This window comes from Leopardus geoffroyi, chromosome A2 (assembly GCF_018350155.1).
Source record: "Leopardus geoffroyi isolate Oge1 chromosome A2, O.geoffroyi_Oge1_pat1.0, whole genome shotgun sequence".
Lineage (NCBI taxonomy): Eukaryota > Metazoa > Chordata > Mammalia > Carnivora > Felidae > Leopardus > Leopardus geoffroyi.
This window is the reverse complement of record NC_059331.1, coordinates 117,774,935-117,836,813: the sequence shown is the minus strand read 5'-3', so window position 1 is coordinate 117,836,813 and position 61,879 is coordinate 117,774,935. Positions and strand designations below refer to the sequence as shown.

Here is a 61,879-nt window from a genome sequence, read left to right as displayed (position 1 = left end):
ATCTTGTAGTTCTACTATCTTCCAGAACCTCAAAGTACTCATCTATACCCCTGCATTCATCCAACAGATAAATGAAGACAGAAAAGATAAGGAGGAATGCCTGGATTTGTTATGGGCTGGATATGGCTTACATCATTCTGACCACATTTTATTGGCCAGAAGCTGGTCATGTGGCCACAACTAACTGCAAGGGATTCTGGGAATCCTAATCTTCCCCTTCTTGGGCATCATAGATTGGTGAGCGTCTAGCTGATCTCTGGCATGTTAACAGATTGGCTTAATGAAGTATGGTACATCCATAAACGGGACACTTATGTAGCCATTAAAAATGAAGATTCAATGAAGTAGAAGAGATTTACATTATAGTGAATGAAAAAAGGCAGGCAACAAAACATTTAGGTTATGACCTTGACTTTGTCAAAAAATATATTTTACCAAAAAATATATATTTATAAATAAAAATCCTAGAACATATACATTAGTGTTTCTTCCTGAGTGGTGGGTTACCACCTTTTCCACCCTGTGCTTTTCTGCATTTTCTCAGCTTCATACCATGAATATGAACTACATCTTCGAGTCAGATCGGTTGTTAAAAATAACTGTACTTTAGGGGCGCCTGGGTGGCGCAGTCGGTTAAGCGTCCAACTTCAGCCAGGTCACGATCTCGCGGTCCGTGAGTTTGAGCCCCGCGTCGGGCTCTGGGCTGATGGCTCAGAGCCTGGAGCCTGTTTCCGATTCTGTGTCTCCCTCTCTCTCTGCCCCTCCCCCGTTCATGCTCTGTCTCTCTCTGTCCCAAAAATAATAAAAAATAAAAACGTTGAAAAAAAAAATAACTGTACTTTAGAATAGTGCTCTCCAAAGCAATATAATGGAAATCATACATGGAATTTTAATTGCAAAGAAAAAGGATCAGGTGAGATTAATTTCAATAACACGTTTTATTTAACCTAATCTGTTCAACATTATCATTTCAACATATAGTCAATAAAATTAAAATACTAAAAATTAAAATACCAATGAAACTTTTAATACTTCTTTTACTTATACAGAGTTTTGGGATATGGGTATATCATACACTTACAGCAGATCTTACTTTGGATCAGCCTCATTTCAAGTGCAGTAGCCACATGTGGCCGGCAGCTACTGTATGGGTCAGCACAGCCTGAGAGTGTGCTGAGTGGCAGGTAGGGCAACAGACAGGTAGTTCAGAAGAGGACAACACCCCATGTGAGGGCTGGAAAATGTCTCATGAAAGAGGTGAGTTTGGAATTGGGCCTTGAGGGATATTATTAACAGTACCATCAATTACCATAATACTGGTAACGCCTAACATTTATTACATGCTTGCCATACGCCCATCACTGTGCTAACCACTAGGGTTTGGTAGAGAGGAGGAACAGACTTGCTGAAGAGGGAGAACACCAGAAGCAGCAAAAGCAGAGATCTAGGGGGGAAGGTCAATACACCTGCAAGTATGGGGGGTGGGGTGGGGTTGGAGAGGGATTGGAACGATTCGGCATTGGGCTCTTTGGAAAGTAGTAGAAGAAAAAACAGGAAATCCAGTTGGAATCAAGTTTAGAAGCACTTTGAATGCTAAGGGGGGATCTTCATGCCTACTCAGTGAGAAAATGTGGTGACAATAACACAAAACACTCACTAAGCACCCATTTTACTGATAAGGAAACAGGCATAGAGAGGTTAGAAAATTTCCAAAGGTCACACAGTGTGTAACCATGTTTGGCAGAGCCTGGACTCCAACCCAAGCATTTCTGGCTCCAAAGTAGACGCCTTAACTGCTCACAAATACCACGAATTTTGGAACCAGAGACCTGGATTTGCATCCCAGGCTCTTCGCTGTCTCACTGGGACTTGAATCAGTTCCCTGAACCCCCAAGAGCTTCAGACTCCCCCCCTCCGCCCCAGCTGCCACCCTCATGAAAATGGGCATGACCCACCAATCTGAAGTATCATTGCATGGATGTGATGACACTGGTGGGAAAGCACCAATTATACTGTCTGGCACAGAATAGATGCCGATTAAGGCTGGTTGCCCCGCAAAATGCCATGGGGAGCCATTTCAGGCCTTTAGGCAGGGGAATGGGATGACTGGACTTACACTTTAGGGAGATTTATGCTGGAAATACCCATCTTCCTTGATTACTCGGCCGGATGGATTGGAGCTAGGAGAGATGTGTTAGGAAGATATTGCATTAGTCCAGATAAGAGGTAATGACGATCTATGCTGGGACAGAGACAGGGAAATTGCAATCATATTATCTAACTGTAGGATATCAGAGCCAGAACAGGCCCTATGGAGTAGAGAGTCCAGACATAAATGACTTATCAAAGGATAGATCATGTAACTAGTTAAGTTCATCTCGTTCTTTGGTGCACTGTTCTTACCTTCACTCAAGCAGTGCTGGTATTAGACATCAACGCCAACATTTTTAAACTCTTAATACGAATAACAAAGTATCTCAGTTTTGTCTGAATCATATACTTTCTACTTTTAACTAGCATCTAGGGACAATCTCATGTAATCCTATTACTGTCAACTCTCCCTCACTCCTAAAGGAAGGTAGGGAGACTGGAATCAGAACAATTTCCCCACTACAGACGGGTAAACCAAGGCACAGAGGAAGATGAACCTTATTTCTGGATCAAACTCTCTCACATTTACTTATAAATTATTTTGTTTTTTTTAAATCAAAGTTTGTTTTGGCTTTGAAATGTTACTAAAATGTTGGTACAGGGATGGTGTTTGTAAAATTTCACGCTGAACAATATGTCATGGGAATAGAAGGGCTGACATCTTTTAAGATTATTCAGATTTTAAAGGTTAATGAGTACAGTTCTCTTGAAATCATGTCTATAGGAAGACTTGTGTGATCAACCAGAAATTGGATCTCTGTAGTTGTTTTGTCTTAAATATAGTGAATGAAGGTACATCTTGCTACGAATATGTATTGAAATGCAATCTCTTTCTGTCTCCCATCCAGAGCGGAGGAAAGAAACCAAACGATGTGTTTCTAGAATTAGTTTTCCTGCCAATGACAAACGGTGAATTCTACCACTGGAGGGCGCAGGAAAGAGCAGATGCTTTTCAGGTTATCGACACTAGGTGGCGCCGCTCTGCTAGTTTTCTTTATGTCTGTTTTTAATTTCTTATTTCTTAAAATTCCTTTGTTTAGCAGCGTTGTTAATGGAGTAGCTTAAGTCATGTAAAGAAGCTTTTTTATTTTTCTATTCTCTTCTTAATATGTCTGTCTGTCATATATAAGTATATGCTTATATAATATACTGATATAAGTATGCTAGGGGAAGTAGAGCCAGCAATTCCTTACAGCGTACAGTTTAGTTCTATTTCACTCTTGAATTAATTTTGAGGACATTCAAGTAGGGCTCCAAATTGAGTTTTCCTTTTGGACTGTCACTGTCTCAGGTTTTAGAATTTTGTTAGAGATTTCACTTCAGTTTGATTTTAAAAGCGACATAATTGTGAATCATATCAGAGCTACCAAAATGTGACATAACTCAAATACTGGAATGAAAAGTAGGTATCAGTAAAAGAATTGAAAATGAACTCTTTCATTTGGGTTTATGTAGAGAGGAATTCTCTAGCATCATTTAGTTTATCAGTTGTGTTTCTGAGTTGTACCTGTCTTTGGAGTTCAAATTCCTAACTATAAAAATAAGGAAGTTCCTCTAACTGCCCTCAAAGATCTCTTTCAATTTGGAACAAATATGACCTTATGAGTTCGTACACATAGTTGTGGCCCCTGCCTGCCCCAAACATGATTCTTGAAGCTATCTGCATAAACTACAATTTTTAAAATCTGGGTAATTCTCTGTGGCACCACAATGTATGTAGTTATGAGCCCCAGCTATCTTTCAATCAATGTTGAATCACAGTGAGAATGAAGTGGGCCCATGGAGGAGCAAGCTGAGTGCTCTGGAGAATCACACTCGTGGGACAGAACTGGTTCAGAGTGACAGATCTGCTCATTAAGAGACTCTGAGTCCAAGCAAAACTAAACGGCAACCGACAGAATGGGAGAAGATATTTGCAAATGACATATCAGATAAAGGGTTAGTATCCAAAATCTATAAAGAACTTATCAAACTCAACACCCAAAAAACAAATAATCCAGCGAAGAAATGGGCAAAAGACATGAATAGACACTTCTCCAAAGAAGACATCCAGATGACCAACCATCACATGAAAAAATGCTCCACATCACTCATCATCAGGAAAATAAAAATAAAAGCCCCAATGAGACACCATCTTACACCTGTCAGAATGGCTAACATTAACAACTCAGGCAACAACAGATGTTGGTGAAGATGCGGAGAAAGAGGATCTCTTTTGCATTGTTGGTGGGAATGCAAGCTGTTGCAGCCACTCTGGAAAACAGTATGGAGGTTCCTCAAAAAACTAAGAATAGAACTACCCTAGGACCCAGTAATTGCGCTATTAGGTATTTATCCAAGGGATGCAGGTGTGCTGTTTCGAAGGGACACATGCACCCCCATGTTTATAGCAGCACTATCGACAATAGCCAAAGGATGGAAAGAGCCCAAATGTCCATCGATGGATGAATGGATAAAGAAGATGTGGTATATATATACGTGTGTGTATATATATATATATATATATATATACACACACGTATATATATACACATACATATATACATACACACACACACACACACAATGGAGTATTACTCGGCAATCAAAAAGAATGAAATCTTGCCATTTGCAACTATGTGAATGGAACTGGAGGGTATTATACTAAGTGAAATGAGTCAGAGAAAGACAAAAATCATATGACTTCACTCATATGAGGACTTTAAGAGACAAAACAGATGAACAGAAGGGAAGGGAAACAAAAATATAAAAATAGGGAGGGGGACAAAACATAAGGGACTCATAAATACGGAGAACAGAGTTATTAGAGGGGTTGTGGGAGGGGGATGGGCTAAATGGGTAAGGGGCACTAAGGAATCTACTCCTGAAATCACTGTTGCACTATAAGCTAACTAACTTGGATGTAAATTAAAAAAAAAAGAGAGAGAGAGACTTTGAGTCCAACTCTGGCTCCATCCCTTATGGGCTGGGAGATGCTAAATCAGTAGTCAGTAAGTAGGCATTGAGCTTGGTGCTGGGTACCCATGGTGGATATGTGGAGAAGTGAAAAGCCAGGCACTGTGTGGCTCACAGTCTAGTGGGGCATAAGTTGTCTGTTATTGGGAAGTTGGTAATTATGGGGAGTAAGTACCAAATGAGATCAGGTCTCTGCTCTGATCCCTGCCCAAACTTTTGCCCATGGTTGTCACCCTGAGAAGTGATATGGAGTCACCACTGGGTGGTGGGTGTGGGGCACTCAGCCAAGTTGGGATAGGCAAGAGCAGGGAAAGGCTAGAAAGAGATAATAATGAAGTTGCTTAACATTCTTTGCCACCTAGTAGCAAATGTTAGACATCATGAACAAAGGGGTATATTTTCTATGAAATAAAGGAAAGTGACATAGACATAAATATATTAGGTCCCCATAGACATTTACTAGCCTGGAAATGAATGATATCTGGAGACCTGCAAGGAAGTGGGCAGAAATAAAGTAAAAATCCTTGAGTCACACCATCCTTGATGATGTCCACTGTAGTTGGTAAAACCTCCAGTGTGAGCTCATTAAATCAAATGCTGCATATGGAACCCCTTCAAATGCCATTATTGGTGATATGGGGCCCTTTTCTAAGCCCTTATAAACATAGACAGAGACACTTGTGCATCATTAGGCATGCTATGCCAACCACTCATCAAGACAGAATGACTAAATGGGCTGCTAAACACCATGAAACATATTAATGTTACAAAAAATTTGGAATCATCTTATACTTGATGTCATATAGGCTTTGGAGCACACTGAACAAATTTTCTCACTTGTGTAGAGCTAACTTACTCAATTGAGGAAATGCCTGAACATAGCAAAAACAGAGTAGGCATGGGCCTCCCTGAATCCTGCTACACCTAAGAGTGATGAGCCTGGCATTTCTCCTGGGGCAGGGTTGAGGGGATGGTAGGGAGACTGGAAATTGGGAGTGAATGGGATAGAACCTGAGTCTGGAGGCTGAGGCAGTAAAATAGGGAAAGGAAGAGGAATGAAGCCACAAACATTTAGGTGAAAAAAGTTCATGAACCAACCTCTGTAAATCAGGAATGGCTCCTTTAGGTTCAACATGGCGGCCACACTGGCAGTCAACAAAGGTGTAGGACTTCCTAGGAATGAGCTGGCCTTCCCTCTTCCAGCACTGTCTTAAAGCAGAAATTCCCAAACGGTGTTCCTTAGCACATTAGCACCCAGAGATATTAATGGCTGGGGAAAACAAACACTTCTGCACCACTTTGGTTTAGAAAATGCTGGATTAAACAAAGTCAAGCAAATTTATTTCATGCTTGGATCCTTTAATATACTACCATATATTGTAACACCTTCAAAGTAGGACTTACCATGTAGGGTTTCCCAGACCTTTTGAGTTTAGAATCTATTTTATTTATATAAAAATGTGGAACACTTCACGAATTTGCATGTTGTCCTAGCACAAGGTCCATGCTAATCTTCTCTGCATCGTTTCAATTGTATTATATGTGTGGCCAAAGGAGGAGCACTGGACCTTTTCTGTTGTTTTTTTTTTTTTTTTTAATTATAGATTATCTCAAGACACATGTTCTGAGAAATACCTCTTGGGAAACAATATCCTAATTTATTTCAGATTAAATTCTCCTCTAGCAATTTCAGTGTGAAATTTCCAGATAAAAGAAAATTGCCAGAGAAGTGAAAGATTCATCAAACCAACGTTTTGGTGACATGCAAGGAAACCCAAGTGTTCTTTTGATTCACTTATTTAAATTGTTTGTGTGGGTAGATCCACATTTGAAAGGCACAGTGACCCCATGTTTAGATTATTTTTCTCTCAGGCAACTACACTAAATTAGCTTTGCACCCCAACAATTAGGCCTTGCCTAAATGGTGCCACCACCTTGGAACCTGATGTCAATGTGGCTGTCAGTCTAAGCATGGCTATGCTATGAGAATAAGAAGAATAAATACAGTTCCTAATTTCCAAGTCAAAGACAGTGTGAATTGATATTACACAGTAAAATGCAATGAGATTAAATCAATAACATCTGCAATAAGGCATAATGAAGGTGAAATTATATCTCTGGCTTCCTGAACAGCTGTGAATCTATTTTTAATGATCCTCATTTTTGGCAGTCAGCTAACAACTTCTAAAATGTCCTAGAAATTGGATTGTTAAGCAGATGAGCACTGCAGTGGCTCAGAATGTCATTAATTTCAGCTGCCTTATCCATCTGCATGGGCGCAATGGAGGCATCGTGAATTCAGCCCCCACCCACCCCACTGAGCACCCCACTAATCGGGCTTGGGTGGCCCCAGTGAATGCCTGGAAATAGTAAGGCAGGAGAGCTGGGGGGAGAGGGGCTCCTGGAAGGATCATGGGCTGTTGAAATATGGAGAAAAAGGAAAAGTCCTTGCTTCTGTAATGCCAATTGTAGTACATAATTGACTTTCAAGCCTACATTGTGCTATTGGAACCTTATAACCGCCACAGGAACAAGATATTCTAATGGTTCCCTGTTTACCAATGGGGCCCTTGGCTTCCATGAGATTACTCTGCCCAGGACGTGGTCAAGGTCATGCCACCAGCAAATGCAGGAGCCAGCACTCAACCCTGGTCTTCTCATTCCAAAGCCAGGACCCTTTCCAAGTCCTCTGCTTGTTGGAATAGCAGCCGTGGGAAAGACACCATGAAAACTTTGAAATTCGGGAAATGTGAACATTTGGGATTATCCATGTTTTTCTTAGCTGCCTGGCACCTTAGTATTTTACTGCAGCTTTTGCCAGAAGCCATGTCTGGGAAACAGTTGATCGCTTTGGCTGATTGTTTTGAGCTCACTTTCCTTCTCCTGCTGGCAGGGGCAGGGAAGTGGGGAGGTGGGGGTGGGTGGTGCGGGTGGCACCCCACGCTTTGCACACAATTGTATTTCCTCCACCCTACCAGCAGATCTCAGATTCCCAGGTAAGGTTTACTAGCTACAAGGCTCAGGAGGCCCCAGGCTAAACTGTGTTCCAGAAGATTAAAGCTAAGAGTAGAAATCCACTGTTCAGATCCCCTCTTTGCCTGGGTGAGAGGTGACAGGAGGATGGATTCCTGACTCTCTTCCCTGCCCTGGGAAGCCTACAACATTGAGAGAGAAGATTTTTGTGTCGACGATGAGGCTGCAGCTAAGTTAAGCCATTAGTTTATGGGACTGACCCCACTGCCTAGCTTGCTTGCAGCAGTTGGGGCTATCCTTTGCTCCCTGAGATATTGGACAATCAAGAAGCTATGGTGCAGGGGTGGGGGCTGTGCTGTGGCATGGTTTTAGGCTGCAGAGAAGAGCTTGGCTCCAGGAGAGACATCTATGACACAGAGGGTTATTCGGTATAAAAGTATAAAATGAGTACCTCTGTTAAGCGAGGGGATTATCTCTATGAAGCCAGGGAACACTGTCCAATGGCCGACATGATGGTCAGGAAAGCTGTAAGGAGAGAAGCAAACAGTGGAGGGAAGGGAGATTTTGTAATGATGAAACATCATACACCACTGATGATTCAAACAATGCCTGGCGTGCTAGAAAACACTTGCTCTCAAAAATAGTGGGGAGATGGGAGGGATCACGGTTCATGTGAAGGTGGGAAAATGATGTTCAGAGGAGAAGGCAGGGGAGGTCTAGGGAAAATGGAAGAGCTGGCACCCCTAGACCGATGGGGCTGGGCTGGGCCAACACCACGGGCCAGGAGGCAGTGCACTGAATGACAGGGACAGAGGGGCTGTTCTGTGCCAGGACCTGCTTGACATGCCAGGGGAACAGTGTACATCCCATGCAAAGGGGATTGACACATCTCATCTCCCAGCAAGCCTCTCCCATTAGGCTCTCCCACATAGATTAGTGGACAAGGTGGCTATTTTGTTGTGGTTTAAAAGAAGCTCTCAAACACGAGCACCTAACTTGCTTAAGAAACACACACATTGTCTTTAAAGCCTTAGCTGGGGGTCACGGTCTTTCAGTGCACAGAGACCTAGTTATCAGTTATGCAAACCTCATGCCTTCACTGTAATTGATGCGGGTCAATGTAAGGTTGGCGAGATTTCCCCTTGTGTGTCGACTTCTGTCGTTGGCTCACTGTGCTCAGATATACTCTGAGGCCAGACTCAAGTTCACAGGAAATAGTATTGTGTTCCATTAGTGATGTCTGCCCTGGATGAGAGAGAAAGGAGGGAAGCTCCTGTATCTCCACCCTCCTACTGCATCCCAGAAGGTGTTCTCACTTTACGTGAAGCTGGTTGAGGGTCAAAAATCAAAGGAACCTCAGACTCACAAGTGAGGGAGATGAATGGATAGAGGAGAGCTTTCCTGCCAATCTCAAAACACACTAACAGTTCAGGCTTTGGAAGCATCAGGAGTCAAATTCACCACTAATAAGTTTATTTGGAAGGATAGAATCTCTGAAGAATTGTTGAGTAGACGCTGGAGGGCCAAACTAAGTCGTCCAGTCAACCTGATTAAAGTTAAGGGGCAGGGAATTGAGATGACTACTCACCAGCTGGCTGGATGTTCTTTTGTTTCTCATCCTGAACAATGAGGGGAAAGCAGTTCCAAAGAGAGAAGGACAATGGAGATCTGTATGTACACACACACACACACACACACACACACACACACACATATATATACACACACACACAAATCAAACACATCACATTTGCATACATACACATGCATCATGTATACCTCATCTGTGTGGTATACCGAGGAGAACTTAGAGAATCAAGTTCCAGAAGCCATGTTTCCTTGCAGGCCTCAGTTGAGTAGTTGGTATCTTCACTAACTAAAGGAATAGAACCAAAGGCAGTGGACCAACACCCGAGATGAGAGGGTGGCCGCCTGTCGGTCAGATACCCAGAAACCCACTTCATGATAAGTCGTGACTCAGCTGGGAGGGGAAGTCACAGGGCTGGGGAGACACTTGATTTTGGGGCTCTGCAGATCCAAACCTTGGCTGTTGGTGGTGCCTGGAAGCTTCCCTGTGAGTTTCACTTCATTCTGCGAGGACCTACCTGCAGGGCTTGAGTAAATTAAAAAGCAGAGCTTAACAGTATTTTAAACAGGAAGTATCATGTTTCTGAAGTAACTCGACATGTTAATATTGTTCTCCAAATGATAGCTTCTTAATAAGCTTCATTTCACTGGTAGCATATTGTCATGCTAATAAACAATGGGATTTGTTTTTAAAAAGAAAAGCCACCCCGAATGTCTGCATGGCTAATTTCCCTGATGTGTTAACATCACACATTTGGTGTAGAATTGCTAAGGACTGAATTGCTAAAGCCAAGGCTCCTGGTGGCACAAAAGGCATGAAGAGAGAGGCTGCAGGTTTAGGAAGAAGGTGCTCAGCATTGAGGGCTGGGAGTTAATAGGATCAGGGGGTCCCCTCTCCTTCTGGACTTGGGAGTAGACATCAAGCAATTGCACTGATCTATAGCAGAAGTTACCAATAGCCCCAGCAGGAAACAGAACTTCAGAATCCTTCTCCAGACGCATTCCCTACAACCTGGTAGTTGACACAAACACAATGAAGCCTATTTGCATTTAGGGGGCTTATCTGCCTACTACATCAGGTAGTTTATTATGCACTCTTCAAAGAATGGCAGGAAGTGTCCTCAGATGCTGCTTTTGCTATTTGCTAGCTATTGAGATGGGAAACCATCCTCCCTAAGTAATTAAATGACAGTGGCTTATTAAATATTTTGAGTCCTTTGCACTTCTTCCTAGATACCATCCAAAGTGGTGCAATGTTGGGATTCTAAACTTGGGGTCTATGAACCCCCAAGTGGCCCATAATATAATTTGAGGGTCGATGATCTCGGATGTGAAAAAAATACAGGTATTTCTTTTTTCACTACTGTCTAACTGAAGTTCAGCACTTCATTCAATTATGAGTGTGAGCAACAAACCGGCATTAGTATCTGTGATCTTCTCATCGACAGAAATCACAGATTTCCCCGCCCACTGAGGTTGTTGCAGGGATCGTGTGATATCACGTGCGTTCACCACAACTTTGAAATGACAATAGTTGTCAGACCTGCTGCCAGTAACTATTCTTTAGTGTGCCGTTCTAGAAGCACATGCATTACTAGTTCACAAATCTGTGTTTTGAAGAATATTTTGATAACTTCATTTTGATATAATTTATGGTTTTCTTTGTTGTTTCATATATGATATTTTATACCCTGAAAGCACGATTCCAGAAGAGGGTCTATGAACAGAAAGGACCCTCCCTTCAGATGAGGAGGCCAGGGTTCCTGTCCTCGCTAAACATCCTTGTCAAGTCCCCTCCTCCTCTTTTCTTTTTGCCTTTTTTTCTCAATTTAAAAAATTGAGATGAAAGTCACATAACATAAAAGTCACTCTATTAAAGTGTACACCTCAGTGGATTTTTAAAAAATATATTTATTTATTTATTTATTTATTTATTTATTTATTTAGAATCCCAAGCAGGCTCTGCACTGTCAGTGGGGAGCCCGATGTGGGGCTTGAATAAACCTGAGCCAAAACCAAGATTCAGATGCTTAACTGAGTGAGCCACCCAGGTGCCCCACAATTCAGTGGATTTTTAACATATTAACAAGGTTATGTGACCACTACCACTATATAATTCCAGAACATTTACATCACCCCAAACAGCAGCCCCATCTCTGTTAGTGGTCAACCTCTGTGTTCTCTCCCTCCAGCCGCTGGCAATCACCAATCTGCTTTCTGTCTCTATGGATTTTTTTTTTTTCAACGTTTATTTATTTTTGGGACAGAGAGAGACAGAGCATGAACGGGGGAGGGGCAGAGAGAGAGGGAGACACAGAATCGGAAACAGGCTCCAGGCTCTGAGCCATCAGCCCAGAGCCTGACGCGGGGCTCGAACTCACGGACCGTGAGATCGTGACCTGGCTGAAGTCGGACGCTTAACCGACTGCGCCACCCAGGCGCCCCTCTATGGATTTTTCTAATCTGGTCATTGCTTAGAGATTGAGCCATAAAATATGAGGCCTTTTATGTCTGCTTTATTTCGCCTAGCAGGATGTTGGGGGAGTTCATTGTGCTGTGGCACATGTCAGGGCCTCATTCCTTTCTGTGACTGAATAATATTCCATTGTATGGATGTACCACACACTGTTTATCCATTGGGCTGCGTTCTTTATCAGTCTTCACATCTACACTTTCAAAATGAAGAGCTGAGGGCAGATCACTGCTAAAGATTCTTCCAGCTTCCAAACCTTGACCCTGTTTACCTCCACGTAGTCTCTGCTGTGTTGTTTTGCATGAAGCTCTGTTAGATTGGCTCCGGGTCTCCTGTCCTCAGACATTGGCCTATCAAATTCCTGAGAGCACATTTTTAAATTCCATCTGTTCACATCCACCAAAAAAAAAAAAAAAAATTATTTCAATTGGTTTGGAAATCTTCCTGAAATTAAGGCTTGTTGGTAGACAATCCCAAATGGACGACTACTCTCTCTCCTCCAACTAGGTGTGCAACACCGTGGCAATTGACAAACTGTAATGGGCTGGGCCCATGAGTGGGAGACTAAATGCTCTGAAGCACAATCAACAGAAAACTCCTTCGAAAAAATCCATGGCATGTTGTACACCCTAGGGAACAATTCAAGGTCTTATCCTAAGGGTCTCACTCTGCCACTCTCAATGCTTAATTCTGGAAAAAAGAAATTTCACCTGTCACTTGAAAATTTCAGCAGATGTCTGCAGCTTATTTCCACAAGCCTGTAAAGGATCAGAAAGATAAAGGAGGGAAGGGCTCACGGAGATAAGGGACTAGCAATAAATCCTCAAATTGTGTAAGTATAGAGTACTGTTAACAGAGTTTATTTGAGGATCTGAGACACCTTCCTAACTCATTGACTTTCACTCTTTACTAGATTATAAAACAGCGTATACTAACTACAGTCAGAACTAACACAAAGGCTTCTCATGCAGCACAACAAATACATATTTAACGTGAGAAAAGATTATAAATTACATATTATTCAATTTTGTGCTACCTCCCATCCCCCACATGCATAATAGAAAAGGAGCCGGCTATGTTTTATCCCCCTACCTTTCTTGACATCAGCCAAACCCTGTTTTGCTTTCAGCCTGTTCCTTTGTTACATAACCACCCTCTCAATCCATTCTTTCATTTCCTTCCAAGTGCTTTCCATCACGCCCGTGGTGTCTGAACCTCATTACACCTACTGGCGCGTGATGCTGAAGCATTTACTGTTCTCAGCCCAGCACATTCTTTGCTTGCAAATGCTTTAGATTCTTTTCCTTCGGAGATAAACCAAGAAATCTGCAAATTCATACCTAATCTGTCATAGCCCTGTCACCCAATTCAATCCTCTCCAAACAAAATCCTTTTGGTGAGAGGAAGACAATACCCCGGTTTCATAAATAATTTTTTCCACCAACCTTAATCTGCTGTCTATGAATATTAATGAGTCTCATCGATTCATGTCTCCATTTTATGTCCAATATTAGACACCTTCCCAGAAAGCTAGCTGTCAAGGTTGCAAAGGACCCTATTTCACTTTCACGTTAAATTAGCAAAATAAAAAAGGGCAACTTCTTTGGCTTGTGGATTTCAAGAGGTACCCCCTCTTTATCCCTGCACTCGAATTGCTTTTACATCGTTCCCAAATTATATAGGTCAGTCCTGGCAGGAAGGAGAGCTGGGTTGTGTCACTTCTTTTTCGTCTATTCCAAGCAAGGGTTGACCTGCTACCATGGACACATTTCAGAGACGCAGTAAATGTGTCTCTTTTACCAATCTCAATTCCTTTGCTTGCTTGTTCTTTTTTCTTTTCTTTTTTTTTTAATGACTTCCTTGTTGGGTCTAGATCTGAATTTTTGTGACATTCTGCTTCTTCTGGCTATTCTTGCTTAAAAAAAAATTTTTTTTTATGTTTTATTTATTTTTGAGAGAAAGAGAGAGAGAGCACGAGAGGGACAGAGAGAGAAGGGGAGACACAGAATCTGAAGACAGGCTCCAAGCTAGCTGTCAGCACAGAGCCCAACGCGGGGCTCAAACTCACAATCCGGGAGATCATGACATGAGCCGAAGTCGGACGCTTAACTGACTGAGCCACCCAGGTGCCTTGGCTATTCTTGCTTTTAAATTTTCTGCATACAGACCACAGAATAAGTGGGTTTGGTTCCAGGGTTGCCCCTGGCCTGTGAGAAATCTTTGCAAAAATTAGGACATTTTAGAAAAAGGAGCTCCCTTTGGGCGAACATAACTGTGTACTGGGATCCAGGGTCTGCTGAGGGCAGTGTGGGCTGCATTTCAACACCTACTTCCTCTCCTCAGGGCACCTTGGCTGGTTTCTCTATTCAATCTTTCACTTATCCCCCTTCGCCAGTTTCTTGGATCCCAAGTGTTTTTTGGGGGATGCCAGAGATTTGCCTTTTATGCTTAGATCCTTCTTAACTGCAATTCACCTTTTTCTTCTTTACTCATTTTCAGGGCGTTAATGTTAAACTCCTTGTTTATCTGCCAGGTTTTACAGAAGCACCTTTAATTCATCTTTCTATCTTTGAGCAATTTGAGGAATTCAAGTTATATCCTTGGGTTTTACATTTATTTGGTCGGTTGATTTTTTAATACATGCTTTCATATGTTCAAAGACTTGCTTGCTGATAGCATTATTTGTTGCTTAAATGACAAACATATGGCCAACTGCCAGAGGAGCTGTGTTATTTGAGGAGGTCCAGGAAGCCTGCTCTAGGTCTGACTAGACCCCTCCTTGATTGCCATTCGTGCCTCAAATTCTATCTTAAAGCCACATTCTTTTGGACTAAGCAAATGCAGCCTTGTTGCGATATACTACACTTGGAAAGAACTAAGGAGACTGCACCAGTCATTGACACTTTAGTGAGAATTAGTTTATCAAATCCTGTTCCAAGGGCAGCTATGTGACAGAAGAAAGGTGGTTTGGGTCATGGAATATACTAAATCCCCTAGTGGGCAGGCCTGATTAGGCTGGCAGAAATACCCTTGAACATATTGGTCATTTTGAGGGATTCTGAAGAGAACAAGGGACTGAAGAGAACAAAGAGAACAAACCGTCTTTGAGGGTTCTGAAGAGAACAAAGGCAAATTGACCTTTGTCATGTTTTTGCCCAGAGCAATCCCAGGGCAGCTCTAAGAGATCTAACTTGGTATAAACTATTCAACAGTATTGATGTTTCCCGATGTGACTAAGGGTGAGACTCTTCTGTTAACTTGCTGGAGCAGCTGAGAATTCAGATTCCTTCCCTGGGCCTACACCAATCACTCCCTGTTTTGACCTTGATCTTTAGTCATTGAACTTCCTTGAAGGCCCAGGGTTGGTGATGTTAGCAGGGCAGGACACATACATCTAAGGAATTCATTTCTCACATGAATATGGCCACCTGTGGAAAGATCTACGCAAGACAGGCCACAGGCCCAAAGAATATTGAAGCAATAAAGGTCCTTAAAGACCATAACCAGTCTAGTCCTAGGCCTGTCAAAGTGGGCTGCACACACATCTGAGGGTGCAAAGCCATGACTTATACACAAATTAAATATGGTGCATCTTCCTGCAGTGTCCTTTTACTAGATAGTAATAAATTTAAAATGTTAGCTTTAAATTAAAACAAGCATGCCCGTATTACAGAATGGAATATAGCAGTCACAGGAATTCAAACAGATACCAAGGAAAATGAATACACGAGCACAGAAAACAGAGCTTAGATTACCCAGGATTATGTTTTCAAAAACAATTTTGCATCAGAATCCCCTGCAGAATTTCAAAAAAACTTTAGAACAATTCTGCTGCCAGTGCCCTTTCCAAATGGATTCTAGTACATTGATATTCCTCCAGAGCTCCTCTGGTGATTCAGAGGTACGGCCAGAGTTGAGAGCCTCCAAATTTGAGCCCAGCTGAGGCTCAGCAGGGTGAAGTGACTGACCCAAGATCACACAACTCATTTCTATTTGGTGTTTTTTAGCCATTGTTCTATCTATGATCTGCTTCTCAATAGGATCAGCTGCCTAATTATGGGTCCTAGTGCTAAACGGAGAGTGCAGATCCCTTGTTGTATATAAATCGTTAAGAATTTTAAGACAGCAACAGCACAGCATTGGCAAGTGCAGAGTCCTACCGCATGTGCTGGCCCGTGTACACACCCATGGAGTCAGCCCTGCGCCTCCAAAGCCTGAAGAGTGTATTCAGCCCTGCAGCCAACTTAGAGCAGTGAAAGCACATCTACAGGACGGGGAGGAACAGTGCCCTCGTCTATATTCCCTAGTTTATGCGGTGAGATGACACACGCATGCAAGCATACCCACACGCACCCCTGCTCAGGTATTTCAGAGACACCTTCTGGCAGAAGTGGTTAGCAAAGATTAAATGAGATTGTTCTGCTGTAAAAGCATGTTTGCTTCTTCATCTAAACTGAGAATGAAACTGTCAGCTCTTGGCTCTAACCTGTGCTGGGTGGCTTATAAATTCCAGTTTAGACTTTCGCCCCAAACCACAACCCCCCCCCCCCCCGCCAGCCCTGCACAAGTTTTCATACTCCTAAATCTTCATCTGGAATTATAGGCTCAGATTACGGAAAGGCGTTTTGTCGTATTTTGGACACAACTGAGTTAGGTCCCTCTCTGAAATAAATGAGGGCGTCTGTTGTGTTGGGTTGAGGGGGAGAACCATGGACTGTGCGCATGCACACGCGCGCGCTCACACACACACACACACACACACCAATATCAGAGACGGGAAGCCCAGCAGAGCCTGATAGGAGAACAGCAGAGCTTAGGAGAAGCCCTCACTCTAAGGAGGCTGTCTTCTCCTGGAGAGCGAGAATAACACACTCCTTGCCTGGATAAAGACCTCTGTTAGGGGCGGGAGCAGATGTATGTGTGAGGGCCTGGGGGAAATGCAGGGAGGAGAGGACCAGGCAAACTGCTGGAGGAAACGAGAGTGCATCCATTCTCTTGAGATTCAGCAGCCGGGCAAGGTACGGAGAGTTAATGAACCAAGGGGAGGATGGGGGAACACCAGGGAATTCAAAGTAAGTGAATGAAATTCTCATTACGTCGCCACTGGAATTAATATGCAAGCTTTCTTCTCTCTCAGGGCTTCTTTTTGGCATTGCTGCTATGAAGTATTTGGGGCCAGGGATGGAGCAAAACCCTAGAGAAAAGCAGGTGATTCATGTTCCTGGGAATTTGCATCCAACTCAGTAGATGGGGCAGACAGAGCCTGCACAGCTGGGGAAGCTTTCTCAAAACCTTCGAAATCAGCAGCCATCCAGTCCTGAGAGCAAGGGTGATTTAGTCAGATAGGTCTAGGAGAGACCCAGTGTGGCCCGTTCTGTGAAGACCATTGCTTTCTTGATGGCCAGTCCCTGTCTGTACCTGACTGACTCAGGCTTACCCCTTAACGATGTCTGGAGACATGTATAAAAATGACAAAGGATTCACTGAAACTTAGAAAGGCCCTATGAGGGAATGCGCTATAATCAGCGTATTAAATCTATAACTTCGGGCCATGCACACATGTGGTAGACAATCACACAAAGCAAGCACAAATACTCTAGGGAAGCTCTTGCTGCAGCGGCCAGAGTGGGCTCCCAGGTCAGGCAAGTGAGTTCTGCTCCCACCTCAGTGTAATCAGAGGCCAAGAACTTAACCTCTCTTAGTCTTGTCTTCTCCAGCTAAAAATGAGCTACATCGAACAGCTATTTTATAAACTTGTCTTGAGGCTTGCATAACGTGGTGTAGTTGTGAAGGTTTTCACCTGGAGCATAGTAGGTATTCAGCATACATACATACATAGTACACAGCGGGCACATAGTAGGTGTTCAGTAATAACTATTATCAACCATCAATCCTTTCTTTCTCTCTGCCCCCAGGCTGGGGATTAATGAAAACCCTCAGCCAAGAGTAATTTAAGAAGGAGATGCTTTTGGTCAGGTTCTGTTCCACCCTTTTGACGCACTCTTGTGTGCTTGGCTGGCCTTCTATGCACAACCAGCCCTTGTCCACAAGAAGCCCAACAGAATGGGCATCTCTTCATAATAGGAATGATACATTAATTGAGAAGACAGACGTCTTAGACTCTGTCTCGTGCTATTTTCAAACATCACCTCATGAGTTGACAAAGCAGTCCCGATTTGCTTCCTGATGAATCTGGACAATGCTGGAAAGTGAGGCTGTCCCTTTCCTTTCTTCCAACATGTGTCCAGTGAAGTGACCTCAGAACCACCTCTCTGAGTTATCTTCTAGCAGCGGGAGAGAGGGTTCACACAGGTCAGAACTTCTCCGGGGCTCCATGCCCTTCAAAGACGCATCTTTGAGCATTCTGTTACAAAATGAGAAAAGTAAGGACAATGAAGAAAGCTTTCTTCAGTAAAGCTTTCAATCAAAAGGACTGTCCTCTATGTGGAGATTGTGGTTTGCTGGTGTTTTGTGTATCAAGATGTGCTTTGTGTGTGTGTGAAACAATAGAGAAAGGAGATGAAAGCAGTTATATTTTATACCCTGACTTGGCAAAATGAAAAGGAGGCAAACCCATGTTTCCCTCCGTTACCACCCAATTAAAAAAAAATAATTTTACTGGCTCATGAAATAAGAAAGCTGGAAACCACTGATATGGACCACCCTGGTGGTTTAGGGAAAGAAAATAACTTCCAGATTAGCAGCTACCCGGAACATTTTCCCCCAGACTGTAGACCCCTGGGCTTTTGCTGCATGAATTATTTCATGTCTCCTATCTATGACAAATATGGCAAATGAGGGTGAAAGGGGCTGTATGAGAGGTCATGGGTTTCCCCCAATAAACCAACCACATAGTAGTAAGGAGGGATGCAAAGTCAACGTGCCATCCCCATTCCTACCACAGATACAACCCTTCCCTCGTGTGAATGGGTCTGAGAACATTTGGTGTTGATGCTGATCCAGTACTTCCAAAATACTATGTTCGTATTTAAAACATTTCTAAGTGAAACATCTTCTGTTAGAGATTCAACTACAACCTGGTTTTATTTGGGCTTGAAAAGACCACTTTTTTGGGTGAGAGTCCAATATTGTAAAATTACTCTTTTCATTATGATAACTAGCAGGTACCAAACACCTAACCATGAGGTCACATTTCCAATAACATATCTCAAATTATGTGATGTTTTGTCCTATTGTTTTGTGTTTGCTAATGCTGCTTCAGCAAGTATTTCTAGACCTCTCTGAGAAGAACTCGAATGGTCCCTCAAAGCTTCCTTGGGGGTTACCTGATACTCTAGCCAGCCATTGGACTTCAGGCTGCTGGCCTTCACACCATCCCAGGCTCCAGGTCATTCCACCCTTCCAGGCCTTTCCTGTCAGGCCTTGGTCTCCTCCATCCTTTCTTCCCCTACCAGGCCTTTGTGATTAATTTCTGCTGTCCCCTCCTGGAATGACTACTTGTTCAAGTCCTTGCCCTTAGCCAAGGTTCAGTTCAAGACATTTCCTCTAGGAATTCTAAGATCCCTAGTGTAAAATAGCCTCTTTTGTCATTCTCCTGCTGCACTTTGTATCCCAATAATCCAAGGTATGTGTAGTGAGTGCTGAAATGATTATTTGTATGTCTGTGTTCCTACCACTTTTAGCCACCCTGTGAGCTCCAGGATGCAAGGACTAGATCATAATCATTTTTTCTTAACTCACCAAAGCATTGGCACAATATATTGAACATAGTAAGTCTGGTAAATACTGTTTAAGAATGAATTGCCTTAAATTCTCACTAAGGTGTAAAGGACTGATTGTCATACCTCCCAGAATACATAAGAAAAAACTTTCTTTCCCCCAGTAGCAACATTGGCTCTCACTGGTCCATGGAAGGAAAAGACAATTCTTGAACCTTCCAGAAAATCCTACAGGATGGATAGCCTGAACAGCATTCAGGTAGGTGAAATGTCAAAGAAGCACATAAATTCATGACAAGAATCCCCACCGTGTCCCCTACCAATCACTCCAAACAACAACACTGACAGATTTTGTACACTATCAGCCTTATTTAACCAGCCATCATTTCCTTTTAAAAAAAAAATAAGAAGAAGAGTTAAGGTCAAGTAGAAAAAAAAAATGCCTTTGAATTAAAATCTTAGCTTTTCTTTGAACATCCAGATGATTAAATGAGATCCAGACGAAAGCAGGCAATTTCCAAAAAATAAAACCCAGCCGGGGGTACTGCATTCCCTCATGCTTCTACCAGTAACCCCATGGTAAAGTAAAGTAATGATTGATTCGGAGAGAATTATGGCTATTATAAACTGTAATCAGTGGTGGATGAGAATAATTACACAGGGAAAGGAGGGAAAAGCTGAAACATGGCTGAGCAGTGTTCTGATGGATGGGGAAGTCATTTCCTGGCCGTTAATGACTGATTTTTCAACAGTCAGCACACAAGCTTTAATCCCAGAGGGGAGAAGGAGAAAGAAATGGCCACATTATAAAGGATGCTACTGACTTAACCTTACCACTTTTAATCTGAATATAGCTGATGCCTGTCCCCCTATCTGTCCTTGCTTTTTTGTTCTTGCTTTTGCAGATATACCCTCTGGTGGGGTGAGGTTAGGTCTGGCCTTTATCTGAGAGACACCAGAAAGAGTTATGGTTATATAGAACTCCCGTAAATCATGGTGGTGGGAAATGGCATTGGGGTGTCAGAACTGCGAGGGCCACAGAAATCACCTGGTCTAGTCTGCTCGTTTCACAGGGGATCCCAAAGAGATGAAGTGATTTGTTCAAGTCACACAGGTAATGGACTTTCAACCTGAGGGGAGCCTGCCCACCCAGGACCACAAGGGAGACTGGCCTTGTCACAGAGGCACGATCAGAGCCTTGAGGGAGACAGCTTTGCTAAACTCATTTCGATATTGTCACCAGCTCAGTGTCTTGCCCTCTGAGACAGGCTCCGGGGTCCCCTGTTCTGCCTGCAGAAATTGTTACTGGGTGAGGTCACAAGAAGTCTGAGAGAGCATAGACCTGTGGAATGATCCATTTTCATTTATAGATGAGCAGTGAGTCTTTTAATCTGTGACCCTAATGGTGGGAGGGAGGGACAGAAGGATAGAGACTGAGACAGGGAGAGGGAGAGAACCGAATGTATCTTATTTGCATCCATACAACAGGATAACTGATGGAAACAGACTGGAAGTGATAAAACTGTGTAAAGCAGGACAACCAGAATTGTTGGTGACACTTTTCTTCGGAGCCCTGTGAATTTGAAGAGCCTTTCTAATACCTTCATGAAGTACTAGGTTTCTCTCTCACCTCCTCCTTACCTCTCTCAGAGCCCCTAAAGCAGAGAAGATGTGTGATGGTGGATAATGTGGGACAAATTCCAGCAACCTCTCTCCTCTCTGCCTCCAGGACAAAACCCATCAGAAGGAAAGGAAGGATCATCTTCTAAGAAAATATGACTGCCTCTGAAGCCAAATTATGTCAAGATATAAGATCAGGAATGTCCAGATGCTGTTTATCCCATCTTAATTAAATTTGGACTTCTTTGGGGGGAAAAAGTACCTCAGTTCCAGGAAAAGTTATTTGGACTCTGAGGCTGTTTGGACTCTGTTTTATGAAAATAAACATTTTAATCAAGATACCATTATTCCTAGATTTTCACTGCGAAGGTATTTTCTGAAGCAAACCCTCTTGAGCCAATATATGTTCTTAATAATATTCTATTCAATGCTGCCCAATGGTCTTTGTTTTTTCTCTCTTCTCATTTTCAGTTTCTTAAAAGTATTTCAAACAGGATCAATGCCTTTTCAAAGGCACATTTTACAGTGATGCCATGAGAAATCATTTGTCCATCTGGTATTCCTTTCCCCTCCTTCAGGTAAGCACACCTCAGATTTCCTTTAGGGAACCATGCTTCCCCTAGTCCCTGGAATCCTGATAGATCTACAAATCCCAGAGTCATGTCCCACCACATAGCACCCTTACCCCACTGGCACTCCATGTGCCCCCAGATGCAGAAGGCGGCATGCAGTCTTGATGGGCCAGTCTAAGTCCTCTCTTCCCAAGCCAGAGTGATTGGCTTTGAAATGGCCATCTTTCTTGAGACTTTCTACATAGATGCTGAGAGAGTGTATATACCTTGTCGATTTGGAATAATAGCTGTAGGATATGGTCTTTGAGCTGCCTGGACTATCTTTCCATCTGTAGAGAAAGAGCCACAGGTGGGGTGGGGGGGGGGGAGAGAGAGAGAGAGAGAGAGAGAAGCTAACCTTATATATCATCCAAGCCCATGGATCCAGCAGAACCTGAATTTTAAATCCCATAACCCTGAACTCCACAATTATGGAAAATAATGCACTTCCTTGCTGTAAGCTACATGAAATTGGGTTACTCTCTCTTATTACCTAGAGTCCTGACAAGACTAAGACTTTTCATTGGGCCTGCTTTGATTTAAACCTTGGCTAGAGGGTTCAATACTTTCTTTCTTTTCCTTCCTTCCTTCCTTCCTTCCTTCCTTCCTTCCTTCCTTCCTCTTTCTTTCTTTCTTTCTTTCTTTCTTTCTTTCTTTCTTTCTTTCTTTCTTCCTTCCTTTCTTTCAGAAAGTACAAGCAGGGGAGAGGGGCAAAGGAAGAGAGAGACTCTTAAGCAGGCTCCACACTCAGCACAGAGTCCGACAAGGGGCTCAGTCCCACACCCCTGGGATCATGACCTGAGTTGAAATCCAGAGTTTGATGCTCAACCGACTGAGCCACTCAGGCACCCCCAGTACTTATTTTTTTAATTGAAATATTTATAATGAATTATTGTGCTAGTAATGAAGGGCTACAGTACTTTATATAGCAAAAAATAAACTTATCTTTTGACTATAACTTGATTACCAAGCTCACTATGTATCTAGTTACAACCAATCTTTGAATCACATGTTTTGAATAAATGAACAAACAACTGAACAGAAAGATGGGCTAAAAGTCTTCCAGAAATCACCCAGCACCGGCTGGAAGCCTCCATTCTGCCAATGAGTTGTTGGAATGAACAACTCTTTTAACTGTGTACACACACACAAACACACATACACACACATGCACAACTAAAATTATCCTACAAGGACTAACAAGAAAAATGCAAAAGAAAATATTTGCAATTATTGTTTACCATGTGATTTAGGGAAGAGTGCCATTCTCCCCACAGGTAATACCAAAGGTGAGAGCACATTTTAAGGACTCCAAAGGGATGCAGAAACTCCAGAGAGAAAATTCAGACATCTAGAATTTTCCTTTCCCTCTGGGACCCAACCTCCGTGTTTCTGAGGACTAGGTCATGCGCAATGAAGCCCTTCATCTCTTATAGGCTCTGCCCTGCTCTACACGAAGCCATCAGTGCGAGAGCAGGACATGCCTTGAGTGTCAGTCCGGAGAACTCTCAGGTGCAGAGGACTAGCGGTCAAGCCTGCCAGCCAAGGCATTCCAAAGACTCGTCCCCATGGAGGACCCTCGGGGGCCACACAGCTTGAGGGGTGCTGTGAGAGGTAACACTGGCCAGCGCCTGGCAGAATAGAGAGAGGAAGTCAGCCACCCCAGCAGGGCACACACGGTCTCTTGTATCTGGCCTGGGCTTGCCCTGTCCCAAGAGGAAACTTTCCACCCTGCCCTGTTCCATTCCTGTGAAGTGCAGTCTCTCACTTGGGAGGAGAAAGAGAGAAGCTCCCTCTGGGCACAAATATCAATTAAGGTCCCTGTCACCATAGAGGCACACAGTTTCTGCTCCAGGCAGCGCCTTCCCCATTTTATCCTGTCAAGGTGGCCACCTTCATGAAGAATTAATGGATTATTTCGCTATAGTCACTTAACCCCAGAAAATGAAAACAAATCCTATTATGGCTAGTGGGTGTCTCTTTGTCTTATTTTTGTTGACCTCCAGGTATGTCATATTTCTGTGGGTTTCCCAATAGGTCAATTGTCTGTATTCGTGGGTCTTTGACGTTAACAGTGGTATGTTACGTTTTCTAAGTATGTTAAAACACAATATTTCATATGTATACACACACAGGGTCATAGACATACATGGGCATATACATTTATTCACATTTATTTATATATGTGCATGTTGTGTATATGTATATAACCACACACATGCACATACCTGTCCTATCCGTAATTGTCACTCTGTTAAGAGGTGTTCGCCAGATTTTTGAACAAATGGCTTAGGGCCATTTTCTGTTGTGTAAAGTGAGAATGCTCATTGTAGAAAAATTAGAAGATGGGGAAACGTGTGAAGGGAAAAAGAAATACCGCCGATAATCCCACTAAACAGAGGAAAGCATTTTGTGCTTTATCCATTCCTGCCCTTTCGCATGCATATTGGAGGGGTATCCTTTTTATACAGTCAAAATTGTGCTATGGACAATTCTGTAAACTGGTCTTCCGCTCAGTCCTATGAGAGGCATTTTCCCTACGTTTGTCAGGATAATTTTAAGCCTACCTCCTGCATTTCGTTCCAGGAGTAAATATGAGTGCGTGATGTCCAGGCAGGACCAGGAATGGACTGTACCCTATGCCCTCTGTCTTTTCAATTGTTGCCCAGTCTACCTGAAGGAGGTGAGAAGCAGACATGGCATTGCTCGCTGGCATGCGCCCCCTCCAACCGCCCCCTCCCCTGGCTCCCTGACTCACCACCTGCCCTGACCCAGAAGGGGCCTCTTGCCCAGCACTGGGAAAGTGCAGATCCCTTACCTAAGAGGCAGGCGGGCAGGCCCGGTTCCAGACTGCCGCTGGCACTTTCCCTGCAGAGAAAGCACCTGTGAGGTTAGGCTCAGAACCTGAGCATGCACCCCCCTTCCTCCCTCTCTAGGGCATCTGACTCCTACTAGCTGAACCGCAGTCTGAAGGTGCTCAGGGCTCTTTATGTAAGTGGTGGCTCCCTGCCTGGTGTGTGTATTATTCAGAGAGGCCGGGGCTGGGCTGCCTGGGGGAAGAGTCTTGCCGAGTGGCTGAGCGAGTAATAGACCTTAGCAAGGGGTAGTAGTCTTGGTTCAGTCACCCCAGGGCCTGGCTGTCCCCACCCCACCTGCACTCCAGGCTCTACCAGATCTGCTTCCGTTTAGTTGGGCCCAGAAGCACTGAATTGAGAAAAGGGGGGTGGGGGGAAACAAAAAAACCCAGGATAGAGAACAAACATTGTAAAGAAGCCTGTTAAAGAAAGATTTAGGCACAAAGACATTTTTATATTTTTTTAAAGCACCAATAAATTCCTTCTCATAAAAATGACAGGAAACCAATTTGGAATGAAAGGAAGAAACTTACAGAGTCACCAGATATACTTGAAAGCAAAGGAACAAAAGAAAGAGCTTGGCCCCACAGCAGTGATGGAAGTGAGAAGATGGGTTTGGCCTTTGCTGGCCCAGCTTGAACTCTGCCCTGGAGTAGCCCAGGCCCTAGGCCAGCAGAAGCCACACTCCTAGAGGCCGTGCGGGTTGAAGTGAGGAAAGGGTCGGGGTATGCTGGGTCTCAAAAACAACCGAGCTCTTTCTTGAAGATCTGTCCAGTGAGGTGTCTGCTGAGACCCGGCCCTCCCCTCCCCAGGTCCACAAGCCAACAGGAGGAGCTTCCTGAGCAGGAGGGCCCAGGTAGGATCACATGCGTCTGTGGTGTCTCTGAGCAAAAGCCTCTGAGGCCACTGTTTTGGGATTATCAGCGAATCCTCAGTCATTTACTAGGCCCTTCTGTCTTTCTGTTAGTTCATAAGGCATAGGCGATTTCTCCTCCTAAAACTGTGAAGCACACACACACACACAAACGAAAAACAACTTCTGATTCATTTTCTGCTCTCAAGTCTTAGCTAAGTCTTAAATTTGACTAAATCGTTTTAAGACAAATGTTATCTGTTCTTTAATTATGAAATTAACACACTTTTGTACATTTAGGAAAATTGAGAAAAGTACAGAATATTTACCCATACTATTATCTGGAGGTTGTATGTTCTTTTCTCTGTCTTCCTTCTCTTCCTTTCCCCCCAGTTGAACGGGAATGGTAAATGCTAGATCCTTGGACTTTCCTTAAATTGGGGCATTTTCGGGGCGCTTGGGTGACTCATTTAGTTGAGAATCCGACTTTGGCTCCAGTCATGATCTTGCAGTCCGTGAGTTCGAGCCCTGCATCAGGCTCTGTACTGACAGCTTGGAGCCTGTAGCCTGTTTCGGATTCTGCGTCCCTCTCTCTCTGCCCCTCCCCACTTGCACTCTGTCTCTCTCTCTGTCTCAAAAATAAATAAACATTAAAAAAATTTTTTAAATAAAAATAAAAATTGGGGCATTTTTGAAAAGTCTCAAGAGATGACCTGAAAAATAGGATGTTAGGGTTAAAAATATTGGGCAAACCCTACTATCCCCTTCTCAGAGATGCCCAGAGAAGACTTGCAGAAAATACCATCGTTGGGCTTGGTTTACAAAAATCTCATGATCCTATTTGATTCCAGAACAATTTATTCCATGTAACATACATTGCCGTGCTATGGAACCATTCTGAATACATGGTTTTGAGATTGCTGTTCAATCATGAGATATTTGAACAGCCTGCTGTCTTTTCTTGCTGCTGGCTCATATACTGTAAAGAGCAGCTGGTTGGCACCCCCAAGCCCTCACGTGATGCTTTCGATTTGGGGCTGGCTTTTGAAATACCATTGATTGCAATTCCAGTCTGATACATCAGATAGTTTTATTTTTCGGCCTCCTCTTACTGTTCCATTAAAAACATTTGGTGTCTTGTTTCCTAATGATTATCATCATCGTTATCACTAACGACATTTATTGAACATTTACTGCTTCCAGGCACTGTGCTGAGCCCTTTTTGTAATTATCCTATTTAACCTCATACCAGCTTTATCAGGGAAACAATATTCTTCTTCTCATTTACTAGATAAGGAAACTGAGGTTCAAATTGGTTAAGTAATGTGCTTTTAAGTGGTTCCACTGGGATTGAAATACACATGGCCTATCTGTTGTTAACCATCTGATGCCATTTGCTTCAAATATCTCAGCTCCAAGGTTTGCAAACATCCACAGACAGAGGCTTAGTGTGCACAATCTTAAGATCTTACGTACTTTTCTCTCAACATATGTATAGCCTTAATCAATCTACTTACCCACCTGACTTCCCTCTATCCCCTGTCCCTCTCCTCTTGCAATTATTTATTAAATTTCTACTAGATGTGAAACACTGAGTCAAATGTTAAAGTGAATATTCAGTCTAAGACATGGGCTCTTTCTTAGGAGGTTAACAGTCTAATATAAGATCCCAATGAGTAAACCACTGGCTCAAACAAAACTTATGTTGCTCTAAGAACCCAGAGGAATAGCACCTAGATCACTGGGAGCCAGTGAGAACTTTCCAGAGAAGGTGGCAAGAGAGGTGAGTTTTAAAGAGTAGGTGCCCATTAAGTAGGCCAAGGATTGACATTCCAAGAACACAGATGGGCATGTTCAAGGCAAGGAGGCAAGAGGCAGCCCAGGAGTCCAGAAAGCCACTAGTGCTGGAGTTGGGTTGGGCTGCAATGAAGGGCAATGGGCCCCTGAAGGAGGAAGGCTAGAGAGACAGGCAGGGTCAGGTCCGGAAAGGGCCTGGTGTGCTAAGCTGGGGGGTTTTAGACATATGGAGAATGGGATGATTAGGTTTGTGTTTTAGAAAAGCCCCCCCAGCAGCAGTGGGGAGGCTGCCTGAGGAGGAGGGATCAGGTGTAGGGAGTTGAATACAGCACTGCCCTGAGGGAATGAGAATGTGGATGGACCAGAAGAGATAGATCAGAAAGATGCAGGAGAAGAAACTGAGAGGATCTGATTGACTTTTGGATGTGGGAGGTGAGGGAGGAATAACAAGGACTCCTGGATGTTTGTGATGACAGTGGTGGCGGGAATGGAAAGCAGGGAGGACAGCTCTAGGGGACGGTCAGTGCTGGTGACTGGGAGCCCAGGGCGAGACACAGCTGGTGGCAAGGAGTCCACTTGGCTTCGGCAGCTCTGTGGGTGACCGTGCCATTGACACAATTTGGGCCTTCCTCTCAAGAACCCTTCCTTCTCTGACTTGTCCATTCTCCTAAGCTGTGAGACGTTAATTTTTAAAGAAGCCCCATTCATATCTGTTTTCTAGTCTCAAATCTTAGCTGCATTTTAAAGTTGACAAAGTTGTTTTGAGATAAACTTTAACTATTTTTATTACAGAAGTAATACATCTATATTTTATGCATTCAGGAAAACTGAGAAAAGTATCAAATGGTCACCCGTACTATTACGTTAGAGAGATGTATTTGGAGGTTGTGTATTCTCTCTTTCTCTGCACTCTCCCATAGCTTCCTGTACTTTCTTTCCTATGTATTCATTTGATTTAGTTATTTATTCATTCATTCATCCGTGTATTCAACTGATATTTACTGAACATCAGCTATATGCTAGGCATAATTGTGGGCATTGAGGATACAGCAATAAACAAAACAGGACCTTAAGGAGTGTAAGTTTTAATGGGAGAAACTTTTGATAAGAAATAAGCAAATAAAGGTGTGTCATGTGCTATACATGCTGTGGACAAAAATAAAGAAACCTGGGCAAGAGAGCTACGGAGTACTGGACAGAGATTTACCATTTTATGCAAAGTGACCTGGAGAGACTTCTCTGATGACTTGAGGCCTTCAATGGAGCCTTGAAAGAAAATCCAGAGAAAGAATGTTCTGGACACAGGGAGCATGAAGTGTCAAGATCCTGAAGGTGAGGGAATGTTTCAGGACTAGCTCATGGCTAGATGGGTGAAGCGGAGAACAGTAGGTGAAGTCACGGAGATAGTGGGAAGCCAGATCAGACTTAATAGGGAAGAAATTCTCAGAAAGCAACAGAGAGACCAGTTTTGGAGGCTATTTAGATATTCTGCAGAGGAGATGATAGTGGCTTGGACTGGTAGGGTAACAGCGAGGTGGTGAGAGGCAATTGGATCTGGATCCATTTTTTAAGTTTATTTATTTTGAGACAGACAGAGACACAAGAGGAAGGGGCAGAGAAAGAGGGCAAGAGAGAATCTCACGCAGGCTCTGTACTATCAGCACAGAGCCCGACACATGGGGCTTGAACTCATGAACCATGAGATCGTGACCTGAGCTGCAATCAAGAGTCAGACCCTTAACCGACTGAGCCACCCAGGCAGCCCGAATCTGGATCCATTTTGAAAGCAGCCTAGGGGGATGTGTGACCCAGGGGTCAAAGATAATGCCAAGGGTTTTGACCTGCACTGGAAGAATGGAGCTTTTGTTCATTGACAGGTATCGTCTTTGTTTATTTATATACTTGCATATGTTTTTATATGGTTGAAACATAATTTTGCAATCTGCTCTGCCCTCCTCTCCCACTTATTTCCTCTAAAAGCAGAAAATTAAAGGAAACCAAACAGAAGACATTCTTCCTGTTCATCTGCTTACTTTTTCTATCCTTATCCCCTCTCTTCTCTGTTTTCTTGTCAGGAAAACAAAAATATACGTGAATTTAACCATGCATTCTGAATTTTGCTTGTGAAGGAACTTGGCTAGAGGCTGCACTTCATTTGAACTGTGTGGCCCGTGGCCAAAGGAAATAAAGTTTAATTAATGCTAATTTTTCTAACCCCTTTCTTTGCCTTTTCAGCAAAATAAAACTACCTTTGGGAGAACTGGCAAAAAAAAGTTAAAGCAGACACCACACTACTAACTCTAGCCATCGATATAGCAAAAATATTTTCCTACATGGTTGTGTTTAGTCAGAAGGAACAAAATATTTTATCTTGCTCTTTCTCCTACTGACTGCTTTTTTTTTTTTTTTTCAGTTTGAACATCAGTTTACGTTCATTCCTCTTTATTTCTTTAGAATGTTTTGACAGTCTGTGAGCTTTGGGCTGCGACCTGAGTGCCAAGCTTGGTTGGCCATTGTTACAGCTGCTGGATTGTAGGGTGCAGCTGACAGGGTGGGCCACCTGCTGGTGTACTCAATTAGGGATCGATTTGTTGGCTTTTTTGGTCTGTGAAGTTACATTAGACCAGCTACTGGGGCTCCAGTTATTAGGAAGAAATAAGTGCTCGTGTCTATAGGTAACAGCTTTTGTTAACTATGCTTAGAACCAAAGCATGCCCTCATTGGTCCACTGGTGAAGACCATCAGCGGTTGGAGTTTAAGGAGTTGCTTTCTTCCCTTGGGCCTATTTGCTGCACATTTTTCAGGTTATGTTTACAAATCAGTTGAAGTATAGATTATACAGTGGTCTCTGGGTCTTACAGCATTCCCATGAGAAAAATGCTGTGATGTAAGGCCTTAGAATCCTGTGGCTGGATAATCAGTTGAGGAAATCTAATCTGGTCCCATCCTCCCCCCAGGCCCAGATCAAAAAACAAGGCAAACAAAACAAACACGTGAAAAGAAAAAAAAAAATCCTCCATTTCCGCCCCCCCCCCCCCGCCACCATTATTACCTCCATCCTATTTTTAAAATGAGGAGGCCCAGGCCAAGTTTGTGAGGGGGCTTACCCAGGGTTACCCAGTATGTGAATGGCAGAGCTCGAGGCTTGACTTGGGAGATTGGTGCAAAGGACCCTCCAATGGCTGTTGTGAAGCTTTGTTTGGCCTGTTGTGAACCTGTTTGGTTCCTCTTTGGCGATGGCCTTGGATGAGGTCATGAATGAGGGCAGTGCCATATCATACCTGGACCACCGCAGTAACTTTCAAAGTAAGATCCTTTTACAGTCCTTTTCTTCTCCAGCTCCCACAGGAAAGACTTGGCGCATCAAGAACTGGGGGAGATTGGGCCAAAAGACCAGAAGCTCAGTGCATCTCAGAGATAAGACCAAGAGTTGTGACATGGAGGTAACTTCAATGGAGAGACATTTGCTTATGAGGCTCCATTCCTGCTGGTGGTGGAAAATATTCAATCTTCTCAATTCAATCTATATCATTCTCTTCTGATAATAATCATGGCCTCTTTGGGATGCCTTCTCTCCTCTCAAGGGCTTTCCTTACCTTTCCTCACACTAAGAGTGATCTTGGAGAGTTACAGGGGAAACCCATGTATCCTCCTGGCATTGGGGTATCCTCTTGGACTTGCTGTATCTGTCACTGATGACTGAGACTGGTGCATCTACCTGCGACCAGGTGTCCTTCAGAGCCTGATGGTTCCCTCATCTACCTCTCCTGGTTCCCTGAGGCCTGCTGGTGATTCCTACTTAGAATCCAGCTGGCAAGGTCTATTCTGGAAGAAAAGTAAGAAAATAGCTTCCTACTCTAGAAGGACCTTAAGCCTACCCTAGTGTCTGTCCCCTGCTGAAGTTCTGGTCCTCCAGGCATGGGAAGAGAGAAGGGAGGACACCAATCTGACCTCCTGGCTGTCTTCTTTTCTCAGAGGCTGCCCTTCCCCGACTCTGGCAATGCTATGACCCCTTCCCTTTCTCCTTACCTGACAGGTATGATTCTCCTTTCACAGTCCATGATTTAGATAAGCAAACTTGATGATCAGATGCCACCATGCTTGGCCCCTTGGATATGCAAAGACCCAGCTTTGGGAGTTAGGACAACATTCTTTGCTCCTTCTCATGACAAAGTCTGGCTCCTGAAAAAAATAAAAGGGGCATCCACTGACTTTTCTTTTCTTTTCTTTTTTTTTTTTTGCCTTGCTGCTTAGCATCAGTGTCTCCTTCCCCTTTCTTGACAGGGGCTCTGTGCGACCAGACACAAGGTTCTGCCATGGTGTGAGTTTGATGACAGCTGAAAGATCAGATATCCAATTTGATCTTACAGACTCTTGGCTCCCAGATCATGGAAAAATGTGAAGCTCCTGGCAAACTCTGATTCTTGCCTAATTTATGAATCTGTTATGAGCTTCCAAATATCCCTCCTCTAAGTATTTTTTACTTAGTTAGATTCAGTTTCTGTTGTCTGCAACAACATGCCATTTTAGCACATGCTTTCAGATTATCATGTGACTATAAACTAAAAAAAATTGTTTTTGAAAATTCCAAATAGAGCAATAACTTGCCTACTTCTTACTGATTCTACTTTTTCCACGAAGTGATTAATTCTTCTGTTTTAACTGGAGTGGGAGGAGGTGTTGGGGCCACTTGGAATTAGGGATTATCAGGAGCCATATACATTAGTTTAATATGGCAGAAATATTATTCTCGCCACGCATTTTGGGAAGTTTCTGGATGGCCTGGAGCAGCATTATTCATCAGAAGCATAGGAACACACAGGGCTATTAGCTTGAGCTATAATAATTGTTACTTATGATACTGACCAATTTCTCTACCAAAAAGTGTTGCCCGTCTCAATTGATCTGTTCAGCATATGTGTTATTTGCTGTAGACGCTAAAAAAAGTAAAGCAAATATATTAGTTATCTATTGCTGTGTAACAAATTACTCCCAAAATTACTGGCCTTAACATACAATAAACATTTATTACACACATAGTCTTTCTGGGTCAAGAATTTGGTAGGAGTTTAGCTGGGAGGGTTTGACTTGGAGACTCTCACGAGAGACATGAGACGGTGAAGATGTCAGCTGGGGCTGTAGCCATCTGAAGGCTTGACTGGGACTGGACGATCTGTTTCTATAGTGGCTCATTCACATTACTAGTAAATTGGTGCTGGCTGTTAGCAGGAGATCTCGCTTCCTCCTCACATGGGTGTCTCCATAGAGCTGCGCGACTTGGGCAGGTGGCTCCCTTCAGTGTAAGTGATCCAAAAGACCAAAGCAAACACTGCAATGCCTTTATGAACTAGCCTTGGAAGTCATCCAGCCTCACTTCTGCTATATTCCACTGGTCACACAGTCAAACCCTGATGCATTGTGGGAGGGGCTTACCTAACAGTGCGAATGTGAGGAGGCAAGGATCACTGGGAGCCACCTGGCTTCCTAACAACTGAGGTTTGTTTTAAGATGGTAGGAACAGATGACCCAGTAGATGATTTACAGCGACCCATGCACCATCATCAAATTCACTGCTCTGGCAGTGAAATTTGCTATAATATATACTCTGTGGAGAAACCTTAAGACGAGGAGGAACTCAAATGTTTCACAACTGGAAACACTCTTATTCACAGCCTATTCACCTTTCCTTAATCTTGGAAAAGTAAGCCCCCTCTGTCATTTTGTTAGGTCAGGTGTAAATATTTAGAAATCCATTCTTGGTAAGCATCTGAGAGGGTGATGTGTCTTAGCTGTCACTACCACCTCAGCCAAGATATCCTCTAGATATTATCTTGTTAGTTTTCTTTAGTTAGTAGATAGTTTGTCATTTTGACTTACTGAGAGAAGAAAAGGAAGATTCAGGAGGAGCCACAAAGCCCTTCCAAAGTCTTTATTTTAGATAAAGACAGTCCTCGTTTTTGTTCACAAAAATCATGCACGTAATCATGTCCATGTAATCATCCCATGTTATAACTGGAAAAGATCTTAGTGGTAATGCATTCTAGCTCCATTCTCTTATGGAGGAGGAAGCCGATGTCCTAAGCAATGAGGAGATTTGTCCATTGATCCATCAGATAGCTCATTAAGTGCAAACCTAGAATCCAAAGTCTTGATTCCTGGTCCATTGTATTTCGTAGCATTCCATGCTGTTTCTAAATCTTCTTTTCAACAATTTTCTGAGGTAAACTATTCTGCCTGTATTGCAAGTTTACTTTTTCTTTAAAAATTTTTTTTTGATGTTTTTATTTATTTTTGAGCGAGAGAGACAGAGTGTGAGTGGAGGAGGGGCAGAGAGAGAGGGAGACACAGAATCTGAAGCAGGTTCCAGGCTCTGAGCTGTCAGTGCAGAGCCTCATGCGGGGCTCAAACTCATAAACCACAAGTTCATGACCTGAGCCGAAGTCAGACAGTTAACCCACTGAGCCATGCAGGCGCCCCTCAAGTTTTCTGATGTAGATCAGTCTCTTTTTTTAGGAAGTCACTAGTAATTATTTTGGAATCAGAATCTATTTTGAGAATTCGGTGACAGTTACTGGTTCACTTCCAGAAACATGCATGTACTCATACACACACAACATTTGGTGTATAAATTCAGGGAGTATGTACCACCTGAATGACATCCTATGGGAGTTGTGCAAGTCAGGTCAAAAAACTCTGTTTAAAAGTTTATTTATAAATGTTGCTTTAAATATTAATGCCTTCTGCACTTCCAAAATTATACTGTAAAAATATTCTTGATGGGCTTTGTCTCCCAGCATTTAAGCAATGTTCTGACTTAGATTATGCTTCTTCCTTTGGAAAATTTGTTATCTTTTGGCTTCTCAACTTGCAATGATTTTTCCTCAAGCCCTTGAAATTTTTTTTTTTTAATCCATATCCCAAAGAGTTCTATTTCAGGTCTATCTTTGTCTAGGGAAACTGTCTTTATTTTATTGAATTGAGAATATTTTTGTTTTATAGGTTATGTAATATTTGAAAGATTGTAAGGTTAAATCCACCACCTGTGGCCCTCTCCCCACTGTGCATCAGGCATTATATCATCACCACATGACAGTCGAATCAGAACTCAAAGTCTGCACTGACAGCCTCAGTTGTGGGGTCATGTTTAAGTTTACCACTTAATCCAGAAATAAACTTCTTCGGGTTGTTCATCTAGGTCATTCATTCTGACATTCAACTAGATGACTATTTCATATTTTGTCCTCCTTCCTCAAATTCCAATATCCCTCCTCCCGTCCTCATCTTGGCTGAATACCTTATTTTCTATTTCACCAATAAATTGAAGTAATCTGAAGAGAACATTCACTAGTTACTATCACCAGGTTAGGATGAGCGAACTGCCAAAGTCAATCTCTTAGCTTGTGCACTCTTAATCCTTCTCTCTACTTAAGGATGCAGCCCAGCAAACTCCAGCTTTTCTTTTGATACTGGATTGTTCCCATCAGCATACAACTCTAACCGCAATCTCATTCACTGTAAAACAAAGAACTCTCTTGATCTCATATACCCTTTAGCTATGGTCAGATTACTCTCCACCCAGTTACAGGAAAAGTCCTTGAAAGAGATGTCTCTACTCTCAGTGTTCATTCCAGCTCCTCTCATTGTCTTTTGAATCCACTCCAACCAGGATGTCACCCCCACCATCCTGTGGGAAAGGCTCTCATCAAGGTCACCAGTGAATGTCATGTTGGTTACAACAAGGACTTGCCCAGCCTCAGGTGTGCTATCTTTTGCCCTTCTGAGACCTATCTCCGCACGGCATATTTGTAAACACCCAGGTTATCACAAAGGGAAAGAAAGAGATTTTCCCCAAGTGGTCCCCAAATTTGATAATGCTGCATGTCTAGCTCTCTAGCCCCTATTTTATACAATGCAATTATATGAGATAATTGAGTCCATTTGATTGAAAATGTAAACTTGTCTGGGTCAACCCATACAAAGTTGTGTATCGACAATTATCCAGTAACTTTGGATTGCTTAGGCAAAGAGGTAGAATAACTGAGACATTCTGCACCTCCCCCTCATCCCTCCCCATCCTTTCTGCCTCAGTTGGAGCTATTTGGCCTTGAAGGATTTGAGTGATTATCTCTGCGTTTGCTTTCCATTTTCCTGGGGAGAGGAGCTCAAAGTCTAGAATATCACATATTTTACTTCAAAGGAAAACCCTCAGCATGAGAATGGAGTCTTAGGAGCTAAGCAAGCTGCACCCTGTCTCAACAGACAGCAACCACAATGGTGTCTCCATGGGCCCTGGGAGAGATAACTGCTCATTAGCCTCCCAGAGGAGGCTCAGAATGGACAAGACAGTGGTGGTGGGCTCTGGGGGATGGAAGAGAGGCATTCCTAATAGATCTACATTACAAGTGACTGCTTTATAAGTGACTCACGATTTATTGCAGTGGGATATGTATGTCTTCCTCACCAACCAGGAGGAGAGAAAAGGATCTCAATCCATCTTTTAAGAACTCAGACTATTTCTTCTTTGTCTCCTCATGGGGCATTCTCCATTCTATCTCCTTCCAGAATGAAAGGTTCATTTATTTCCCTAGATAAGGTCTGAATAAGGGCAAGATATAATTTAAATGCAGTCAGGCTTAAGATAAATCAGTCATAAAGAGGCAATTATTTTATATTAAATCTGTGTCTTTTCTAAAAAGGAATTTGTATTTATCAATTAACTCATTTTCACCATTTAATTTTTCTAAAGGAGATCATGAACTTAAAAAAAAGTCACTGTTTTTTTTTATGTTTGTAGCAAGATTTAGATAGCTTGGGGGTTCATATCATATTATAGTCATGTTTTTCATCAACATTTTCCAAATGATATTAAGAAATACTGTAGATCTAATTTTCTTCTTTAAACATTCAAAGGCTCATGCTACATTTTTGTCATACATTTCAGCTATTAGATTAGTAATAGGAATGCAGAGCAGGCAACTGAGCACAGCAAATAATCAAACGTCATTTGTAATCAGACAACTTTGAATTTCAAGCCTACCACTGAATGATCTAAGACTTGTGACTTAATCTCGTAAAGTCTCAATGTCCTCAACCATAAAATAGGGATGCAAAATACATCTAATTGTAGCAAGTCTCAGTTTCTTCAACCAGAAAATGGGGATACAGGTGGCAAATAATTATAGTGAATATCTATTGCTTTTGCCTACCACACATTTCTTTTTTTCTCAGCAACTGTTCTTAATCTGTTCTTGGCCTGTGAGGTCCGGGTAGAACTTGCCTCCCTCTAGGCTTGGGGCTGGGCATGAGACTCACAACTGCCAATCAGAGCACCATATTTCCATGGCCACAGATGGGTGATCTGTATGTGTCCTAAGCTGGACCAGTGACTCCTGCCAATGCTACTGGAAAATCAGTGCACACTCTCCAAGAAGATTGCTCAACTGATAGGATGTAAGCCTAGGGCTGTGGTTGTCTATTTTTGCCACCCTATAAAAAAATCCTTCTTGAGAATGAAATCAACATAAAGAAAACCAAAGCCAAAAAAAAAATTTTTTTTTAATGGAGAAAGACAGCATCCTAGAGATATCATTCGAACTTCTGGCTCCAGCTATGTCCAAAGTGCAAAACAACTTTACATTTCTTAATAGTGTACACAAAAAATCCCATATTTTCAAAAGCCAACTTGCAGTACTTTTCTGTTACTGGCAACCAAAATAATCCTGAATACAGCAGATATTGGCACCTAGAGGTGGGGAGTCACAAGGGATTAAACCTAAAATATGAAACTGGCTATGTCAGGATGGAAGATGGAGTGCTGAGTCTACCTAATCTCCTGTCCAGAATGTTGGTAACCTCTGCCATGTGGTGACAAAGTTTAGTCTTGTAGGAATTGGTACCTCACCCAAAATTTGCAGCTCTTTGTCTTCCAGACATATGTTAGAATTGAATTTTATGGCCCCTGTGATTGGGTGGAGCCATGTGACCTACCTGTTCTGGCCAATAAATTTTGAGTGGTATTGAGCACTTAATGCTGGTGTGAGATTTTCCAGAACACTCCTTGTACTCACATGGCAACCAACAATGTTCAAGATGCTGGCTTCTTTTCAGCCTGGATTCCTGAGCATGGATGATGTATGGACCCTCCACCCCCATTGGTGACCACCAAAGACCATGAAACATGAGGAAGAAATAAACCTTAGCAGTTATCAACCACAGAGATTTTAGAGGTGTTGGTTAATGCAGTGTAATTTAGTTGTTCATGGCCGATGTGCCTACTATATCTTAGGATTTAAACCATATTCCTATCAAAGCTCAAGCCTTAAGTGACTTGGTAGAAAATATCAGGATTATATCTTGCAGGTTTCACTATGGCCCTACAAGAAAGAAAAAGCTTTCTGCAAGATGACCCATCTGAAAGCGTGATGGGGAAAACACAACTTTGTGAGAGACCTTGTTAGCCTGTGGTCAGCAGTGCTAGATGGCAGCCAGTCAGGTATTCATCAGTTTTGAAGGCTTGACAAAATTAAATTCTCTTTCCGAAGTTACAGTCAATGCAAGCAAAGGTAGGGAAAAAGCTAGCAACTCAGGGGGAGACAAGATTAGGATCTGGGAAAAGCCTGATCCCTGGTTGGTTGAGAGCTCCCACCTAACAGAGAGTGACCATCAGATTTCACTGTGCTGAGTAATCCACTGGACCAGCTTCTGGGAACAAGGGGCAAACTGGCTGTGCCTACCCACCTAGGCTATTATTTAGCATTACCCAGGACAAAGACCAAAATGAGAAAAGAGAGCTGCTGCTAAGGAATAGAAGCTTGGAAGCCTGGTCTGTATTGAAGGTACCATAACTCCACCAAGGTTTGTTTAAACAACATGACATGGATGTTAAAAAGCTTGGGTTCTATGATTGGATAAAGAAGATGCAATATATACATATATATGTGAGGGAATACTCCTTGGCCATAAAAAAGAATGAAATCCTGCCATTTGAGACAATGTGGATAAATCTAAAGGCTATTGTACCAAGTGAAATAAGTCAGACAAATAAAGACAAACACCATATGATTTCACTCACATGTGGAATTTAAAAAACATTAAAAAATTTTTTAATGTTTATTTTTGAGAGAGAGAGAGAGAGAGAGAGAGAGAGAGAGATGGAGCGTGAGCAGGGGAGGGGCAGAGAGAGAAGGAGACACAGAATCCGAATCAGGCTCCAGGCTCTGAGATGTCAGCACAGAGCCCGACGTGGAGCTTGAACTCACGAACCGTGAGATCATGACTTGAGCCAAAGTCAGACACTTAACTGACTGAGCCACCCAGGTGCCCCTAAAAAACATTTAAATGAACAAACAAACAAAAAGCATAAACAGATCCATAAATACAGAGAACAAACTGGTGGTTGCCAAAGCAGGTGGGTAGAGGGATGGGCAAAATTGGTGAAGGGGAGTGGGAGACACAGCCTTCCATGAATGAATGAGTCACGGGGATGAAAGGTACATCATGGGAATACAATCAGTAGTATTGTGATAGCATTGTATGGTGACAGACGGTAGCTACACTTGTGAGCAGAGCATTACATGTAGACTTGTCCAGTCACCTCATCGTACACCTGAAACTAATGTAGCATTGTGTGTTACCTATACTCAATTTAAAACACACACACACACACACACACATCTACATTCTGGAATCAGTTTGGCTGAATTCGATCATGTCACTAGCTGTGTGACTTTGGGCAAGCTATTTAACTTCTTTCTGCCTCTATCTCCTTCCCTACAACAGAAGGATGATAACAGTATTTACTTCATGTGGTTCTTTTGAAGATTTAGTTAAAATAATATACATAAAGAGCTCAGAAGAGCGCCTGAACATGAGAGGCACTCAGCAACCATGTTAGGTGCTCCGATTACTATTAGCCAAGATAATGGACAAATAACTTGAAGCAACTTGAATTGCCAAAGGAACATAAGCTGGGCCTTCAAATGCTTTGTAATTGGCCTTGCAATTGCTCAAGCCCTAAGATGAGAGGTCCCAAACACACACAAACAGGAGGTGGGCTGCCATAGGAATGAATGCAGCCTCTGGAGGGGAACCTCTTCCCTAAGATCATCTCACATGGGGCCACAATGGACAGTGTACAGAAGAGGGCCTTTTAGAGAACAGAACTGGGGCAGCCAAACCGACTGATCATACAGCTCACTCCACTGGCGGGGCAGCTAGGACAGGCTATTCTTGTCCAGCATGAAATATCACTGGTTTTAAATAGTGGCCACTGTATGTTGTTTTGTTTTTTCCTTTCCTAGATGAAATATTTTTATTGCAGTTACCCTGTTTTTCTTCCACCATTGAATATTGGATGTGATTTGGATTTGCCAAGGTGAAGACCAGAGCTGAGTTTGGTGATAAGGGTCAAAGAGAATGGAACTGCTTTGATTAATAGAGGGAGAGAAAAATAGGTAGGTTTCCTGGGCATGGAAAGGCGCGGAGAGGCTGGCAAGATAATGTGAGGGTGTGGGCAGTGTATGGAATAAAGAAGTCCTGAAAAAGTGCGTAGGGGTGGGTGGAAGACAAGGAGCGGGGAAAGAGGGCGAAAATGGAAAGAATGAGACTGCCTAAAAATCCATTGAAATGGTTACCTCCTCCAAGGACCCCCCTTCTATCTCCCCAACACTTTTGGTGTGTCTGCTGCTCCCAAATGCCTTGTGAGTAGATTTTTGTGGAGATCAAGGAAAGGCTCGGTGGTACCTCTGGGTCAACATGGTCACCACATACGGATGTGCATAACTGAACAATTAGGTGGAGAAGCCCTCAAATCCAAAACAACTATCCCCTAACTCTTAAGAGTTCATAGAAACATAAAAGGAGGTGCTCAACCGGCCACGGAGTGTGGAATGGGGTTTCTAGCCCATCTTCTCCGGATATTAAGGGGCAAGGAGGCCTCAGCTGACAATGAGTTTCATGTTTTGTCAGGTGTCGAAAGCCTTGTTGAGATGGGAATGAACATTTCCAGGACACGCTTTTTCAGAGTGCCAAACAGTGAAATCGGGAGTGAAAAGCACTTGTGTTTGTATAGCACCTCAAAGTTGATAAAAGCTTCAGAGCTCTTCAGACTGCCTGGAAGTCGGTCGACTCATGTCTGTTTTGGGTGGGCAATGCAGCCTGGGATCATTTCCTTGTCTTTTCTCCTTTCTAGTATTTCCATTTGTCTTCGGGTTTCATCTCCGGCCCCAGAGGAGTCTTTCAAGCTTTCCTATACAAACAGCTGAGTGATCATTTCCATCAGGGATGACAAGTTCTTAGACTTAAAGGTGAGTGGGGTGCAAGTTGCCCTGGCTGAGCCGACAGTCCTCTCAGCATGGGACACACAATCATCTGGTCTGACTCTGCCAAACGCTGTGTGCAAGAGGAGGAGTGGGCTGTATCACTGGGGGCCAAGAGCTGGCGGCGCTCTGCCTCCACTGCCATCCTGGGTCTCTCTAGCGTCTGGCCGAGAGCACAGTGCTTCTATTTGGATTGGCTTCCACTTCCCTGAGAGAGGCGTAAGAAATCCATCTCATACCCTGTTATCTGGGACCACTGGGGGATCTGGCGCAGGGATTAAGAACAATTACCAGGGAGCCTTGTTCAAGAGGAAATCCAAGCCTGCCTTCAACCCCTACACGGGCAGAGCTCCTTATACAATTACAAAGCATTTCCATGAACACTGGAAACTCTAACCAGCTTCCACTTAATTGGCTTGCCAGGCCCACCGACCCTCTCCATCCCCTCCGTAACACACCCTGGCTAAGAACCATAGCATACCCAACACTCTTGACTGAAAACTGACTCTCTTGTACGGGGTCTTTGAAACTCTAGGCTGAGCTCCATGAGCGTGCTATCAAAATGACTGTGTAGTTTGCACCCAGAGTTTAAAAACAACAGAGGAGTAAAATAGATTGAAAAAAACAAAACAAAACATCAAAGTGCATGACACGTTGTAAGGGTTAGCTGTGTTTTCTGAAATGTTAGTTAGACAGGTATGCGTGTGTTTATATTTGTATGAGGTGGTGTGTGTGCAAGTGTGTGTGCATGTGTGTGTTTGCATGTGTGTACTGGGCTGCACTAGCAAACGCCTTTCTCACTCTGAATGTACATTCACAGAATTTGAAAGCTGCTGCTCTAACAGGCCCATGAGCATCTGTTCCTACCAGTTGTGTGGCATACTTTCCAAGAGTTGTAGTTATTTCTAGATTTATTTTTACTGTTGTACTTGATAAATTTATATTAGTACTTACACTAATTTAAATTAACTAATTTAAAGCAGATGAGCTATGAATGTAAAAAAGCAGAGAGTTGTTTCCATAAAAATAAAGCTGAATGATAAGGCGCCTGGTTGGCTCAGTTGGTTAAGCTTCTGACTCTTGATTTTGGCTCAGGTCATGATCTCACGGTTCGTGAGTTCGAGCCCAGCCTCAGGCTCTGCTCTGACAAGTCGGAGCCTGCTTGGGATTCACAATCTCCCTCTCTCTCTGTCCCTTCCCTGCTCATGATCTCTCTCTCAATCTCTCTCTCTCTCTCAAAATAAATAAATAAACTTTAACAGAATTAGAGGGGCACCTGGGTGGCTCAGTTGGTTGAATATCCAACTTTGGCTCAGGTCATGATCTCACAGTTCATGGGGTCAAGCCCCATGTTGGATTTTGTGCTGACAGCACGGAACTTGTTTTGGATTCTCTGTCTCCCTCTCTCTCTGCCCCTCCCCTGCTTGTGCTCTCTCTCTTTCTTTCTCTCTCTCTCAAAAATAAACATTTAAAAAAATGAAAAAAAAAAGAAAAAATTAAAAAAATTAGAGCTGAATGATTTGGAAATATTTCATAAAATGAGTTGCTAAAAATAATTGTGCTATCAAATTAAGTTTGGGTAAGACCAGTGTAAAAAAAATCAGTGACAATGTTTTAAAAATGCAGGAATCTCAATTCATATAGTTTTACAAGGGTCTTTAAGTTGTAGCTTCTCTCAAGAAATGGATTTGGGCAAGAAAGGCCATGGGGGAAAATCCCAGCAGCAAATCCACACTGAAAGAAGAGGCCTATGTCCTAGAACAAAGCTTGGTCAGTAAATGTACAGGTCTATGTGTTAAACCAAAAAAAAATCTATAGTATATATTTATCTATTTCTATGATTCTTTGATATAACGGAACTTTTTAGTTAACACATCATCCTTTCAGGTGCAACCACGCTGGATAAAACATGGCTTCTAATAAACATTTGTCTTATTTGATCCAGAAAGGCAGGCAATGCAAATATCAGTATCCCCATTCCGCAGATGAGGACATTGAGGCCAGGGAGTGAGTATCGGCAAAGTTAGGCTAACGGGGGAAAGTGCAGCAAGCCTTAGAAGTTTAGTGATTTTTTTCAGCTGCACAATGATCTATTCTATGCTATATACATTTTAAAAAGATGCTCATTTTCTTATTTCTGTAATGTCAAAAATGTAAATAAATTAACAAAAGTCTTCTCCTCCAGTTAATGATGTCCCTGGTGAGGGAGGACTTATCAGCATTATGGCTCCATTTTTATTATTATATTATCTATGTCCGTATCTTATTTTTCTTATTTTTCTACTACATACTACTTGGCTAAGTGACAATGAGCTTTAAATATGACTAGTGTCATTGGTAGATATCAAAGCACAACAAACCAACAAACAATTACACTGCACAGAGATTAATCCCATAGCAAGTGATACTAGTTCATTGACTCATTCAATGACCATCTATTAGCTGTCTACTATGTTCCAGGTACTGTTCTAGTTACACTGGGGAAGCAGGGAAGAGTAGAATGAACGTGAACTTGGAGTTGGAACACCTAGGTTCAGGTCCTGGCTTTTTCACATACATAACTACTCGTCTACCACAACAAAAATTAATGATTATCTACTACTTAGATGTCAGAATGTCAGATTTGTTGTTTGATTAAGTTTGTAAAATATTGAGGGGGGGGGTTACAAATCCAAGCAACTAAATTCATACAATTTTACAAGTGCCCTTAAGTCGTAAAGTTTCTTTAAAGAAATGGATTGTTCAAGAGAGTCCATTGACACCTCCATGAGCAAATCTACCAACTACATGTCTAGACATTGAGAATTCCATGATACACAGGACTCACTAGGAAGATGACTGTGAATGAGATGGCCAGTCTGCCCCCATGGAGCTACAATCTAGGAGGGAAGACAGATGTTAGGTAAATAATCACACAAGTAATTATAACTGTGATAGATCTAGGAAGGGCAAGGTCAGGACTGGGGAAGCACGTAGGAAACTAGAGTGCTCAAAGTCACTTTCTTGAGACTATCTTTAATCTCCTTCCTCATCCATAAAATGGAGATGGATGTAATTGTCCTTCTTATTGTCTTTTAAGGGCTTTCATGAGGATCAAATTAGAAACTGAATATGAAAGTGCCCTACACGTGTACAAATATTATTAGAAATAGTCTATTGCACAGCCCATGTACTAATGGTACTTAGTAAACATAAGACAATAGAAAGAAGGGATAGAGTAAGAAATATTTATGGGAGATGAAGTCAATTACTTGGAAGAAAATGCATCATATACTTGAATAGCTAGGAAGTTTAGAAACTTACCTTTTGTTTGTTTGTTTTTGCTTTTGACCAGAGCTATCGCTTGTTGGAATTTTTTTTTCCAAATCCGCTAAGGATGTTCCTTCCCCCTCACGCCCTTCACACCTTCTTGCTTCTATACTCAGTAAGGGTTGAGTTTCATTCTCAATTTACAACACTGCTCAAGATATCTCCAGATATTTGTACTGAGATCCTCTCCTAAGAGCTCTGTGTCAATGTAACAGATGCCATCTTGGCTTTTCCCCATTTCCCTCCAGTGTTAGTCTTATCTTTCCTCCCTTATTCTTGGCAGGTGACCTCCCGCTTCACACACACAATCCTATTTTTCCTAAAAAGAATGATGCTGCATGGACTGCAGGAGTTCCTTCCTCCTCAAAATAACAGCTTCGGGGTCCTTTTTTATTAAACCTGTCTCCAAAGTGCCTTATTTCATTGCTGAGGCCCATCCAAGGCTCAATTCTAGCCTTCATTCTTCATTTGTCTTCTAGAGTTTTCCCTTGAGTCCGTGCACAGCTGGTCTCCTCTATTTTGGAGGAAGACTAGCTCCTGACCCCACTGCTTCTTCAAACCACCATACAATTTCTCTCCCTCCCATCTCTGCCATTTTCTTGGTGAGTCCTCCACACTAACCACCTCCTCACCACTTGTTCCTTCTCAGCCTTGTTCCCGCCTCTCCTGCTCCTGCAATTGCTCTCAGGAAAGTCTCCATGACTCTAACAACAAACCTAATGGTGTTTTCGTCAGTCCCCCATACCCCTCCATGAGAAGAGCAAGATTGTAGGAAGGGGGAACCAGAGATTCAAGTAATGCAAAGGGTCAGAAAGGAACTGACCAGATTAAGAGTGCAGGTTCATTCACCCTGTGTTCCTTTCTCTCTCTCTTCCTTGGAGCTGTCATCAGTGGTTCCTCCTGTGCATGATCCTGTGTTCTCCATCTTCAGTCCTGGCCTTTCTTTAGTCCCTAGGACCCATTAGAACTCTGAAGTTACAACATAATGTAGTTTCTGAATAGACTGAACAACTTATATGGCTTTCAAATGTTCTCTCTATTATGTCGTCAAAACTTTGGGACTTAATTAAGGCACACCACCCAAGGCTTATGAGGCTCCTCATCCCATGAAAGCCTATCGAGTGCCTGCTTCCAGAAGGTAAAGAGCTTTACTCAGGAATGCATGGGGGGAAAAATGGAACTTGTCTGAATGGAGTAAGTGCTCAAAACACAGGAGGTATTATGAGTATTAATGAGCACACAGCTTAGTGGAGAAACTTCCCCCTCTTGGCTTTGTTAGCCAATCTGCCTGTTTTCTCCATTTTTTAGTAAGCAGGACAAAAATTGGTTTTCGGTGATGATTGTCAAAGAATCCAATAAAAGAGCAAATTACTTTCTCTTCTTACATGCCAGAAATGAGAAAAACCTTGCCCTTGCCTGGCCTCTAGGGGGTCATTATGTGGTCTATTTCTTTTTCTCAACCATCATAATAATGGTGTGAGCAGACTGACCATGCTGTGTCCCATCGCCACCCCTTGGATTGGCCTAAAACCATGTAATCAACCAGTTCTTGAATCAAATGTTTTAGCATTATGGACATGTTCTGAGCCTCAAAATATGGTCTTTGCAAATTGTGTGGACTGAAATTTCTGTATATAGAGAAACACAAGAAGATCTTAATATCCGGTTTCAATGTTTCCACCATGGGCAAACCAGTAAAACTTTGTAGATCTCCCTGCAATTACAAAATACCTCCGGTTTAGTTACAAAATGCATTAACGTTTCTTTTGATCAGTTCAAGATTCCAACTTATTTTCTCAGCCAGCTGGAGAATTCCCTAAGGTCTCAGTACCAAGTGTAGGTGTGCTTCTAAACAACATCTTTATTTTTTTTAATCTTTTGATACTATAAAGCATTGAGCTGTCCATATTTCCCTTTTTGCAATGGCCACAAGGAAATTCAAGCTCAAATTTGTAGCCTGATGCTGGTAGCAAAGCATATGACCTACATTCACTAGCAAAATGTAAGGTCTACACTTTATACCTAATTTTATCCTTGGTGTTTTTAATTTCATGTGATTTTGTTTTTAATGTTTATAGCATATGTAATTCTATAAGCTACCACAAATCATACTAAAATAAAATCCAAACTCTTTCTTATGGCCAAAAAAAGGCAACCTCTCTCTCATTTTGCCCCTGATCATTACTCTAAACACATCTGCCATCACTCTTCTCCCTGTTCACACTGGCCTATCTGCTGTTCCTTGCACTCACCAAGCACTTTCCTATCTCACCTTCTGTTCCCTCTTCCTGCCATGCTCTTCCCCTCCAAGCTTCACCCTTTCCTTTCCCTCTGCTCCAGTGTCACCTCTTCAGAAAGGCTGCTTCTGGCCACCATGTCTAAAGCAGCGTCCTCTATTCCCTTTGCCTCCTACCCTGCTTTACTTATTTTAGAACATTTATCATAACCTAACTTTATGGAACATTTTATACTGGCGGCCTGAGGGAGAGTGGTTATGAACACAGAACTCGGGAACCACACTGGGTTCATATTCCAACTTTACCGCTTTCCAGTTGTGTGGCCTTGGCCAAATTATTTCACCTCTCTGTGCTCCAGCTTCTTCGCCTATAAATGAAAAACATACAAAATAGGGCATAGAGCAACTGTTAGGTATTTCATTTGTAAATAGACCAATTAAATAATTACTATTTATCATCTAACCTTCGCTTGATCTGTCTTATGCATCACTATGTTCTTAAATTAAAGAACAGTGCCTGACATATGGTTGGTGCTTAATCTGTTGAATAAATTCCCCATTGGAATGAGGCAAGGGTGTTGAAAGTTAAATAAATACATCTGAAACCTGGGGTTAAAGAGAAAGAGCACGGGGGTAAGACTTGGAAGACAGAGATTTCACTTCTTGCTTTGCTACTTGGAAGCTAGTTGATTTTAGGCAAAGTAGTTAAAAATGTGCCCAAGTCAACTAAACAAACTGGAATAAGAAAATTCTGCTCTGCTCCAGAGGTTTTGGGAAAGTAAACAAGGCTGCAGTTGCTCCATAAATAAGGACTATCTAATGGTCCCCAAGGAGAAAGGGAGGCTGCGTTTATTAAGCACTTCTATGTGGTGGGCTCTGAAATAAGCTCGGGGAATATGCAGACTAAAGACTTGGTTCGCCCTGGGAATATAAAGACAAAAGACTTTAAGAAAAACTTTTTTTTTTTTAACATTTATTTATTTTAGAGAAAGAGAGGGCATGAGCAGGGGAGGGACAGAGAAAGAGAGAGGGAGAATCCAAGCAGGCTCTGAGCTGTCAGCACAAAGCCCGATGTGGAGCTCGAACCTACGAACCGCGAGATCATGACCCGAGCTGAAGTCAGACGCTCCACCGACCGAGCCACCCAGGCGCCCCAGAGACGAAAGACTTTTGAATTTATTCCTTATTTTTAATTTTTTTCGGTCAGCTCTAAGGGAACTGACAAGATCACAGGGAAAAAAGAAAAGTAGATGATTGCGATAGAGTGGTGAGTGCTCTGGTTGGGGTAAGTTTTGGAAGCAGAGAAGAGAGGCACGCATAGGTGTGAGCTTCACAATCAAACTTGGAGGGTCAAGTGGAATTGTCTGGGTGAGGAGCGTTATTCCAGACAGGAGTGTGTGTGCAAAGATGGGGAGCTGTTTTCGTGTCACATTTCAGGAACTGGAAGTAGTTCAGCATGCCAGGTGAAAGGTGGTTGTGAGAGGAAATGGCCAATGATGATGCTGACCCGGCAGGCAGGGCCCCATCTTATGGGGTGATTCTAAATTTCTCCTCCTCCTCTTGTATAAAAGTGGGTGAGTATCCTCTGAAGCCTGGAGGTTTCTCCTTGCCCTGGCAGCCATCTTTATTCTTTTTGGCCTCAAAGCTGCCTGTTGAGATATAAGCCCTGTGCCTGAGGAAAGCCAACAGCGCTCCCCAGAGAGGAGGTGGGTGATAACCCAAGTCACCAGACCTAGTCAAATTTTTCTTAGACCAACATGCATTAAGCCTCCCATGGGCAAAAGGCTGGGGAAGCAGAGAAGGCTGAAGACAGGGCATGGGCAGAGAAAGAAGGGCAGTCAGAGTTAGGCACAGCCCTATTCTTTTAGATACCTTGAATCTATTCATCATGTTACCCAAATTATTTCTTTTTTTTTCAATGTTTATTTATTTATTTTGAGAGAAATAGAGAGTGAGCAGGGGAGGGGCAGAGGGAGGCAGAGAGAGAATCCTAAGCAGGCTCCCTACTGTCAGCATGGAGCCCGATGTGGGGCTTGAACTCACGAACCATGATATGACCTGAGCTGAACTCAAGAGTCAGATGCTCAACCAACTGAGCCACCCAGATGCCCCTCTCCAAATTATTTCTTTCATTGCTCTCTCCCATCATGACAGATGGGTTCTACCGATGGCCCCAGTTCTCCACCCATCTCCGCAACTGTGCCCTTTGCCATATAAGCTGGGCAGCAAGAGGTGGAATCTGTTTTCCCCACGCCTTGAACATGCCCTGGCTTGCTTTGAGTGATAGAACGCCCTGGAGGGGCTGGTATGCAGGTTCCAAGCCTAGCCCTCAGTTCCCTGCTGGTCCCCAGCCTCTCCACAAGGGCAAGTCTGGGCTGGCTTTCTGCAACATGAAAGGCGAAGAGGGAGGCTGCCGAGTCATTCCCACCGAAGCCATTCTAGGCCAGTGACCCCAGCCCAGCCCCTGCAGAAGCAGGAACAAGTTCACCTGAGGCAGGGAAGGGGAAGGAATAGCACAATTCTGATCAAGGGCTGAAGATAATCTCACTGGCTCATGATGGGCCTTGTTGGTTGGGCTGAGAGTGCAGCAACCCAAGTGGCTTCAGGGCCGATGTGTGGCCAGGTGGTCTTGATGAAAAGGCAGGGAGTGGGAAGGCCCGCTTGCCCTTTAATGGGTACTTTGTGCTTGTCTGGCTGCTGAGCCAGAGATCAGGGAAAATCTCTTAGTGGGATCCACACCATTCACTTCTCATGCCAGAGCCATTCGCGAGGAGTCTTGTACGTTCCCTTTCTGATCCTCTGATTGGAACTGCTGACTGACCTGTGTGTACCTGAGTGGCTTTGGATGGGGATGGTGAGCACTCTGGTACCGAAGCACTTTAAAGGGCTGCGGGAGATGTTATTCACGCTGTCCGCAAATCCCTTTGGAGGCACGTGCTTGGACGCCTGGAGCAGCTGGCCTGGAAGTCTCTACAAAGATGGCTGATCTGTGGTGACCCCTGACTGCAAGTCCGCCACTGAATTCTCACCCCAGTGAGCTGAGACTGAGTGTGCTGGAAGTAAACTGGCAGAGAGGTAGGGCTTTTTTCTGAGCCTTCCCTCAGGGCGTCAGAAACCCAGGCAGGATGTCTCCTGACAGAGGCCTCCTTGGCTATAGTTTTCAATGGCAGGAGGTGGGGACTCCGTCCAAATTTAACATGGAAAACAGTTCAGATGTGGTTGGTTGGTTCCAGTTAATCACCCTTGTGGGTCTTCAGACGGCTAAAGGCGTTACGGGCCGTCCTTTTCATTAATAGTTTGCGCCCTCACAACTTGCTCCTATAGTTAGTCATTCCCTGGATGGCCAGGCCTGTGGCTGTTTGTGCTTGCTGAGTGTGGGTGGGGCTGGGAGGGGCTCCAGGGGAGGCCAGGCTTCTCCTCACACGCACTCCTTTGCATTTCACAGCATAGGCTTCTTCTAAAGAAGGCATTCAAGGCATCAAACTTTTATTGAGCACCTACCGTGTGCCAGGACCACTGGGCATGGGAATGCAAGGAAGAACACAGTACGATTCCTGCTCACATGTTGCTCAAGGGCACCAGGCCCTCCCCCAGAATGCTCTGTCCTTCTGATTCTCTGGGCATCCAGCACAGCAGCCCTTCTCCCTCTGTGCCCACCAGGCCTCGAAGGTTGGAGTGGGGTTTTTTTCCTTCCCCCCAAAATGGAATGGGAAAATTTTCTTTCTTACATATCTATGAAAATGAAACTTATGTATTTTGCTAATTTTTATCCCATCACATTCCAAAACGTGTGTGTGTATGTATATATATATTACGGGTCGTAGGATAAAAGTGGAAAGGATATAAGGAAGACTACAAGTAGGAAGAAATATACAAAATATGTGCCATGAAATCCTGTCAATTTGATTAGGGTAGGTATGGGGAGCACAGATTTGGCTCTAAGCATCTTGATTTTCAGGAAAGAAGAAAACCTGTCTGGAATCTGTGGGCAGAAGAGCCAACAATGCAAGCATCCCATATTGTCTCAGTATCCTGCAGAGGTGGGCTGGGTGCACCAGAGGGCCGTGCTCCAGGAGAGAGACCTCCCACTCTGTTGTTTTTCTTTTTACTAAGGTGAATATGAGAGAGTCCTTACACAGGAAATTTTAGGCTCAGGTGCTGGTTGTGCTTACGTACTAGATTTTAGAGATCTTGGGCCCTCTTATTCTTTGATAGCTAAGTTGGAGAGGAGCATCTCCAGCTAGAGGGAAGCGGACTCACCGTCTCAGCTAGCTTGTTGCCATGCACCCTAGCAAATGTCTTGGGTCATTCTTTGAACAATCTTCTTGTTTCCAAAGCTCCATATTTGTACTTTAGAGCTTCCTGAAATTAAAGCCTTCATCTCTGGGCAAACCCCAAATAAGGAGACCATCAAGCAATAGTGGATGTCATAGTAGCAAGCATGTGGCCAAAGGATCTTGTGTTGACCCTCATATCACACTAGAGAAATGGCTGCCCACAATATACCACGTGAGGGGCTGCCTTTGGGTGCCTCCTCTCCCCCCAAGATAAGAAGCATTCCCATAATATCTATTACTGTGACAGAATCCTGGGAACTTGCTCCTGGAGGCTTCTCATCACTGTGTCCTGAGGATTGTTACTGCCTTTTATCCTCCTCCCTTCTTATCCCTTCTTATCTCCCCCAGATAAAGGAAGAATATAACTGAACATACCCCCACTGGTTTTGTCACATAGCTGGCTAATGTGTTGGGTCAGTCACACATTCTTTCAGTCCAATCTACTATCGAGTACTGAGAGAATCAATTTCTTAGGTAATAAAATTAATCTCTTAGCAACCAGATGAGTCTGCATTATCTATAACACAACTGTGCCAAGGCATTTCAAAAAATCTACAAAGTGATGATGAAGTATCTACTCATTATAGGTTAATAAACTGATAGTATAAGACATTTATTCATTTTCATATGAATGTGGTAGCTACCCGTTATCATGATTTATTCCCCAAATTTAGTCTTGTGTGCTTAAATTGAGAAGTTACAACATAAAAGGTTTATCTTTATAGCTGTCACTGGTGTCATATTTATATACATGCTACATTCACCAACACTTTAACAACTGAGTAGCAATATAAATTGAATAACTTTAAAGACTATATATGTTTCCCTCTGGTACAAGTGTACATTCATTTATATTACAAAATCATTTCTTTAAAGGATTGGCTGCAGCAGAATGGAATCCAAATGGGTTCAACCATTGCTCCCTTTTTTTCTACTCAAAGCACACAAAATATCACTTTAGTTTCCTTTCTTATTACTGTAAAAAAATATTAATTGGAAAGGAATGGCAGATGAAAGTATATGCATAATAAATTGATAGTTTGAGAGTCAGCTTTTTACTTGCATTTGCCAGATTACTTTTCAAATTTTAATATTTCTCTACATTTTTTGAAGACTAAGGCTCTAACATCCTATGTAATACTCATTGTTTAGTGAGTGCTCCAAAGTCAGATGGACTTAGATTTTAAACAGCTGTGTGTCTTCTGAAAGCCACTGAAACTTCTAAACCTCAGTTTTTTTCATCTAATAAGGGAGATTATATGATATGTTACATATTAGATACATGTATATTATATAATAAGGGAGATATGCATATAACATGCATATGTTGTAAAGATCCATGAAATAGTGTATGTAAAACATTAGCAATTGGAGTGCCAGCCAAATAGCAAGTACTTAGTAAGTACTAGTCTGTATTATAATTGCTACTATTTAAAAAGTTGGGCACAAAATTCCAAATCAAGCTGTTCACATTTTCCCTATAAGTTCTTTTTTTTTTTTAAAAAAAAAGAATCTTTGTGTAAACTCAGCAGTTAGTTATATTCTTTCTCTAACCCTCAGATCAACTAAAAGAGAGTTGGAGTCCCTAGAAGTTGCTTCTGTGTAATTTCAGTCTATGTGAAGGTATAAACATTACCGTTAAAGATGGGAGGTCTGTATGGGCATTTTTGGTCACTATTTTTACAGGAAATTTAGGTTTCTTACCTAAGATCACAGAATGAGAGGCAGAGAAGAGATAGAATGGAGGTCCTTTGACTCCTGAGTTAATTTCTTTCATTATCAATTTTCAAATGGCTATTGAGTTAAACTCAGTTAATACGAAGCTCATTTAATAGAACACGGGGTCCTAATAACAAGATCTATTATTAGGATCCTAATAATAGATCCTAATAATAGATCTTGTTATTAGGATCCTAATAATAAGATCTATTTTAATAATAGGGTCTTTATTAGGATCCTAATAACAGGATTTGGGTTCATGTATAGAGAAAACTCTCTTGAAGTTGTACATGTAGTCCTGCTACATTATGTATGTTAAAATACATTATATAGCATCAACACCCAACAGCTGAATTGCTATACACTGCAACATTTTATATCCTTTTTTAACTCCCTGTAAAAAACTAAATATTCTATTTTCTGATAAGGTTAAGCCCCTCCTACTCTCCTCCTGCCAAAGGCAGGGGGAGAAAAGAGAGACAAAACAGATGGGTATGTTTTGATTCATTCAAGGAATTCAGATAAAAGTAGTTGTTAATTCCTAATAAATCAAGAATCCTGTCCTTTTATTTTCAAATCATTTTTAACCCCTCCAGTTGACATTGCATTTCCCTTGCAATGTTATTTATTGCCATCCATGTTGCTAGGCTACTTTGGAGAACAAAATGGAAAACTCTGTGACGAGTGCTTGGAATACCAAGTGACATGTGACCAGTTCTTACAGAGTACAGGATGTGTTCATGGTATGTTAGTGGCTCTCAGCATTAGGTCCCCTTTGTTCCTTGTGGTTGACGTAAGTCTGGAGAGTGTACTTGACGATGTTATTTGCATTAGACTTCTTTTTCTCTCTCATAGAATAATGAGATCTTAGAGAAGGCTGAGAAAGAAGAAAGGATTCTGAGGAAGAAGGATATCCTGACTCCTGAGAGTACCCCCTGTCTATTCGCAGAATGAAAACTGGACACGCTACTTACAAGCAGCAAGTCTCAAGCAGCACACAGCCCCGGCAGAGCTTCAGAGAGACCTGGGCAAGTCATGCCACCTTCCCTGTCTTTCGGTGTTTGCATCTAAGGAATGAAACCAATGCTATCTGCCCTACCTTTGAGGACTGAAATGTGCACAGAAGAAAGCTATTATTCTCACCAGTGGTGGTGTTAGAACAATAAGCCACAGATTAAAAACCAGCATGTAAGGGACTGTTGTCAGAACAACAGAAGAAATGGGGATCTCAGAGGCCATCAAAGGTCAAGAGTAGTATATGCTCAAAATATGGAGAAGAGAGGGGGGCGGTTTGAGAGGCCAGAGTGCTGTTGACACTATCTTCATCAGCCCAAAGTCATTGTCAGGCAAACACTGGAGAGCTCTGGTTGAGAGAAGCCACACACTATGTCTACAAGACTAGACTGTAATCGGAGAGCATGCCACATATTCTTGCAACAAAAATGGAACCTGCATCATTGTGTCTCCCTTTGCATCCATTGTGTAATATGGCAAAGGAGTGATTAAGCCCCAGTGTCTGCCTATGGCTCGAGGTCTATAGGGTCTCCATTTTAATGTGCGTGATCTCAAGTGTAACCCCAGGGGGAACATCTTAAAGGGGCAGGGTTCCCCTCTCCAAGAACATTTGGAGTCCAAACAAATGATTGTGAACCAGAGAAAAATGTTGGGCTAATCCAAAGGAGAGGAGAGGAGACTGTTTCTAAATCGTCTAGATACAAGTACGCACTATATTTTTAAGTAAGTTTTATTAGGCTTCTGTCATAGCAATACCTCTGCTACAAGCAAAGACTTCACATCAACAAATCCTTACACACAGGAAAAGAACCTGAAGTCAGGTTTACATTTCTAGCCCTAAAGCAAAAACTCTTAAAAAGCACACACACATTTATTCAACACTTGACAAAATCAGACTCACAATGTGCCAGGCATCATGCAACCAGCACCCTCCTCTTTCCTGGATCTCAAATCTACCAGGACTGCTTCACAGGTAGTTACATCAACAAGATGGGAGAGAAGAGAGGAAAAGGAGATGGAGGGAGGTACACCCTGCCTGTCACAGACCAGAAAGCTTGAGCTAGGTGGAATTGGCATATTCGCAAAGAGACACGGTATTTTCTCGTGTACCTGCTGTTGTTGAGGCAGACCGGCACGGAGCTGAAAGTCTAAAATGTGAGCCCACGCCCATATCTCTCAGCACTTCATGCGCCAGTTTGGTACAAAATGAGCTGAAGCCCACCGGTAAGTGAATGCAGTCGAACTTGGGTGGTGAGAGGCAGGGTCACCCCCCACCCCGTCCCGAGCTTCCCCAGCAGCTTTTCACAGATCTGTAGTTTGGCAAATCTCAAACCTCTTACTTCCACTGAAGATGCTTCTTCCTTCAGTTTTAAAAATTGTGGTAGACTGTTACATAACACAAAATTTACCATTTTAACCATTTTTAACTATACAGTTCAGTGGCATTAAGTGCTTTCACACTGTTGTGCAACCATCATCACCATCTGTCTCTAGAACTTTTTATCATCTCAAACTGAAACTCTGTACCTGTTAGATAATAACTCCCTATCTCCCATCATTCTAAACTCTATTCAGGGGGCACCTGGGTGGCTCAGTCAGTTAAGCTTCTGACATCTCTCTGCCCCTCCCCCACTTGTGCTCTGTCTCTCAAAAATAAATAAATGTAAAAAAAAATTTTTTCTTAATTAAAAAAAATTTTTTTTTAATGTTTATTCAATTTTTGAGAGAGAGAGAGCGCACGAGAGAGAGCGGGGGAGGGGCAGAGAGAAAGGGAGACACAGAATCTGAAGCAGGCTCCAGGCCCTGAGCTGTCAGGACAGAGCCCAACGCGGGGCCCCAACCCACCAACCATGAGATCATGACCCTAGCCGAAGCCAGACGCCCAACTGACTGAGCACCCAGGCATGCCCCGCCCCATCTAAAAAAAAAATCTATTCATATTGTAGGGGCGCCTGGGTGGCTCAGTAGGTTAAGCATCCAACTCTTGGTTTTGGCCCAGGTCATGATCTCACAGTTCATGAGTTCGAGCCCCACATAGGGGGTCTGCACTGACAGCTTGGAGTGTGCTTGGGATTCTTTCCCCATCTTTGACTACCCTTCCCCCACTTGCCCTGTCTCTGTCTCTCTCAAAATAAATAAATGAACTTAAAAAAGTCCATTCATATTGTAAATGATGTCTTTTGGTATTTTTTTTTTGTAAATGACACTTCATATTAGATATAGTTTTGATCCCCAATTGATCCCCTATATTATTGTCAAAAAAAACCCCCACATTTTTCAATGCCCTTATGTGCTGGTGCATGAGATGCTGAAGAAGGCCTCTGGAATTTTTATTTTTCATTACAGAACTGAGTCTTCACCAGATACATTAAAACAGAAAACTAGAGTGCCACTAGAGTGGCAATACTTGAATTCTGCTTCCTGTCACTCCTAAGTGGCTTCTAAAAGGGACAGAGTGTAGCCAATTGTGACTATTGACTATGCCTGCATATATCATGTCATAGACTCTCCTGCCCAGCAGTGGGGCGCAGATCTCAGAGGCTGGAAAAGATGCCAAAAATATCTAGCGCCACTCCTGCTCTTAGACTTATTTTTCCACCCTTTATTCCTCCAAATTCCAACGTGCCAGACAGACACCCCTACTTTCCTTAAGATCCATTCTCTGACAACCCATCCCTTACTAGAATTTTTTCCATTGTCACTGCATTATTTCCATACAGCCCAATATTCAAAATGACTGCCTTCTACATTCTCACTGTGCACTGAATTAGCCATGCCTTGATGCCCTTAAAACTTTTAAAAATATTACAACAGATTAAATGTACAATTTGAATCAGCATAACTTTAGGAACTGTCTCCTGTTCAAAATGAGATTGTCCATTTTAGTTCACAGTTAACTAATCATGTCTTCACTTGTTCCCTCATTAATACTTACAAGCATTTATTAGACACCATCTATGTGTCTGTTGCTTTGCCAGGCACAGGAGATCCAAAGATACTTAAGTTACAATCCAGTGGAAAGACAAACAGAAACATCTAGCCAAAGCCCAGCATAGCTCCATGGAAGATGTGTTTTGTGGAAAACGAAATGCAGTGGGAGTCATTAGAAGGCATCGTGAGGTGCCATCGCAGGGTTCACAGAGGATGTGACCCTTGAACTGATCCCTGAACAAGGAAGAGAGAGTTCCTTAAGAGACAAGGGAGGGAAGGTGTTCTGTGCAGAACAGCCTGTTTACAGACACGGAGTCTTCCTGGTGGTCACAAGGGGACGGAGGAGGGTAAGAGTTAGGAGCAACTGAACCTGCCAGTTTGAGAGACCAGGTAGATGGTGACTGTGTTCATCGTTACCTTACTGCAAATAACATCTTCAGTTTTAATAGTGGTTTAAAATGAGCTTTCACATAGACATACCTTCTGTTATTTTTAATAAACCTCCATGAAATATTGTCTCAAGTCCAAATTATAGAGATATATGACTATAGCAACCGATACCTTCACTTCATAGAACCACTAATTTATGACTTTTACACTAACTTTTTATTTTGGAAAATTTCAAAGCTATAGCACTTTTGAAAGGATAGTACAATGAGCAACTGTATACCCTTTCTTTAGATTCAACTACTTTGTTTAGATTTGTCAACATTTTGCCACATTCTTTTTTTTCTCTGTCTCTGTCATTACTGAGCCATTTGAAAGTGAGTTGCACTTATTAAGATACTTCAACCCTAAAGGCATCTTCTTAAAGCAAGGACTTTTCCCTATATAACCAGAGAATCATTATTGTTGGATTTTGTTTCTGTTTCTCATGATTATATTCAAGTTAAACATTTTTGGTAAGAATACTAAAAAAGAATACTAAAAAATACTGTACTTCCCCACCATATCATGAGGCATAATGACAGTTTTGCTTATTACCAATGATGCTAATTTGGACCACTTGGTTAGTTGATATCCTTCTATTCTCTCCATTGTAATTCATAAGTAATCTGTATGACAATGATTTGAGACCATGAAACATATTATTCAGTGGGTTAAGCATCTGTTGATGACTCTTGCCTATCAATAATTATATTAGTAGGCCTGTAGCTCCTCCATTCCAGCATTTAAAGTCAGATATAATTTTTTGCTGTTGTTGTTTGTTGTCTAAAAATTTGAGACCAAAGAAGATCATCCAACTCTATGAAAATATTTCTCATGAAATAGAGCACATGTTAGGAAAATGGCCAAAAAAACATTGTACAGCTATATTTTATAAATCAACATGTATTTTTTAAAAAGCATAACTCTTGCACAAGATTTAATATTGTCCATGATGTTCGGCTTTTGTAGTTTGTGGAAAAAAACACTGTAATATGTCATTTAACATCATAAAGGAATCTCATATCTGTCCACTGATAACTCATTGGCAATAGACAGCTGTTAAGAGGCAGCTCAGGAAAGAAAAAAAAAAAACTCACAAGCCAACCATCTGACTTTAATTAGGAAAGAGAATAGTCCCCAAATGTACAAGGATGAGGTCTTTTGCAGGTCAAAGTCTTATAGTGGAACTTGAAAAGAGGTAATATAATGGCCCTGTATGTGAAAGTTAGCTCATGCTTTACAGGATTTATAATATGGAGACACAGTCGCCACCCCTTCCTGAACACAAGTCAGCCTTTGCTATAGCTACAATAAACACTCATCTAGGCCCCAAAATCCATGTTTTCTAATTACTAAGGGCTTGTCAGATATCAGGGCAGAGACAACATTAATCTAAATGAGGAAGGCTGTGGGTAGAATAGGTTCTGGGGGTGAAGAAGATCAGGATTTCAGTTTGGGGCAGTATACATTTGAGACATCCATTAGACATCCAAGTGGAGATACAGAGTGGAGAGTTAGGTATATGAGGTAATGCTTAATGGAATGGTCAAGGCTGGAGGTATACATTTCAGAATCATTTGAGGATGGGTGTTACTTAAGCCCATGGAACTGGAATAGAACCAGAAAGGGGGTGAGTATAGAGAGAGGAGAAGAGATTAAGTGATCCATGGACCAAGCCAGGGATATTTCAATGCTATGAAGTGAAGGTGCAAAAGAAGAACCAGGAGACTGAGCTGGAACAGCCATTAGAATCGAAGGAAAGTAAAGTGTGTAGTATCTTAGAGAACAAGGGAAGAAATCAGTTCCATGAGGAGGGAGCAATGAACTGTGATAAGCATTACTGATAGTCAAGCTCAATGTGGACCAAGATTTGGATTTAGCAACATGGAGGTCATTGCCGATACTGACAAGCACAGGTTTGGTGGGATGGCAGAATTCAAATCCCAACGAATAGGTTTAAGTGAGAAGAGGAGAGGAAAAGGAAGCACTGGTATTGGATGTCTTTCAAGGAGTTTTGCTGTAAGGTGTGTGTGTGAGGGGTAGGGTGGGGGGAAGCAGCAAAGAAAAGGAGTAGTGCTTACAGGAGAAAAATGCAAGATAATTTTGTTTGTGTGTTGTTTTTAAGCTGAGAGAGATAACAGTGTGGTTGTGTGCTGGTGGAAACGAATCATGGGAGGGGGGAAGCTGCTGATATAGGAGAAAGCAGTGAGAATTGCTGAAGCAAAGCCTTTGAGTTAGAAGTGGAGGGGAGGGGCAGCAATGCATACAGTCCAGACCCTTGTAGGTGGGAAGATGTTCTTGTGGGAGGGTGTGAAACTTATTTTCTGAATGTTTCCATTTTGTGCTCCGGTGAAGTGGAAAGCAAGGTCATCAGCTAAGAGTGAAGAGAGAGGAAAAGGTGTTAGAGATTGGAGGGGCTGTGAGTTTGTGAAGTGGTTATCTATGAGGAAAGGAAATGTCAATCAATTTCAAAAATCAGAAATAGTACAAACAATAGTCTCTGGTCATAATGCAATAAAACTGGAATTTAGCAGTAAAAACAAAAAGCTCCTATTCCCTGGATATTAATAGTCCTTTCTTAAGTCATTTGGGTGAAGGTGAAAAGCCAAACTAAAACTATTAAATTTTATGAAAGGAAAAATAATGAAAACACTATCTGCAAAGTCTCTGCCACAGTGATCAAGTGGGATTTATTCTAAAACTGGAAGGAGGGTTCAATTTTTGGGTATCTATTGACTTATTCACCATATTAATAGATCCCAGGAGGAAAACCATATGATCAATCCCATAGATGTTGAAAAAACTCTGATTTTATAAAATTAAACATCCATTCAAATTTCATTCTTAATAAATTCAATACAAGCATTTCAATTTTGCTACTGTTATGTAAGATTATTCTGGGAATACTAGCCTATGCAATTACATGAGAGAAAGAAATTGGAGATATAAAAGGAAAGTAAAATTATCATTATAATTACCATTATAGGATTACATATCTGGAAAAATTAAATGTACTCATTGAAAACCTATTGCAAACAATAAAAGAAACCATTAAAATGGCTAGGTACAGAGTTGACATGCAGAAATTTAAAAAACAAAACTTTAAAAACAAGGAACAGACAGCTAGGAGATGTAATAAAAGATCTCATGGATAGTAGTAACTAGTGTAAGATATTTAAAACAAACTTTAAAAGACACTTATGAGGATAACTTTAAAATGTTCCTGAGTGAGACAAAAGATTTCAATAAGTGGAAAGGCAACAAGGGTCTCAATATCATTAATATATTAATTTTCTTAAGTTGGTTCATAAATTTAATAGATTACAATAAAAATATTAATAATAGTTTTTGACAAGACAAGCTGATTCCAAAGTTTATGATATACTATTTACAAGTATTATTAAAAAATTTATGAGAAAAAAATAGTAACATAGTAGAGCCATACCGTGAGACATTAAAAGATATTATAAAGCTACAATAATTAGATAGATAATAAGAGAATAGAGTGTAGTGTTGACATACAAATAGATAATTAATGTAAAAAAATAGAAAGCCTAACATAGTCTAAAATACATGTATAAATTAAGAATATATACATATAGGATACATAGGCACCAATAGGAATTTATGATATGATTAGGGTGGCATTTGAAATCACTGAGAGACAGATAGACTGTATAATAAATAATGTTTGAATAACTGGGTAATACTATAGAAAAAAATTAAGGTCAATCCACATCTCACTTCTCACACCAGAATAAATTCCAAATGACAATGAGAGAGTTAAATGTCCAAAAAGATGAACACGTGAAAATCCTCAACATTTGCTTACATATACACTAAAAAAACTTTGGAAAGATACTTAAAAAACCGATAGCATTCAATTATATAATACGGTGTTATCAACTATAGTCAAGATGTTTTACATCAGATCCTCGGAACGTGTTCATTTTATAGCTGAAAGATTGTACTCTTTTACCAAGCTCTCCCTATTTCCCCCAATCCCTCGCCCCTCACAACTACTTTTCTACTCTGCTTCTATATGTTTGACTTTTTAATAGATTCCACATGTAAGTGATAACCATGTAGTACTTGTTTTTATCTGGCTTATTTCACTTAGCATTATACCCTCAAAGTCTAACCATGTTGCCACAAATGGCAGGATTTCCTTCTTTCTTGTGACTAAATAATATTTGTTATGTACATATGTACCAAGTTCTCTGTATCCATTCAACCACTGGGAAACACTTAGGTTGTTTCCATATCTTGGATATTGTGATGTATGCTGCAGTGAACAGGGGAATGCACATATCTTTTCAATATCCTGTTTTTATTTCCTTGGCTATATACCTGGAAATGGGATTGCTGGCTCATATAGTAGTTCTATTTTTAATTTTTTAAGGTGCCTTCATATCGTTTTCCATAGTGGCTATGCCAGTTTACATTCCCACCCACAGTGTACAGGGCTCCCATTTCTCCACATCCATCCCAACACTTGTTCTCTCTTGTCTTTTTGATGATAGCCATTCAAACAGGTGTGAAGTGATACCTCATTGTAGTTCTGATTTGCATTTCACTGATTAGTGACACTGAGTACCTTTTAATATACCAGTGGTCATTTGTATGTCTTCTTGGGAAAAATGTTTATTCAGTTCCTCTGTCCCCCCCTTTTTTTATTTTAGAGAGAGAACATGATGGGCAGTGGTGCAGGGAGAGAGAGAGAGAGAGAGAGAGAGAGAGAGGGAGAATCTTAAGCAGGATGGAGCCCAACGTGGGGCTTGATACCACAACCCTGGGAACACGATGTGAGTTGAAATCAAGAGTCAGATGCTCAACCAACTGAGCCACGCAGGTGCCCCTGTTTTTCTTTTTGTTTTTAGTTTAGGGAAGAGTTTCATAAAGGAACCTATTTCCCTTAGTCACTTTATCTTTTTTAAACTTTTATATTTTTATTAATTTTTTTTAATTCCAGTGTAATTAACACACAGTATTACATTAGTGTTAGGTATACAATACAGTGATTCAACAATTCTA

At 42.1% G+C, this 61,879-nt stretch overlaps 2 long non-coding RNA genes and 1 other non-coding gene across 3 annotated transcripts; 1 reads left to right on the top strand and 2 right to left on the bottom strand.

Annotated features, from left to right (window-relative positions):
- Positions 1–6,560: 6,560 nt before the first annotated feature.
- LOC123607739 lies at positions 6,561–6,669 on the bottom strand. Its single transcript, XR_006716888.1, has one exon. It is a non-coding gene; the product is annotated as a U6 spliceosomal RNA (small nuclear RNA).
- A 7,545-nt stretch (positions 6,670–14,214) lies between these two features.
- Positions 14,215–46,211, bottom strand: LOC123606574. Its single transcript, XR_006716346.1, has 5 exons — positions 45,003–46,211; positions 31,584–31,736; positions 30,836–31,001; positions 22,124–22,339; positions 14,215–18,503 (listed from the first exon to the last, which is right to left on the bottom strand). It is a non-coding gene; the product is annotated as an uncharacterized LOC123606574 (long non-coding RNA).
- LOC123606575 lies at positions 19,803–21,873 on the top strand. Its single transcript, XR_006716347.1, has 2 exons — positions 19,803–20,077; positions 21,548–21,873. It is a non-coding gene; the product is annotated as an uncharacterized LOC123606575 (long non-coding RNA).
- Positions 46,212–61,879: the final 15,668 nt, after the last annotated feature.